Source organism: Solanum verrucosum, unplaced genomic scaffold (genome assembly GCF_900185275.1).
Source record: "Solanum verrucosum unplaced genomic scaffold, falcon-dt-bn FXZP01000136.1, whole genome shotgun sequence".
NCBI lineage: Eukaryota > Viridiplantae > Streptophyta > Magnoliopsida > Solanales > Solanaceae > Solanum > Solanum verrucosum.
The window spans coordinates 240,237-312,325 of NW_026020145.1; the positions used below are offsets into that span (position 1 = coordinate 240,237).

A 72,089-nucleotide genomic window follows, 5' to 3' on the forward strand; every position below is an offset into this window, starting at 1 on the left:
TTTTATATTTTAGAACTAGTTTAAACTTGAGAATATGTAATTTGAGGTTAAATTGAGATTTTTTTGGATTTGATTTTAGGACTAGTTAGTAAAGTGTTAATTTGAAGTTAGAAATTAGTAATTGAAGTGTTATGAGTAGAAGATGAATGTTTGAATGTCATGAACTTAATTAGAATTTGAAGTTGAACTTAGAATTTGAACGTGAACTTAAAACTTGAACTTGAACTTTGAATTTGAAGTTAAACTTAGAACTTGAACTTGAACTTGGAACTTGAACTTGAAATTAAAACTTGAACTTAGAACTTGAACTTGAACTTGAACTTAGAATTTGAAGTTAAACTTAGAATTTGAACTTAGAACTTGAACTTAGAACTTGAACTTGAACTTAGAACTTGATCTTGAACTTGAACTTAGAACTTAGAACTTGAACTTGAACTTAGAACTTGAACTTGAAATTAGAACTTGAACATGAATTTAGAACTTGAACTTGAACTTAGAACTTGAACTTGAACTTAGAATTTGAAGTTAAACTTAGAATTTGAACTTAGAACTTGAACTTGATCTTGAACTTGAACTTGAACTAAAACTTAGAACTTAGAACTTAGAACATAGAACTTAGAACTTGAACTTGAACTTAGAACTTGAACTTGAACTTAGAACTTGAACTTGAACTTAGAACTAGAACTTGAAGTTGAACTTGAACTTGAACTTGAACTTGAACTTGAACTTAGAACTTGATCTTGAACTTGAACTTGAACTAGAACTTAGAACTTAGAACTTAGAACTTGAACTTGAACTTAGAACTTGAACTTGAAATTAGAACTTGAACTTGAACTTAGAGCTTGAACTTGAACTTGAACTTGAACTTAGAATTTGAACTTGAACTTAGAACTTGAACTTGAAATTAGAACTTGAACTTGAACTTAGAATTTGAACTTGAACTTGAACTTGAACTTGAACTTAGAACTTGAACTTGAACTTAGAAACTTGAACTTGAACTTGAAATTAGAACTTGAACTTGAAATTAGAAACTTGAACTTGAACTTAGAACTTGAACTTGAAATTAGAATTGAACTTGAACTTAGAACTTGAACTTGAAATTAGAACTTGAACTTGAACTTGAACTTTGAACATGAACTAAAATTTGAAGTTGACTTAGACTTGAACTTGAAATTAGAACTTGAACTTGAACTTAGAATTTGAACTTGAACTTGAACTTGAACTTGAACTTAGAACTTGAACTTGAACTTAGAACTTGAACTTGAACTTGAAATTAGAACTTGAACTTAGAATTTGAACTTGAAATTAGAACTTGAACTTGAAATTAGAACTTGAACTTGAACTTAGAACTTGAACTTGAAATTAGAATTTGAACTTGAACTTAGAACTTGAACTTGAAATTAGAACTTGAACTTGAACTTGAACTTTGAACATGAACTTAAAATTTGAAGTTGAACTTAGACTTGAACTTGAAATTAGAACTTGAACTTGGAACTAATTAGCTTGAATATATAACTAATTAATTTTAGAAATTAGATATGAACTTGAATTGAAAACTTGAATATATATATAAAACTAATATTCTTGGATTTGAAGTTTATATATAACTAATTTTAGAACTTTTCGTGCTAGGCAACTGAGGAAGCTCAACATCTAAAAAAGTTGATATAAGACTATATTGCTTCTTTCATCAAAGTAGGAGATAAGGTTGGTGCTTCTAAATTTCTAAAGTTCAAGTACAATTGTTTTCAATAATGTGTTTGTGTCCATGTAGCATTGATACTTAGCTTTAAATTTAGAAATAATATATTTGGTAAGCATAAGTACCAACACTAGTTGATCCTATTGATGACAAAATTGATTTTCTTGCAAGATCGATTTGTGTCCATCTAGTGTTGACACTTAGCTTTAAATTTAGAAATAATAAATTTGTTAAGCATAAATATCAACACTATTATTTTATGCAATTGTTTTTTTTTTTTTTTTTTTTTTTTTTTTTTTTTGTTAAGCATAATATCAACACTAGTTGATCCTATTGATGACAAAATTGATTTTCTTGCAAGATCGATTTGTGTCCATCTAGTGTTGCTATTAAGCTTTAATTTAGGAATAATGTGTTTGTTAAGCATAAGTATCAACACTAGTTGATCCTATAGATGACAAAATTGATTTTCTTGGAAGATCGATTTGTGTCCATCTAGTGTTGACACTTAGCTTTAAAAAGTTAATTGTTTTTAATAGTTATTTGATCTTAATAAATTGTTTTCTTGAAGATCGTTTGTTCCATTAGTGTTAATTAGCTTTAAAAGTTGTTAAAGTTATAAAGTTGTTAAGTTGTTTAATTAAGTTAAATTAAATAATGTGGTTTTGTTGATGGATTCAGTTGTTGGAATTAAGTCAAAACTAATGTAGTTAAAGTTAAAAAGTTGTTAAGTTGTTTAGATAAATTAAAATAAATAATGTGATTTAGTTGGTGGATTTAGTTGTTGTATTAAGTCAAAACTAAACTAGTTAAAGTTGTTATGTTGTTTATATAAGTTAAAATAAATAATGTCGGTTTAGTTAGTTAATTTAGTTGTTGGAATTAAGTCAAAACTAATGTAGTTAAAGTTCAAAAGTTGTTATGTTGTTTAAATAAGTTAAAATAAATAATGTCGGTTTAGTTAGTGAATTTAGTTGTTGGAATTAAGTCAAAACTAATGTAGTTAAAGTTAAAAAGTTAAGTTTGTTTAAATAAGTTAAAATAAATATTGTGGTTTAGTTGGTGGATTTAGTTGTTCGAATTAAGTCAAAACTAAACTAGTTAAAGTTGTTAAGTTGTTTAAATAAGTTAAAATAAATATGTCAAAACTAGTTAGACTTAGAAAGTGGTTAAGTTGTTTAAATAAGTTAAATTAAATAATGTGGTTTTGTTGATGGATTTAGTTGTTGGAATTAAGTCAAAACTAATGTAGTTAAAGTTAAAAAGTTGTTAAGTTGTTTAGATAAATTAAAATAAATAATGTGATTTAGTTGGTGGATTTAGTTGTTGTATTAAGTCAAAACTAATGTAGTTAAAGTTCAAAAGTTGTTATGTTGTTTAAATAAGTTAAAATAAATAATGTCGGTTTAGTTAGTGAATTTAGTTGTTGGAATTAAGTCAAAACTAATGTAGTTAAAGTTAAAAAGTTAAGTTTGTTTAAATAAGTTAAAATAAATATTGTGGTTTAATTGGTGGATTTAGTTGTTCGAATTAAGTCAACACTAAACTAGTTAAAGTTGTTAAGTTGTTTAAATAAGTTAAAATAAATATGTCAAAACTAGTTAGACTTAGAAAGTGGTTAAGTTGTTTAAATAAGTTAAATTAAATAATGTGGTTTTGTTGATGGATTTAGTTGTTGGAATTAAGTCAAAACTAATGTAGTTAAAGTTAAAAAGTTGTTAAGTTGTTTAGATAAATTAAAATAAATAATGTGATTTAGTTGGTGGATTTAGTTGTTGTATTAAGTCAAAACTAAACTAGTTAAAGTTGTTATGTTGTCTATATAAGTTAAAATAACTAATGTCGGTTTAGTTAGTTAATTTAGTTGTTGGAATTAAGTCAAAACTAATGTAGTTAAAGTTCAAAAGTTGTTATGTTGTTTAAATAAGTTAAAATAAATAATGTCGGTTTAGTTAGTGAATTTAGTTGTTGGAATTAAGTCAAAACTAATGTAGTTAAAGTTAAAAAGTTAAGTTTGTTTAAATAAGTTAAAATAAATATTGTGGTTTAGTTGGTGGATTTAGTTGTTCGAATTAAGTCAAAACTAAACTAGTTAAAGTTGTTAAGTTGTTTAAATAAGTTAAAATAAATATGTCAAAACTAGTTAGACTTAGAAAGTGGTTAAGTTGTTTAAATAAGTTAAATTAAATAATGTGGTTTTGTTGATGGATTTAGTTGTTGGAATTAAGCCAAAACTAATGTAGTTAAAGTTAAAAAGTTGTTAAGTTGTTTAGATAAATTAAAATAAATAATGTGATTTAGTTGGTGGATTTAGTTGTTGTATTAAGTCAAAACTAAACTAGTTAAAGTTGTTATGTTGTTTATATAAGTTAAAATAAATAATGTCGGTTTAGTTAGTTAATTTAGTTGTTGGAATTAAGTCAAAACTAATGTAGTTAAAGTTCAAAAGTTGTTATGTTGTTTAAATAAGTTAAAATAAATAATATCGGTTTAGTTAGTGAATTTAGTTGTTGGAATTAAGTCAAAACTAATGTAGTTAAAGTTAAAAAGTTAAGTTTGTTTAAATAAGTTAAAATAAATATTGTGGTTTAGTTGGTGGATTTAGTTGTTCGAATTAAGTCAAAACTAAACTAGTTAAAGTTGTTAAGTTGTTTAAATAAGTTAAAATAAATATGTCAAAACTAGTTAGACTTAGAAAGTGGTTAAGTTGTTTAAATAAATTCAAATATTATTTAGTTGATGGAATTAAAATTATCATTATTGTTTGTGTAGATGAATCCTGATCATAGTTGGATGTATAATAGAAACAATCCTGGTCGAGCGGGTATGATTCCAGAATTTGCAGAAGGTGTCACTAGATTTATAAATCATGCAATGACACTTGATGATTTTTTAAATTCAAGATTGATTAGGTGTCCGTGTGTTAATTGTGAAAATGTGAGAAGTCTTGGTATTGTGGTTCATCATCCTCAAGCTTTGATGGTGGGGATAGAGAGACAATATCTGCAATGGAGAGTAAGATAACTTATCTCAATGCCGAGCTTGCTGCTGTAGCCGAAAGAGAGAAGAAGAGAGAAGAAAGAGAGAAGAAGAGAGAGGAGGAGATTGCGGCAGCAAAGGAGGTAGAGAACAAGAGGTATGCAGCGCTTCAGGCCCAACTAACTTTTCTTTTTGAATCAGGAAATATTCTTCCTCCATGTCCGGCTAGCAGTGATGGATCTGATCATGAGGGTGATGAGAATGATAAGGAGAGTGAGGGTGATGAAGAGTAGTTGTATCTATTTGACATTTTAGACTTCTATATTTTTAGAATTGTTTAATTTGATCGTATTTTAGTTTATTTTGAAGTTGGATGAAGTTTATTTTGAAATAGTTTGTATATGTTGAAAATATTGTGTTGTTTTGGTTGGATGAAGTTTATTTGGCTTTGGTTGGATGAATTTTATTTGGCTTTGGTTTGTTTTGGTTGGATGAAGCTTATTTGGCTTTGGGTTGTTTTGGTATAAATATGTAGGTGGGCAACTAAAAATTGCAGCAATTTGCTGCCTGTTTTGCAGCAAAAAACCGACCTCCGGAGGTCGGAATTTCAAAAATAAAAAATAAAAATTCCGACCTCCGGAGGTCGGAATTTCAACATTACAAAAATAAAAATACCGACCTCCGGAGGTCGGAATTTCAACATTACAAAAATAAAAATACCGACCTCCGGAGGTCGGAATTTCAAAAATACAAAAATAAAAATACCGACCTCCGGAGGTCGGAATTTCAACATTACAAAAATAAAAATACCGACCTCCGGAGGTCGGAATTTCAAAAATACAAAAATAAAAATACCGACCTCCGGAGGTCGAAATTTCAACATTACAAAAATAAAAATATCAACCTCCGGAGGTCGGAATTTCAACATTACAAAAATAAAAATACCGACCTCCGGAGGTCGGAATTTCAACATTACAAAAATAAAAATACCGACCTCCGGAGGTCGGAATTTCAACATTACAAAAATAAAAATACCGACCTTCGGAGGTCGGAATTTCAACATTACAAAAATAAAAATACCGACCTCCGGAGGTCGGAATTTCAAAAATACAAAAATAAAAATACCGACCTTCGGAGGTCGGAATTTCAAAAATAAAAAATAAAAATACCGACCTTCGGAGGTCGGAATTTCAAAAATACAAAAATAAAAATACCGACCTCCGGAGGTCGGAATTTCAACATTACAAAAATAAAAATACCGACCTCCAGTGGTCGGAATTTAAAAAAATGAATATTCCGACATAAAATAAAAACCGACCTCAAGAGGTCAGTAAATACCGACCTCCAGAGGTCGGTATTGAATAGCGACCAAGCTTTTTCCGACCTAAGCTGGGATGTCGGTTTTAGGTCGGTATTTCAAGGAATACCGACCTCCGGAGGTCGGTATTCACAGTTTTTTTAGTAGTGTTCGACGAGAACGGATCCAGTGGCTAACAAGGATGCAGTCGGTGATCCAGTGAAGTACACTTAGTGGACTCCATCGAGTCTGCCAAATTTATCTTTAGGTTTCGTATTCATTCCTTCATGCCTCTTCGGTGAGCTGAAACTTCTTCGGTGATTCACCAAACACGTTCTGCGACGTTAGTCAAAGTCCACCGCGTGTGCCATAGTTAATTAAGCCATGAGTCTTTTAAAATTTTAAAAGAAAACGTTGCATCTTTTTGAGCTCCTTTTCATCACAAACTCTTCATACCCTTGTTTCTTTGATTTTGTGACCTTGTTTGCGTGATTTCACTTGCTTGTAGTGCATTGAGGTTTTTCTTTCTTGATCCCAGACCCGTCTTCCTCGATTTTGTGCTTTGTTATCATCTCTAAGGTTGGTTTTTGAGTGATATACTTATATTTGTGCTAAATCCTAATGTTTTTTATGTGGGCTTTGTATTGGTAATTATATATTGTTGTCTAATTTGTGTAGGTGGTGCTAAAAGCATCACAGTGAACTATGCACATGAGTTATTATAGATGATATTGTGCCTGTAAATGAAATTGGTTGTGAAGGTTAAAATTTTAAATTGAGTCATTGAATGGGCTGGGTCTTTCTTAAATTGAACTTGGGTGAAGTCTGATTAGCCAGTGCTGCCCCGAAGACTTAGATATGCCCAATGATTGATAGAGTAACGACTTTCTTAAGGACAAATAGTCAATTTAGGTAGTACTTTGTGAAATATGGGGGAAGCTTTAGTACACAAGGATAGTAAAGCATGTGGGTAGATTGTAAAACTAATTAGGTATTGGGTCTTGTTGCATAATTATGCTGAACTTGCAAAAAATTTAATTGGTGTGAAAATACCTATTTGGCGGGATTGTCTTTTCCTGCCAAGGTGAATAGGCAAATCACCGAATAAGTCCCAAATTCCATATTGTGTTTGAATATGTGACCTAGGAACTATCCCATTTGGTAGTCTCTTCTTTGATCGCCGAAAAAAAACTCGGTGAATCGCCAAGTTGAGTGGATATCGCCTTTTATGCTTGTTCATGGTAGTTGAGCTCTATCACTTTCGGCTAACATGTCTTAGTCTGCGAAACAAACTCATAGGATCGCCGAGCTGGAGATGACTCCCCCTTTCATGCCTGAGTTGAATTAAATTGTGATATGTCATCTTCGGCGATCTTAAATATTACATTTATTTATTAGGTAGTTTTTCTCTTTTATTATTATTGTGTTCGATGTTTCTTTTGGGGTGCTGTAAGAAGAAAACGTTGTAACATCAGTTATATGTGATATTCAATTTCTAAATGCCAGAAAAAATTTAAGCATAAAAGTTTACTAATTCTTCTTGGCTACATAGGTTTTTTAAATTTTTTTTATTATTACACGAGCTTTTCGATCATGAATTCACAATTAAAATTCCTAGGACAGTGAATTTTATTGCGTTTACTGCAACATGAGAATTTGATTATTGCTATTACGTTCTCTGCACTTTGAGAGGTTGAACAATCATCACACTGCGATAATGTACATTTTTTGTAACGTTCTATGCATTTTGCTCTCCAAGCATTATCAAATTACCATTAGATAGCAAGGTATACAACTTTTACTTTTAAAGAAATTTATTTCACTCATGGCTATGAACGATACTTGAAGGTACAATGTTTTATTTTTCACTGGCTCTTTTCTTCATCAATCTCTTTGTCACATTAAAAAACCATTGTAACATCGCATGACTTACATTGGAACTAGCGGAATTCATAACATAGGGATAATTCACTACAATGTGAGTTTCATTCTTAAAACAACCTTATATTTGTTGAGAAATAGAGCTTGCATTGTTGGTTTAATTGAATCAATGAATCTGATATATTAGAGAAAGGGGAGGAGAAGATAATAAATAGACAATTGACTGATTTATTATTCTTGAGTGAGTTATTCAAGATTTACTTTACATTATTCGGTGTAGTTGAAAGATATATAGGTTAAATGATATCCTTATTCCTTTTTGTCCAGCTTTGGAATGATTAGTAAGATAATATTAGAAGTATTTTATATTGCAACACCCGTACACATTTTAGCATTGATGAAATTAGAGGTGCTTTTTGAGGAGTTGCAACTTCAATACGTGGTCTAGATGGCATATAAGTCGAGATATATGAGAAAGTTGAGCGTCAAACACTGTTAAATCTGAAAATTAAAAGGGATAGCCACATTGCAAAAAACACTAGCAATACCAACAATAAAAAGACTTGTGGCTAGCGAATTAGTGTCATTGACAATGGATGATTTTGAATAAGAGGACTTGTTGAGACACGACCTAATCCAAATAATTTAGCCTTCATATGTTATTTTATCAAAGTCCAAAATATTGTTCTTTTGAGAATTTATTAAATTTATCAAGTACACAACTAATTCAATAAGTACATAACATTTGTATTGTGTACACACAAACCTTGTATAAGAGAAAACACTCGTAATTGATGAATACATGAATATTAATATTCATTTTTGAAAAGATAAAGATATGGAATGAAAAATAAAAGATATCTTAGTCTCTTTGATAGATCTATTATCCGAGAATTCACGTCCAAGGTAATGAAGCAGTTAGAGTAAAATGAAGAATTAATAATATACTATATTAAGACTTAGAATTAAATCTTTTTGGTTGGATGATTAGAAAAAGTATTACAATTCGTCTTTGGATAAAATATTGTTGAGAATTTAGTGTATTCACTAGAAAACAAAATGAAATTATAATATAATTTTGTATGTGAACGAAATTAATGAGGCGTATGTCCGTTGCCTTCCTATTTTTGGATAAAAACAAAGGTACAAAATGATTGTGCCCATTGTTGAACATTAATTTAATTTGAGAATCACAAACGATAGATAAAATTTATTAAAAAAGTTATATACATCATCATGAAGTAATAAAAGCTTTACAGAAATGTAAAGTTTAAATCTAGCCTCCTACAATAATTCCACTAGTGGATCGAGCACTAGGAAATATTTTGATAGAACGTGGTAATGTTATATGTACTGACCTTTTCTATGTTTTGTTTATAAAGAGTGTACCTCAAAAGGTGTTTTTTGCATCTTCTGTTAAAATGGCATTGTTTACTTGAGCGATTGGCATTTCAAGGCTTCTCCTTACGTCTTGTATGGCTCGTGACCTTTGGTCTGGCAATTTAAAGCTTTTACTCTGCATATTGGTGATTGGTATTTTGTCTTTGGAAGGAGGAGATAATGGCAATCTTGCTGCAAAGTTCCTTGCAGGAAATTCCTCGTAAGGTTCATCGTCATCATCAAAGTTCATAGCATAACTAAGGGGATCATAGCTAAAATCTGCCGATACATGGCGACGATGTCTACCCATACGATGGATGAAGCTCTTACATTTTCCTCTAATCTCCGGCGAATTATGATCATGTTTTATTTTGTTACGGAACCAACAGGACGAGAATCTCGAAGGACTTGGCGAAGACTCAATTAACAGGTCCGAACGACGATGGCTATTAATGAAGCAACATGATAGACTCGACGATGTTTTACGTCTAGTCCTTAAACATGATGTATCATCATGTTCATTCTCCATTCACCAAATTTTCTCTTAAGAAAAAAAAGTTATGTTGAAAGATGAACATTGCATCTCTTGGTTCAAGTTTTAATTGGATGCACAAACACGCTCAACATTTGTCTGGTCATACTTAAATTAAGGAAGACAAATGACAAAATTAGTCAACATGTTTATTTTGTCTGCTTAATTCTCTAATAAAAAAGAAAATACCAAAAAGGTAAGTTATCTTATATATATATATATATATATATATATATATATATATATATATATATATATATATAAAAGTGGGAACAAAAAAAATTAAAAGTTGAATTACGGTTTTACCCTACTATAAATTAAAATGTTATAAAAATACTTAATTATTTAATTTAAATATTAAATTGTATCATTTTAATAAAAATGTTAATGACTTTTGCACTTCCTTAGATTAATTCCTAACTAAAATATTTAATTTAATAAGTAATATTTATCATCTATAATCTATATGTATATTTAATTTAATCATATATATATACACACACTAAATTATTATTTTTTTATAAAAAAATAATTAATTAAATATTAAATGTTTCTAAAAAAAATTAAATGACCATTTTTCATTCACTAAATTTACGCTGTTCCTCTAATAATTTATGCTTCAAAACTAAATTATTACGCAATCATTAATGTTTGAATGCACAAAAATAATAATAATAACATATCGTTTTAGGAATTTCAAAGGTTTTTTTTGAAATTTACAAGCAATTTAATATGGTTCATGTATTAGCAAAAAGTTACGTTATCCAAGAAAAAATATTGATATTCTTATGCATTTATATCATGATTTACACTTATCTAACTCTTGACTATACACATTCTCTTATAATTTTTGGATTATCCCTACTTTTGTCATCTATAAATATGGAAACTATTGGAGTAAACAACATTATGTGATATACAAGGAATGGACAAGCTAAGTTTGGGGGATCAACTTCTTTAGGGATGAACAAAGCATTATTTTTGCTCTTTTTTAAGAAGAACAAAGGTGAATGATCTTCAAGAAGGATATGTTTTTTTTAGTACATAGTTTCCTTCTTTGAATGTAAAATAAAGGGGCATGCATTGAAATATAAGATCATGACTCTTTACTAATATACTTGTGTAATGTAATTTGTAAAAAAAATTAATTATAATTTACTTGATCTTTTTAACGATTAAATTATTGTATTATATTAATTGATAATAAAATTTATTTAATTTGTTCTTACGATTTTATTAATTACTTATTTATGTTTATTTTTTTTTGTAAGGGGTGTGTAAGATAGAATATAAAAAACTACATTTTTTATCAATTTTTTTCAGAAGGGGTGTACAAGATTGAAACACGATGAATAATTTGAAATGGATAAAGTAACGTATGACTAAATTATTAATAACTTCTTTAATTTACGAAAGAAATAATGATATAAAAGTTTATCCTTATTTATTTATCCTTTTGTCTCACTTTGAGAAAGACAAATTCAATGTTTCAACTTTTGATACCGTTTCACATTTTAAGTTGTCACTTTGTTGATGCTATGTTTCTGTATTCTAAGCTCAATTTTGAAAAAATTATTTTGGTATGATCCAATTCTTGATATGATCCCTTAATAATAATAATAAAAATTAATATTGATTATTAATTGTAACCTTCATTTTATTTTAATTAACTTTAGGAAGTGGCTATCAAATTCTTTTTATTTTTATCTTTCTTCTTTTCTCTGAACATTGTCTTGTAGGTATTTAACATATGGGATAAGAATATACATATATATTAATTTGTGTTTATAATTATAGAATTTTAAAGTACTAAATATTATTATCATTTATTTCATTTGGAGAAGAGATACTTTGTTGTCATATTTTAGTTTGTTGTTGGTATCCAAGAGTAGATTCCAAATATTTCAACTATTTTTTGTTTGAAAATGAATGATATTCATGTAATTTAATTATGAAACTTTTTTGATACAATGATAATTTGAAACAATTTATGTCAATTTAGATGGGTACACATGCAATGCATGTGTCCAGAACTAGTACATATATGGACAAGTGGAAAACTATTGGAAAACCACTTGGCAATTTTAAGAAAAAGTTAACAAATATTGTAATAAAAAAATTGAATAGAAAGATTAAAAGTATTTGAATTGGAAAATACATTAAGCTTTGTACTTTTTTTTAATTTTAAAAACATAGCTTAAAATAGAAACCCATAGACAAACGAGCTCTAAATGTGTTCTTACTATGTAATTACTAATACTTTTCTAATATTATAACAACATATAGAAATAAAAAAAAATAGCCATAGTAATAGTAGTAATAAAAATAATAATTATAATAGAAGAAGTAGTAATAATAACAATAACAATAACAATTGTAGAAGTAATATTTATAATGTCTAAGCGGGGAAAGAAAATCACTTTCTCTCTCTAATGGTCTCCTCTCAACTATTGTTGAAATGGAAGGGAAATCAAAAATGGGGGAAAGGGGCTGATGAACCATGGTGGGATACAAGAAGTACATCCGCAAAAGTCGAGGGTCTCCCAGATAGGGGATGCAAAGAAGATGAGGGGATGCAAAGAAGATGACGAATGTGAATGCAATACAAGTGATTGTACCACTAGATCTGAGCCCTAGCTAGGGAACAATGAGAATTCAAATAGCGGGAAACCTAGACACTACACATGTATCTGAGAAGAAATCAAGGAGGTCATGGGCTGACAAGGTTGAAGAGGACTTGGAGGCAAAAATGGATGTAACTAGTATGATGGCAGGTAAAAACCCTAACCTTACACGTAATACTTGGAGTTAGCTTGTGGGGACTCTGGAGAAATTAGAGGCGATTGACCTATCTGATGTAGAATGAACGAATGTAAATTTGAAAATCACAATGGAAGACGTGTAAGGGGAGATTGAGTACTGGAGAACAACAATGATATGCTACGTGTTAGGATCCGACCCACCACAAGTGGCCATGGATGGGACTCTTTAAGACGATCTGGAAAAATTGAGGGATTGAAAAAATAGACCAAGTGAATAAGGCGTCTTCATAGTGAGATTCCTAGAGAGTGAGGAAGTTGTGGAACAAAGAGTCATTATGTTCGACAGAAAGCCAATTGTGATAAAACAGTGGAAGCCAAATATCGAGGTGATGAAGGAGATAGTAGACAAGATTCCTTTGTGGATTAGAATGTCGGGATTATAAGCAAAGTATTGGTGAAAAGTTGCACTAACTAAAATTGCAAGTTTTGATGGGGAACCACTAAGGGCTGATAAAACTACCACACAAAGGGAGAGATTGATGTTTGCCTGAGTACTGGTGGAAATGCTGATGAATAATACATATGCATCGGAGGTGATGTTTGAAAGTGAACATGGTAACATTATGAAGCAAAAATTGGAATATGAATGGAAACAAGTTCTATGCTTAAGATGTAGGAACTTTGGGAATGAATTAGGTTAATGAAGAAGGTAGCTAAAGGAGGAAACAAGGAATATTGAAGTGAACAAAGAGCAACAAATGGTCAAGATAAACCAGTCATCAACAAATAAGTTTATCAAAGCAGAAGAAGTGGCAAATATGAGAGTACAATTCCTGGAGCATAGAAGGAACACCACCAATACAAGAAACTCATTTTCTATACTACAGCAAGATCCACAAGTAGAAACGGGGGAAGGATAATGATGAAGAAGATGTCAATGGAGCACAGGGGAAAAGGTCATTATTCATGAGAAAGTAAGTAACGACTCATGTTCTGTACAATCAGGGGAAGGGGAAACCCTATCCCCAATTGATAAAATTTGTTTTGGGAATGTATGGGATCAGAATAGGGCTGATAAAAAGAGAGAAGTGCATTTATTTATGCATACTCACAAGGTCAGTTTATCTGGACTTCTGGAGACAAAGGTTAGGTGGGCAAAAGCTTTTAAATCAACTCTGAACCTTTCTAAAAGATGGTCGTTTACAACAAACATAACAACTCATGTAGGGGGAGGATCTGGGTTGTCTGGAAGCCTCACATAAACATAGTAAATGCAACACTAATCACACCTCAACTAATAAACAATGAGGTAATATATAGAGGAGCTGGGAATAAGTTCAATGTAACAGTGGTTTATGGATTTAATGACTAAGCCATGTGAGCGAATCTATCGCGAGACATTAAAAATATCTATAATCAGATACAAGGGGCATGGGCAGTGATGGGTGATTTAAATTGTGTGTTGAACAATGGATAAAGGGTGGGAAATAAAGTGAAGGTAGCTGAGACAAGGGACTTTAAGAGTTTTGTTGACCATTGTGGCCGACAAAATATAAGATCAAGTGGATCCTTCTATACATGAAACAACAAACAATAGGGGACTGATAAAGTATTTAGCAAGATAGATTGTTTTCTCATTAACGGTGAATGGCAAATGCAAATTTCTGCTGCAGAGGCACACTTCATTGCACAAGTATTATATGACCATTGTCCGACAATCATTCATTGGGAAAATGGCAACAAAGTAAAACAAAGATTCAGATACTTTAATATGTGGAGTTTAGTACCGAAATTCCAAGATAGAGTAGGTGAGAGCTGGAGGATTGACATACCTGGAAAAAAGATGTACTAACTGGTTGGTAAATTAAATACGCCGTGAATAATTCTCAATATGTTGAATAATGAGAGATTTAATGAAGTTGAAAAACATAATGATTAAGCGTATGAAGCACTATTACAAAGTAAAGCAAAACATTACACAGACCCTAGGGACCCCAGACTAAAAGTGGAGGAGGGGATATCAACTAATAAATACAAACTATGCAAGGAAGCAAGGGACCAATTCTGCCAACAAAAATGTATGATCCAATGGCTAAAACAGGAAGACATGAATATAAAGTTCTACCACAGTGTCCTAAAGGCAAGGAGGAATATGAATATAATCTTTTAAATAAAAGACAAGATGGGGAAACAACAAACTGAGTTAGATGGGATTGTGAAGGAATTCATAGAGTACTACACAGACTTGTTAGGGACAAAGACTCGAGATAGGCAACATGTATGTAGTGAGGTGGTCAAACACGAGGCACTTGTTACTATGGAACAAAGAGAAATGTTGAATCAAGAATTCACAGAGGCCGATACAAAGCATCATTATAGGAGATTAAGTCGAATAAGTCTCTAGGCCCAAATGGCTATGGTAGTAATTTTTTTAAAGACACATGGAGGACTATGGGTAAAGATATGATGGAAGGGGTTTTAGAATTCTTCCATACAGGGAAAATGTTGAAAGGAGTAAATAATATAGTACTCACTCTTATCCCTAACTAAATACATTTTGATCATGTAAAGGATTTTAGACCGATTGCGTGCTGTAACACAATATACAAAGTGATATAAAAAGTATTGTGTCAGAGATTGAAAAGAGGACTGCCAAGTATAGTTTCAGATAATCAAAGTGCATTTGTAACTGGAAGGACAATTGTGCAGAAGATCTTGATATGTCAGGACCTTGTAAAGTTGTATAATAGGAAGAACACTACCAAAATCTTCTTGATAAAGGTTGACCTAAGGAAATCGTATGATTTTGTAGAATAGGAGTTTGTGGAAGAGATGTTGTAGGGGCTGAATTTCCCATGCAAGTTTATCGAATGCACAATGTAATGTGTATCCACTACACAGTACTCCATCGCCATTAATGGAGGAATACATGGAAGAATAATTGGGAAGGGAGGCTTGAGACAAGGAGATCCGATCTAACCATTGATGTTTGTGATCTCCATGGAGTACTTCACCAGAATATTAAAAGGGTGACTGAATTAGAAGGTTTTGAATTTCATACAAAGCGCAAAACAATCAAACTCAACCATTGATGTTTAGTAAATGTACTGTCATATCCATAGTGCTAATGCTAAGGGGTTTGAAGGCTTTCTCATTGTCATCTGGATTAAATACAAATGAAGCAAAATCAAACATATTTTCGACAAATATGGAAAATAAGGAAGTAAAAAATCTTTGTGAGCTGATTGGGTATCAAAAAAGGAAGATGCCATTTCGATACTTAGGGATTCTGATATCCTACAATAAAATCTCAACAATTGATTGTGAAGTGTTGATTGACAAGATGTCTAGAAGAATAACATCATGAGGATCCAAGCCTTTATCCTATGCTGGGAGGGTGAAATTGGTGAACTCTATTCTTCTAAACATACATTCCTACTGGGACACTACATTCTTATTACTGAGGAAAGCATTGAAGCATATAAGATAGAAACTTCTATAGAGTGGTTAGGAGCACACAAACAAAGCCCAACTAATAGCATGGGACTTAGTATATAGACCAAGAAAGGAGGTAGGCTTGGGTATCATTGAATGTATGACATGGAATGAAGTTTCTATAGCAAAATATGTATGGAATATTGCGAGCAAAATAGAAAATATATGGGTTAAATGGATTAGTCACATCTACCTCAAGGGGAGTGATAGGTGGAAATATAGGCCTCCAATTGATAACTGTTTGTATTGGAAAAGAGTATGCTCACTAAATGAGAGGTTTACTCTAGGATATGTGCAAAGTGGATGGCTAAGAGCAGATGGGAAATATACAATTCAAAGTGGGTACCAATGGAGCTAAAGATGTGTATGCAATAATGGAAATATACTAATGCATAATTTTATTTTTTGGGTCATGATGCACAATAGACTCCTCACACGAACACGACTTGCTACTTTTGATTTGTGTGAAGAGGATACGTGTATCCTATGCAGAAGCAAATTAAAATGAGAGAGCACTTGTTCTTTCAATGTGATTAGTCGCAATAGTGCCTAAGGGGTGTACTACAATGGATGCAGCTCACAGTGCATATTGAAGAAATATAGGACATGTGGAGGAGGTGTGCAAGAAAGGCCAGAGGCAAGATAAGTAGAGAATTTATATGGTCAGTGTTGGCAGCAACAACATACCATATTTGGATGGAACATAATGAGGCACTCTGGCAAAAGAGTGTCCCTATCCCAACAAAAGTACTGAAGTTGATAAGGATGGATGCTAAATAAAGAACCATGGAGATACTGCATACGAAACATACTTGTAAAGGTAAAGGGTGGATGGAAGATATTTTACAAAGATAAAATGTCTAGGCACAAATTAGTGGAAGACATGGATGGATGGGGTAGTTATTTTTAGATTATATGTGTCAGTTTTGTGAAAGGGTTATAAGAATGCTGTAAAGGGAGGACCTTATTCTTCTTTGTTTGTAATAATATTTGGATAGTTCGACCAAAAAGAAGTAATATTAATAGTAAAAAAGAAAACTAACAAATAAATAAATAAATTAATTAAAAGATAAACGAGGAAAAGAAGTAGAGGGAGAGTGGGTGGGGGTGAGATAAAATACTATTAATAAGGAAGACCAAGTCCTCTTTTATTTCGTTATTATTATCCATAAAAATATTTAAATTTATCTAATTCATTTCAAATATTTCTTTAAATTCAAAAGTATTGATTATCCGAAAAATGTGCATTACATATAAAAAAAATAAAGAATATTCTTTTATCCTCTTTTAATTAATTAATATGATATTCAAAGTTGAATTTAAATTTAAATAAAACTTGAATTGAAATGGAATTCTAGATAAACTCTTGCTATTTTATAAGCTTATCATTTCTAGATGTTACAGCAGTAGCAACAGCTCCTGTTTCTCTGGAGTTGATGTTGTTGTTTCCTCTTCCCTGCCCCTTTGGCCATAGGATACCATGTGGTTATGTTGTGGTACCTCCTATTCATCTACCCTTATATCAAAGCCCATTAGAGCTTTAACAAATTGATTAAGGGTGGGATATGGTGCCTTACCTGACATTACAATCTTGAAGGTCTTATATTTGAGACCTAAACCTCTATCAAAATTAATTACTTTGTTATCTTCATCCACAGGTTTGTGAATGGCTGTAAGGCCATCACATATGCCTTTGAATTTCTTGATGTATTCATCAATCTTTTTAGTTCCTAGCCTAACATTTTGTAGGTGTTGTTTAAGCTTGAACTTTTTATCTTTTGTTGCTTGAAGATAAGCTTCTTCCAAGCATTCCCCTCCTTGGCAGTTGAGCAGCCCACAATTAGGTACATGATTTCTTCGATCAAGGTGTCTGAGATCCAACTCCTTAGCAACACATCTTTCTCCTCCCAATCATCAATGCTGCCACTATCTTTTGTATCCTTGTCAACCACTCAACTTTCCTAACAGTCTGTCCGGTGGAACAATTGCTTTTACTTTGTTCATTCTCTGTAATAAGATAGGTTAGTCTCATCACGTGAATCAATTGGGATATTTGTGTCCTCCATATGAGGTAGTATGTTGGCTTAAGATTTATGGAGCAAGCGGCAATGAATTGGTGAAGTGAGGAGGTTGACATAGTGTTGGTAGAAGTGATCATTGCAATTTAACGTGTGGTTTTTTCTATCAATACTCAAAGAGAGGAAGAACTTTTATGCTCTGATACCATGTAGAAATCCCACATCTAGAATTAGAGAAATCAAGGATTGTATTGATAATTAAAATTGTTGAGTACATACTTCTTATATAGGGAGAGAATGTTAGAGTCCTAAGTTAACTATACTTAGAGTACTACTACAATACCTATTACTACTATAATTATAATAATGCTATTATAAGTAATCTAATACTAGTTGTACTATAATCCTAATCGTAATCTAATCCTAGTCGTAATATAACGCTAATTGATATAAGTAGTCTAATATAAGTGTGATTCTAACTCTACAACAGTGATGTAAAAACGTCAGTCAGCTTCGTTGGACTTGTTCCTTTGACATGTTCCAATCATCAGCTTCCTTCTTCTTCAACATGGCATACCAAACTTAATACAAGATCTTGGGGTAGAAATAGAGTTGGATAAACTCTATAAGCTAACATTAAAAAGGGTGGGGGGGGGGGGGGGGTTCTAAGCTAGCTATTACTCTACTAACTTGACTCCTTGACAAAGAGGATTCAGGGGCATTTGTAAATAGAATTAGAAGGTTTAACCTGTTGCATTCTGAAGGAAATGAGCTCTCATTTGTATGTGTTAATTAATCCCCTAACTTCCCTCAGGTGTCACGACCTAGACCATTGTGATTGGCACACACACTAACCCTCTGGTGGGTGAACCACTACCACAACCCGACTAAGCAACTTAAAGAAACTAAACCATTTAAAGATATGAAAGCGGGTTTAAATGACGAATTAAATAAGGAGTTCCCATAAACTCCGAAAGTCTAACAAAAACAACTATGCATAACCCTTGCTGAAATTCAACCCCTAGACGTGAAAGTCACTGTACCAAAACTCTACCAATCAACAAGTCTAAGAAAAAAGGGGTGCGACCCCAAAAACTAAGTATAAGCAAAGTTTAAACATATAGTCTGAGTTTGAAAAAAATGGACTAAATTAATGATGGATCTATGGCAGCCTGAAAGAACTGGCTCACCCTTGAATTTGGTCTCGATCAATGATCTCCTAACTGAGGTCATAGCCGCCGAAAGATGCCCTACACTCAACAAAGAAAGAGCAAGTGCAGTATCAGTACACAAAACTACGGTGTACTGGTAGGATCACGCGGCTACTCCTCTCAGTGAAATATAAGCAAGTAATTACAACACAGTAAATACACATACACAGAACGCATAATTCAAATATCATTTTAGGAGCAACATACAATTTCCCAATATCAATGACATGTAAATATGAATGTAATAATCACAAGTGGTTCTCTCATGGAACCCACACCCAAACTGTTAGTGTGTTGGAGCGTGACACTCGATCCAATATGCATGTGTCTAAACGTTACACCCAGTCCAATATATGTGTCGGAACGTGACACCCGATCCAGTCAGCACAACCACAGTCACAATCACACCCATAATGAACAGTGTACATAGTCACACAGTTAAGTAACAAGTTCATGGCATGTAATTGTTCACACATAATCATTTAATTAGATTTGATTTATGTTTCCCTATTCACATATATGCATGCATACAATTGAGCAATTTATAGGCATATATCACACAATAAAAAGTCGAACCATCACCTACCTCGAAACCAAGCCTGAATACTCCTAAGACCCAAGGCCAAATCCATGATCATAATGCTCAACTAGGGCTTTTCCCACCATTAACTTTAGGCCAAAACCCTACCCCAACAATAATTAACAATGATTCTAAGTTCTACGAATCAAGATACGGATTAGGGGAGAAATTATCTTACCTTTAGCGTGAGAATTCGTTGGAAATCGATAAGAAACTTCCTTGGGTCATCCCTTAGCTCTTAAGAACGAAATTATGTAGAAAACAACGTTTTTGGGGTTTTTCTTCGATTTAAGTAGCGATTGTCCCGCCATAGCGGCTCTGCCCTGGCGGGATTAACCCCGTCCCGGTGACTTGCACGGAGACAGAAACTCGCAATGTCAGTTGCAAGCTCCCATTTTGCAACACACCTTGAAACCTTGACGTTCTAAAACTATCATTTAACACCAATATCAGTTTCAGGAGTTCTACTCGCCCGAATTCGGTTCTCTAAAGTCGTACAGGCTCCTTAACATCTTGGCTATCCACTCATGTGATCAAAACCATAATTAAATTCCCCATCCATTACCGAATTTCCCTAGACCTCACATGACTCAAATTTCGTCCAAGTCTTGCCTAGGCTAGAAATTTCCAAGTTACTACTCAGAAGATTTCTAGCCCAAATTCCTTCCCCATTGGCTTTTACATAACGATAGAAACATATCGTTACAATAGATACCAATTTACCCATCACCCGTCCCCGAGTGATAAACTAGGAGAACTTGCTAAGGCAAGAGTGGAGTAGTACCTGAATCGTCGAATAACTGGGGATACTTGTCTTGCATGTCCTTCTCGGTTTACCAAGTAACTTCTTAAATTGGACAATGCTTCCATTGAACTTTCACGGATTTTACCTCCTTGGTCCTCAGGTTACAGACATTGCGATCAAGAATTGCAACCGGTTCCTCCTCATACTGAAGGTCTTTGTCTAACAAAATTGAGTCCAACTTTTTGATGTAATATCCGTCCCCATGATACTTCTTCAACATGGACACGTGGAACACTAGATCGAATCCAGATAGGCGAGGCGGTAAATCCAACCTATAAGCCACTGGCCCTACAAAGTCAAGAATATCAAATGGCCCGATGTATCGAGGATTAAGCTTGCCCTTCTTGCCGAATCTCATCACCCCCTTTATGGGTGACACTTTTAGAAGAACTTGCTCACCAGCCTGAAATGTCATGTCTCTTACCTTACCGTCTGCATACTTTTTCTATCGACTCAGGGTTGCTAGAATCTTAGCTTGGATGCGTCTCACCTTATCCTGAGCATCTTTCACCAAATCAACCTCCAAAGGTTTCACATCTCCGGCCTTAAACCACCCTATGGGTGATCTACATCCCCTCCCATAAAGTGCCTCAAATGGTGCCATGTCAATGCTGGAGTGGTAACTGTTATTATAGGAGAACTTACACAAAGGTAGGAACTTATCCGAATGCACTCCAAAGTCAATCAAACATGCCTTCAACATGACCTCTAACACTTGAATAGTTCTCTCTGACTGCCCGTCCGTTTGTGGATAAAAGGCTGTGATAAAAGTGAGTTGAGTGCCCAATTCCTCATGTAATTTTCCCCAAAACTTGGATGTGAACTGCGTGCCATGGTCCGAGATGATGGAAAGGGGCATCCCATGCAGCCTCACTATCTCCTTCACATAAACCTTAGCCAACTGCTGAGCATTATAATCTACTCTGATTGGAATGAAGTGGGCTGACTTAGTCAGTCTGTCAACCACCACCCAAATGGAGTCAAACTTCCCCAGGATCTTGGAAAGACCAACCACGAAATCCATAGCTATCCTTTCTCATTTCCATTCAGGGATTGGCACTCGATGAAGAAAACCTGTAGGCTTTTGGTGCTCATACTTTACCTGCTGACAGTTTTTGCACTTAGCCACAAACTTAGCTATGTCTTTCTTTATGTCAAGCCACCAATAAAGTCGTTTCAAATTTCAATACATCTTGGTCACACCCGGATGAATGGAATACCGCCAACTATGAGATTCTGTCAACATCTTCTGAATCATGTCATCCACGCGAGGAATACAAATTCTTCCCACTGAGCACACCACCCGCATCAAGAGCCGCATCTTATGCCTTGCTAGACACTGTCTTCTTTCTGAGCTCATTCAAACTCTCATCCTCAAACTGCTTGTCCTTGATATCCTCAATGAATGTGGGCTTAACCTCAATGCTCGCTAACACTCTACCTTTCTCTGAGATGCCCAACTACATGAACTTAGACTCCAAGGTTTGAATCTCCTTGCCCAAAGGTCGCTTGAACACACCCAAGCAAGCTAGACTACCCATACTCATCGTCTTCCAGCTTAATGCATCTGCCACCACGTTAGCCTTACCTGAATGATACAGGATGGTAACATCATAGTCCTTAAGTAACTTCATCCACCTTCAGATTCGCAGATTCAAGTCCTTCTGAGTGAATACATGTTGTAGACTACGATGGTTAGTAAACACCTCACACTTGACACCATAAAGGTAATGCTGTCAGCTATTGAGAGCAAACACTACCACTACCAACTCCATGTCATGCATCAGGTAGTTTCTCTCATGTACCTTTAGCTGTCGCGATGCATAAGCTATGACATTCTTATCCTGCATCAACACAACACCCAAACCCGAATGTGAAGCATCATAATAAAGAATGAAATCTTTACCTTCTATCGGCAGTGCTAGAATAGGTGTTGTGGTCAGAAGAGTCTTGTGCTTTTGGAAGCTTTCTTCACATTTGTCAGTCCACTCGGAAGACACCTCCTTTTGAGTCAGCCTTGTCAAATGTGTGGCGCTAGAAGCAAATATTTTCACAAATCGTCGATAGTAGCTGGCAAGCCCCACGAAACTCCTACCTTCAGTCACAAAGCTAGGCCGGACCCAGTTCTTGATTGCTTCGATCTTTTGGGGATCTACTATTACCCATTCCTTTGAAACCACATGCCCCAAAAAGGCAACTGAAGTCAACCAGAACTCATACTTGTAAAATTTTGCATACAACTTCTATTTTCCAAGGACACCCAAAATAATACGAAGATGGTCGTCATGCTTTTACTCACTCTTCGAATAAACCAAAATGTCATCAATAAAGAAGATAACAATAGAATCCACGAATGGTTTGAATACACCATTCATCAAACTCATGAAGGTTGCATGCACATTGGTCAACCCAAACGACATCACTAAAAACTCATAGTGCCCATAGCGGGTCCTGAATGCCGTTTTGGGTACATCCCCAGGCCTAATCTTTAACTGATGGTTACCAGACCTTAGATCAATTTTAGAGAAAACTGATGTACCCTGCAACTGGTCAAAGAGATCATCTATCTGAGGCAACGAATACTTATTTCGAATGGTTACCCAATTCAACTATCGATAGTCTATGCACATCCTCATACTACCATCCTTCTTCTTAACAAACAAGATAGGAGAACCCCACCGGGAAGCACTAGGAAGGATGAAACCTTTATCAATAAGCTGCTGAATTTGAGCTTTAAGTTCCCTCAATTCTGCCGGAGCCATGCGATAAGGAGGAATGGAGATGGGATAAGTGCTTGGCTCCAAGTCAATGCAGAAATCTATATCCCTATCCGGAGGCATACTAGGCAAATTGGTAGAAACACTTCCTTGAATTCAGACACTACAAGAATAGACTCAATAGAGGGAGACTCAATATCAACATCTCGAATATGTGCCAAATACGCCAAACACCCCTGCCCCACCAGTTTCCTAGCCCGAACGAAAGATATGACCTTAGTTGGCTTAGGGTTGTACACCCCTTCCCACTCTAACCTTTCTCTACCCGGGATCTCTAGAGTTACTGACTTAGCATTACAATTAATCACAACATAATAGGGGGACAAACAATTCATGCCCAAGAATATATCAAAGTCAGTCATGTCCAGAATAACCAAATCAACCCAAGTATGAAAACCCATAAACATGAAAGGAGAAATACAATATATATGGGTGACTATCACAGACTCTCCAACTGGGGTAGAAACAAGGATGAGGGAATAAGCATATCACAAACCGCATCAAATCTGAAGGCAAACTAAACTGACATATATGAATAAGTATAACCCGAATAAAAAGAACACTAGCCATCCGGTCGCAAATAAGACTAGTACCTGTGATCACTGCATTAGACGCCTCACCCTCGATCTTGCCCGAAAAGGCATAAAACTGAGCCCTATTATCTTGACGGGCAACCTCCTTGCCTGGCTGCAGTGCTCCTGTACGTGCATTACCATTTCCCCGGCCTTCGTGGCCTCACTGATTCCCTTCTCGCCCACCTTGTGGATGTCCTCTATCATTACTACCACTGCCCGTTGGTACCACTACTTTGGCTTGCTGCTGCACAGGGTCAGACATGCGTAGATGGGGATAATATATCCTCATATGCCAAGGTTTTCCATAATTGTAACAACTGCGGTCAAAAGATGGCCTGCTTCTAGACTAATGTGCGGCTCTCAGACTATCCTAAATAGGATTCTGCTATGGAATTCTCGAGTAACCACCTGTAGAAGCAGGCATGGCTGACTGAATTGGCCGAGCTACAAGTGTTGGCCTACCTGAACCTTTGGAGTAGGAACCATGAAAGTTACCTGTGTTCTTGGGCTTCTTAGCCAAAACCTTAGCCTGCCCATCACGTCGAACTCCTTCCTCTTTCTTCACAAAGTCTGTCACCTCATTAAAATTTTTACCTACAGAGGTCATGTAAACAGACAATACCTGTAATTCGGGGTTCAATTCCTTGACGAATAGATGAATCCTCTCCTCCTCTGTAGTCACCAACTATGTAGCATATCTGAACAAGGAATGAACCTTAGCCTCATAAGCAACTACAGTCATATCACCCTCCAAGGACATAAACACATCCTTCTTGCGATCCCTCAAAGTCCGGGGCACATACTTCTCCATGAACAAAGCATTGAACTGCGTCCAAGTGAGTGGGGGCAAGACTGGCGATCTGCATTCCAGATAGGCCCTCCATCACTGCTTAGCCTCACTTTGAAGTTGGACTTTCATAAACTCTACTCTATGTTGGTGTACAATACCTAACTTGTGAAGCCTCTCGTAGCAATTTAAAATGAACTCATAGGCATCCTCATTCTCAGAACCACGGAACACATGCGACTTCAGCTTCACAAACTTAGTCAACATCTCATGCTCATTACCATTCATCAAAGGACCCAATAGGGGATGAAAGAACGCATCAGTGCCTAATGCTCCATCCACCTTGGGAACAGTAGCAACAATGGGGCGGTTGACTGGAGGTTGAGCCACTTGCACTGTAGGAAGGACTCCAGGGCCGACCAACCCCTTTAGAAAATTCATGATCTGCTGAGCTAACATTGGGTCTAAAGGAGGAAGACCTGTAGTCTCAGCATGTGCAACCTCCTCTGGTCCAACATTCTCCTCGTGTTCGATCTCGACATTCTCTTCCACCTCTTCTTGGGTTGTATGAGGGGCCTCTTCTGGGGAAACATTCTCAATTAGGGCTCCACCCCTGGCGGGTGCTACCCTTCCTCGGCCTGTGCCCCTTCCTGTTCCTCTACCCCTGCCTCAACCACGTCTTCTTGCTGCGGGCTCCTTTACTGGGCTCAGTGATGGGAGCTACAGTCCTGACGCCATTGTACCGTGTGTTAACCATTTACGGACAGAAGAGAAAAGGAGATTAGATACCAATTTGGATCACCAAATACCAATTGGAATCAAGTCATAACACGAAAAGGGAGAAGAAGACAAAGATATTTCCTAAAGCCCTGTAGCCTCTCGAAAAAAAGTACAGACGTCTCCATACCGTTACGCAAGACAGTACTAGACTCATTTTGGTACAATGAGATCAACGAACCTAGGGCTCTGATACTAACTTTGTATGACCCAGAATGTTGTGATTGTCACCCACACTAAGCCTCTAGTGGGAGAACCACTACCACAACCCGACTAAGCAACTTAAAGAAACTAAACCATTTAAAGATACGAAAGCAGATTTAAATGATGAATTAAATAAGGAGTTCCCATCAACTCCGAAATTCTAACAAAAATAACTACGCATAATCCTTGTGAAAATTCAACCACTAGACCTGAAAGTCATTGTACCAAATCTTTACCAATCAACAAGTCTAAGAAAAATGGGTGCAACCCCAAAAACTAACTATAAGCAAAGTCAGAATATAAAGTCTGAGTCTGGAAAGAATGGACTAAACTAATAATGGATCGATGGCAGCCTGAAAGAACTGGCTCACCCTTGAATCTGGTCTTGGTCAATGACCTCCTAAGTGAGGTCTGTTAGTAGCCGCCTGAAGATGCCCTGTACTTAACAAAGAAAGAGCAAGTGTAGTATCTCTACACGAAACCACGGTGTACTGTTAGGATCACGTGGCTACTCTAGTAAGTGAAATATAAGCAAGTAATTACAACACAGTAACACACATATACAGAATGCATAATTCAATTATCATTTTAGGAGCAACATACAATTTTCCAATATCAATGACATGTAAATATGAATGTAATAATCACAAGTGGTTCTCTCATGGAACCCATACCGAAATTATTAGTGTGTCAGAATGTGACACCCGATCGTATATGCATGTGTTGGAACGTGACACCCGATCCAATATATGTGTCGGAATGTGACACCCGGTCTAATATATGTGTCAGAATGTGACATCCAGTCTGATATATGTGTCAGAATGTGACACCCAGTCAAATATATGTGTCAGAATGTGACACCCGGTCCAGTTAGCACAACCATAGTCATAATCACACTCATAATGAACAATGCACATAGTCACACAATCAAGTAATAGGTTCATGGCATGTAATTGTTCAGACATAATTATTTCATTAGATTCGATTCATGTTTCCCTATTTACATACATGCATGGATACAATGGAGCAATTTATAGGCATGTATCACACAATAGGAAGTCGAACCATCACCTACCTCGAAACCAAGCCTGAAAACTCCAAAGACACTTTAGCCTTCCCTTTCCAAAGTCTTTCAGCTTGTTCTTGGTCTAAAACAAGTAATTAGGGCAATGATCAATAAACAAGGCCTAGTTTTACCCAGATTATAACAAAATATCAACCCAAGGCTAAAACCAAGATCCTAATGCTCAACTAGGGCTTTTTCCACCATTAACTTCAGGCCAAAACCCTCCCCCTACGATAATTAACAAGGATTCTAAGTTTTAAGAATCGAAAAACGTATTAGGGGAGAATTTTTTTTACCTTTAGCGCGAGAATTTGTGGGAAATTGATAAGAAACTACCTGGGTCGTCCCTTAGCTGTTAAGAACAAAGTTTTGCAGAAAATAAGGCTTTCAGGGTTTTTCTCCGGTTGAAGTCGCGACTGTCCCGCCACAGAGGGCCCTATCCCACAACAGCAGCCCCACTTTGGCGGGATTAACCTCACCCCGGTGACTTGCACAGAAACAGTAGCTCAAAATTTGAGTTCCAAACTCCCATTTCGCAATACACCTTCAACCCTTGATGTTCTAAAACTACTGTTTCACGCCAAGTCAGTTTCGGGAGTTCTACTCACCTGAAGTCAATTCCGTAAAGCCGTACAAGCTCCTTAACGTCTTGGCTATGCACTCATGTGATCAAACTGATCATTAAGTTCCCCATCCATTACCGGATTTCCCTACACCTTACTTGACTCACATTTCGTCCAAGTCTGGCCTAGGCTAGAAATTTCCAAGTTACTACGCAGTAATTTTCTGGCTCAAATTCCTTCCCATTAGCTTATCCATAACGATGGAAACATGTCGTTACATTGGGAGATCCGAGAAAGAGTTGAAATCATGTATTGCTTTAATACTATAACTTATGAATGCTAATATATCAGTAGGTTTGTTGGCTTCCGTGAAGCACTGACTGATGATAAATCCATAAGATTCAACTATTTGTTGTGCTTCTTGAATCAAATTATCCAATCTCCAAGGCGTTTTCCAGTCTCCGTTTATGCATTTAACTAAGAGTAGGGAATCCATTTCTTCCCAAACCCTATCGTAACCTCTACCAACACACCATTTAAGACCATAGAGTAGTGCAAGGGCTTCAGCCATGTTGCTAGTACCTTGGCCTAAACCAAAAGAGTAAGCAAACATTATGTTTCCTTGGCTATCTCTGATTAGCCCTCCTTCACCACAACTTCCTTGAACGCAACTTCCATCACTGTTGAGCTTACTAAAATTTCTAGGTGGTTTAATTTGAGATATTTTCGTCATATGGAAGTTCTTTGATTGATGCCCGCTTCAAAGATTTGACAGAGGCTATTCCACCTTTCCCCTATCTTTGCTTGACTAAAGTTATTTTGTGTAACTTGCAATAGAGTTTAAGAGATGTTAGTTTTTATTCTGAAAAAAGAAGGCTTTACAACCTCAAATTTATTGCTACACCTAGTTCTCCAGAGTACCCAGCAAATGATTGGGGGTAGAAGTTTATATATGTTGCAATGGGGTTTTTAGTCTTCAATTTCCACCAACTAAGTAATATCATCTTAAGAGAGTTATGCATATGTCCAATTCCCAGCGGCCTTGCAAAAAAATTCTAGATTATTTTACCATGTAGACCTAGACAAAAAAGTGATCAACATTTTCAATATTTGTGTTAGAGTCATCAGAAGTGCAACAATGATATCCAGAACGATACTAATTCCAATTTTTTTAGTAACTCTTTCTTTAGTTGGAAGTAGGATTCAAATGTGGTATTCTAGCTATCTCCACCAACACAATCATAGAGAGGGAAAATGTTTATCCTATTCAGTCTACATTGATAGCACAACTCATAATTGATTTGACTCATTACATCCTCTAAAATTGGAGAATGGAGACTATGACATATGCTTTAATTTCTTGCTTTAACTTCCGTTATATAGAGTACATGCATTTTTTGCATTATTTTTATATTGCTATGCATATGAATGTAATTTTAATAATTATTTTTCCATGTTTTGTAGGCTTCAAAAATATGTCTAAACTGCGGTGACAAAGGATTCTCGAATGCCTTTATTCATTGTATTAGCTATCTTGAAGTTGTTGTACATCGATATGCTTAGATTGTTGTTGTTATTGTTTCCTTTTCATACTTACTTTGATTTGCTATACTTGAGCTGAGGGTCCTCTGAAAATAGCCTCTCTACCTCCATAAGGTTGGAGAATGGATATAATTCAATAAAGTGAGTGTTGCTCTTCTTGCTTAAAGAAATATGTATGAACTTTGTTTCTTTTTATGCTTATCACCAAATCCAAATGAAAGGCCACCTTTAAAACAAAGTATGGCTTATATAAATTATGTGTGATTGCTTATTTGTTGTAACAAATGTCCCTTCATATGTTTAAGAATTGTGTATTGAGAGTTTTTTTTTTCCAGCAAGTTTGAAATACTTAAGGGAGGGAAATTTTATGCAAACTTTAATAAATGTGATTTTTAGGATTGTTTTCTTGGGGTTTGTAGTAAGAGGGAAGGGCATAGAAGTTGATGAGACCAAAGTAAGGGCAATAAGGGATTTACCAACTCTTAAGAGTGTTAAGAGGTTTGGAGCTTCAATGTGTAAACAAGCTTTTATAGGAGGTTTTGAAGAGGATAGAGTATAGCAGCTGCCCCTTAATCTGATATGATTAAAAAGGATAATGGTTTTGTGGCGGGGTAAAGTAAGATAAGTCGTATAACAAGTTGAAATATAAGCTTAATTAGTTCGCCTCATTTATTGCAACTTGCAAATTATGACAAAACCTTTGAGGTTGAGTTCATGTATCGGGGAAGGCTATTTGAGTTGTTCTCATGCAAGATAAATAATGACATGAAACTCAAGGTTGATTGAATCAAAGGCATGCTACTAGATATAATTTCATACAAGGAAACGATAATGTGGTTATCCATATGCTTTTTAGGAATCATTCCTTGATCAACGTTTTGAGTGCTAAGTTGGAAGGTATAAAGGATTTTTATGCTAGTGATATTGAGTCTCGGAAAAACTATAGTGCTCGTTAGTCTAACGATCCATGAAAGAGCTTTTTACTATAGGCCCATGATGCTGGAATGGTGGAACTCGTTGGATATTTCTATGGACTTTGTTGTTAATTTCAAGGCATATGATCAAATTGGAACGATGAATGGTTTGTCATGTGGTTAATTTCTAGGCTATTAGTAGATTGTTATTAACTTTCTAAGTTTGATTATGCTGGTTTTGACTCTGATGGAGGTAATTTGGTATCTTATGCTGATTGTGGAATCGATTACTCAAAACTTGTGTAGTGGTCTCTCTATTTCAATTTCTATCTTCTTCTTTTCTATAGTTTTTTTCTATCTTAATAATCAATTGATCTGTCATGTGTCGACTTCTTTCGCCTCCTTTTTGTAATTTAGGTTAACCTTACATGGTTTAATAATCTTGTGTGTTTTAAATCTCTTCAACTACTGCCCTAACAAAGTCACCTTCACTGAATATGTCCCTTGGGTATGCGACGAATGCAAGGTGAATGAAATCACTAGAACGATGAATTCTGATGCAGTCCCACCTGTAACTTATTTGGTAGAGCATAGTTATGCTGCACAACCTATTGTTGATCCTATTTGGAGGTGAGTAAGTATCTCACCGATTATTTGGAATTTATTGTTGTATACATTGTGAATACGAATATTTGTTTTCTTTCACATTTTCTGGCAGGGGTTGCTATACCATTTGGAACAACAAGTATACGCTTGACGGAGTTGTTGCTCACCTCTCCTACAAAGCAAGTCAAAGTGTTTTTGAAAAAGAAAAGCTACTTCAACTTCATCTTCACTTTAAAATGGTTTGAAAAGATGATTTATGGCCTAATTATTTCAACACACCAGAGGCTACTATCGATGACATTGAATTGATTTTCTTCCCCTCGGAGGCAAGGTAACTACTTTATATGTTCACCATTTTATTCTTTGTGCTATTCATCAAATTCTCTTTGTTTTCATTTTCATTTTCTCTGTACAGACACCAGGATAAATTTTATAGTATGGTTGAAGATATGATTGGTGGAGAAAATGCTCTTCGATGGGGAGCTACTATCTTTCACATCCACAGAACTGCCCCTGCATCACTGGAGTAAGTTTTTACTTATTTTGCATTTTCATTAGATGTTATTTCATGTTCATCATTAACTTATTTGAGAAACTGGTTGGCCGGATACCAACAAAAATGCTACTTATGGGGCATTTTAAGAGCGACACAAGGTTGTAGTAGCCTTCTACTGGTACCAAACATGATTCAAACTCCTGACAATATTTGGCTGCCAGAGATGCGGTGAACGATAGGGCCCTTACTGAGGACGATGCACAAGTTATGACGGACAAGTTGGGAGGAGGCAAGAGGATCAGAAAAACAATTTCTAGGTTGGATGACTATATATGTTTATAGTTGGGATTAAAGTTGAGTGGTATTAGAGTTAGCCAAAAGGACAAGGGAATCAATATTAACATCTTTATCCCCCATTTAACTAAAATTAAACTTTGCAATGGACAAAACAAAAGTTTCGTATTATTCAATATGTTTCAGATCTTAGTATTGCTGGCTCTCGAGGATTTCTTAATTTGCAACAAATGTAAACAACTTTGTTTTCATCAATGATGTTATCTGAAATGTTACCATATGTAATATGTCATCTGTTTAGCTATACAAGGTAGTTTTGGTAGTACATTCACATTTCACAGTATGGTATTCTTATTATTGTTAATGACTCATCACAATTAATTGTTGATTAATTAAGAAGTGTGTTAATTGGCTACTTAATTTGAAAAATGCTTTTGTCAATACTAGAGCAACCATTTATGTTTGATCAAGATTTAAAAAGTCTTTCTACGTGTTCTCAAATAGTGGCAATAATGAATAGTCATAACAAACGACCGCATAAAGTTCAAATCCAAGTGAAAAGCTTCCCTAGATTTTGCTGAGTAAATCAAAGTCGCAAGACGACGACATCAACAACAACATAGTAGTACTTAATGGTGATCATACATTTCACAGTATGGTATTTTGTTGTTTGTTTCAAGGCATATGATAAAATTGGAACGATAAATAGCTTGTTATGCTGTTGCTTTCTAGCTTATCAGTAGATCATTTGTAGCTTTCTAAGTCTGATTATATATGCTGATTTTGACTCTCTTGTTTGTTGTTCTAGTTTGGTATACTGATTGTGGACATGATTACTCAAAACTTGTGTCGTTGAACTGATGTTTTGTGTGTTTTAAATCTCTTCAGTGATTGCCATGACAATAAATTCCCAATCATGAATTCTGATCCCATCCTACCTGGAACGGATTTGGTAGAGCATAGTCATGTTGTACAACTTGTTGATGATCCTATTTTGAGGTGATGAGATGTCTCACAAATTTTTCTATTGCGTGATAATTTCTTGACGGAGTTGTTGCTCACCTCTCCGACAAAGAATGCCAATGTGTTTCTCAAAAGCAAAGCTACTTTTACTTTATCTTCACTTTGAAATGGTTTCAAAAGCTGATTTATGGCCTAAATATTTCAACACATCAGAGGCAAACACTAGTCTGAATATATAATATATAATAATAAGAGTTTAGTGATGACTGAAACAACACTTAACAACTCTAGTTGAATCTACTACTATGTTTGAAAAGCCTCTACTAAATTGAATTGTTGGGACATGCCCCCAGCTAACTCTAACAAAATTGAAAATTGGAAATAAAGACTAAAATAGAAAGCATGTATATTGTCCTTGAAGTATGAGGACTCATTACTGAAGCTGCTGAAGTCGAATCGAGAATTGATCTAAGCGTGATCTGGATGCTGAGTGTCTGAACCTAAATCATGAAACGATGTAGCACAAAATATGCGTCAGCACTTGGAATATACTGAGCATGCATGATATAGATATGCTAAGCTGAACAAAGTATATAATTTGAAATGCATAACTGAGCAATGATATAATCTGAACAAGGATATAGATATGTACTGAAGTATAACTGAAAGATAAAGTGAATGCAATTACCAAGTACTAATAACATGTTGAACTGCATACTGAAGTAACTGTTGAAAACCTGGTTAATGCACTACGAGTCTGACTGTGGGAGCTACTATTAACCGACATAAACCACGTGAGCTCAATGTGGAGTCCGATGTATACGCCCAATTGAGAGGAACCAATATACCTTACCAGGGGTATAGAGGCATGACTGTGGCGTGATCACTAAAACTAATGCCCAACTGAGGGGACTTATAAACCTACGTGGGCACATAGGTCTAGGACTTTGAGGGTACGCTGAACCCTAGTCCAGCTCGGCACTAAGTCTACTCCTAATAACTGAATATTCATGAAGCTAAAATCCACTAAATACTGAATAGCTCAAAATAGTGACATGCTAAGTGAGAATGCAATATTTATATATTAGGAATGTGACATTCGAAATCTGGAGCATGGTTTTATGTCCAACAGACCTAGCAAGTATAATTCATGAACTAAGAGAAATTACACAAACTAGGATTCTGAGTTTTATACAAGAAATTATATTAAGTTTCCAACAAAACATGATATTATGGTGAAGGATACTACAACAACAAAATCACCATTAATCTCTAAGGTTTTATAAGCCCTAGGTCTAAACAAGCTATGAAAAATCAAGGAACTGATCGAAAACGAGGGACCTAATGGGTAAAAGGAGCCCACTAGTGAAATCCCACATACCTGGTGACGAAATCTATGGAGAAATACTTTGGATTTTGGGGCTGAACTTTGAAGAACACTGCTGCTTGTTCTTGAAAGAAACTGGCGACTCTTTCTTATCTTTTCGTTCTAACTTGGACGAATTTTTGAGAATGAGGGTTCTGGGTATGTCTGACTAGATTATTAGGCTTAGACTAAATAAAACGACATAGTTTAAGTGTCTAATGCATAGGGAAACATACCAAAATGACCCTGTTTAAAAGCTAACAAAGGCCATTCACGGTGGGATTGACGGGCCGTCATTTGAACCACTGCCCGTCAACAGGGTAGTGGTTCGTGGTCTGCCCAATAGGGCTTCACTAAAATGAGCATAAATATTTACTTCGAGCTTGGAATTTAGCAAACTTGGTGGCGTTGGAAATATGATTCAATTATCTTTAATTTGAGAGGTCATGGGACACCTAATTCATTTTATGCTAAAAGATATGATCGTTTGAAATTGATCCAAAAGTCATTTCCCACTAATTAGCTACTGACCCTCACCTATGGCTAGACCTACGGTCCGTAAGTCCAACCAAGGACTATACTGGTCGGCCGTGTCACGCCCTGAGCCTACACCCTGGGTGGGACTGGCACTCGAGAACCATTGATGGACCCAAGCGAACCCTTGGCCTGACTTACTTACTCAACGGAAGACTCTAAGCATTAATACAATGATCAAATGCACTTCTACTCTTCTGTTTAATAAAAATAACTTAGAACGTTTAAAGGTCAAACATTCAACTTGGCCAAAATGGCAACTCAAGTCTTAACATATGAAATAATAACGTAAAGACAATTGAACTACTAACTATCTGACTGTCTATGAAGCCTCTAAAACAAAGAGGGATGTCAGGACAAGACCCTCGATCATCCTAACAACTGAAATACTAGAAAACAGTGTAAAAAGGATCCCTCCTGAAAGTAAGGAGGCTCACCAACTGACTTGGAGTGCTCAACTGGATCAATGAGGCACTAGATGTTGATCCTGATTACCTGTGTGTACATCATAAAATGATGCAGGCCAAATGACATCAGTACATGGACTGTACGAGTATGCGAGGGGAAAACTAAACATAACATAAGCTTGAAGGGAATCTGGAAGAAACACTTACCTTGGCTTTACTCAACTCATGATTAACTCAACTCAAATGCAGTACAAACCAACAATAATAGTGCAATTTATACAAAGCATTTAGAATAGTAAATAACAAACTCAACTTTACTCATTTAATAAAGTAATATAGTTTCCGTGGGAGTTTCTCTAACCGACAACCACCACTATAAGCATAAGTGGTGATACAACGTCTTGTCCACACTACTAGAACTATCCTATACTTTGCCGTCATATAGAACACCTTAAAGAAGTGGATCCACTAGTCTATGCTAAAAATCACTTAAGGAATCATCTAAAAAGTATGATCCTTTACCACCCATGATGACTTCATGGTTTATGGAGACTTGACTTATTATGAACTTGCATCCCCACATTGGTGCTCAATACTATTCCCAAAATATACTTAGCTCATACGCTTTTAAAATAATACTTCTTTCTTTGGTTTGAGATAATTACTCAAAACTTAGCTTAAAAGCTCTCTTGGAATCGATGTACCCTTTCTTGCTCAAATGTGAAAACATTTCTAACACTTGGGAATACTTAGTTCCCGTATAATCTTTGAAGAAAAGAACTTTTACTCTTACTCTGTACTCAACTCAAAACTTAAGTCTTAAAACAAAGTTAAAACGTTTGTGAAAGACTTTTGAAATACTTTTTGAACTTCTCTTGACTTGATTGTAATCTTCTAGACTTGCCTCTTAACTTCCCTTGATTGAATTATCGATTCAAGGATTGTGCTTTGTGATAGGAAAGATCTCATGATGTTTAGGAGTGTTTTTAGATAGCTAAACAGGAGAAAAGATCAAGAAATCACTGTCTGGAAACAAGTCTGCGACACAGATATGTATTTAAATATTTGATCGCGAAATTTCTTTTTGAAACAAAGGAGTCCGCGCCCTCTCCACAATGCAGAGGTGATTTTTGTGCATTGAGGGAGCAAGTCCGCGACGTGGACCTGCGTGCCGAAACCCGCTTGACTTTTTCCTCCTTCGTTTTCTCACCCCAATTCTCCTAAGTTCGATTCTTTTCATCAATTCCTCTTTAGTTTCAGATACCTAGTATAAATATACAAGAACCTAACTCAAATCAACTCTTAAATCGACACAATTCCATCAAGAACTCCATAATCCCATCAAATCTCAAGAACTAAGCAAACTTCAAGAACATAATTTAAGAACATCATACTTTCAACTTTCTATAAACAAATTTCGCTGAATGAAACATGATTGGCGTGTGGGTGAACGAACCCAATGCTATGAAAGTCTCACATACCTTGTAGGATTGAATCCTTGGTGAATTCCACAACAAAAATCATAAGAACTTGACGAATCTTGAGCTTCTCTTCTCCTTTCTATTCTTTTCTGTTCTCTCAAAGCCCTACCGTATTTCTTAATTGCATAAACTGAACTAACTCAATTTAGACGCCACATAACTTACTAAAAACGAAATAATTTAATTGGTTAAGGAAAAGACTAAATTACCCTTCAAAAATCTGGATTAGACTTTCCTTATTTGAACTGCCCAACTTCAAATGGGCATATCTCACTCATACGAACTTGGAATCGCACAAACTCAGCGGCGTTGGAAAGATTATTCCAAGTTATTTACTAAGATATCAGGAAACACAGCTAACTCATCCCGAGCTAGAATTTATGGTCGTTTGAAGTTGATCAAAAATCCAACTTAATATACTTAACAAATTTTCCTGATTTTTATATTCTTCCCAAAAATGACTATTTCCAATTTTTAACTTCTCCCTAGTTCTTTCTAGTTATGGAGTGTTACAATATCTCCCCCTTGGAAACATTCATCCTCGAATGAGCTTACTCTTAGTAGGCTAAGGGAGTAACATGTAACATTTAGCTCAAACACCCAACAAGCAATGCAATTACAACATGCTAAGTTATAAATGAAAGAGTTCTAAGAAGAGAATTAGTACCTTGATTTGGAATTTCTTCGGTTTCAAAGAGATGTTGATACCTCTTCTTCATATCTTCTTCAGCTTCCCAAGTAGCTTCCTCAATAAAATAGTTCCTCTAAATAACTTTGACCGATGCTACTTCCTTAGTCCTCAACTTGCGAACTTGGCGATCCAAAATCTGAACAAGAATCTCCTCATAGGATAAGCTATCCTTGATACCAATATCTTTAGTTGGTATGACACGTGAAGGATCTCCCATGCACTTCTTTAATATGGAAATATAAAATACCGGATGAACTGTTGCTAACTCTTGTGGTAGCTACAACTCATATGCTACCTTACTAACCCTTTTGGATATTCTGTAAGGGCCACTATACCGGGAACTAAGCTTCCCCTTCTTACCAAATCTCATAACACTCTTCATGGGTGAAACTTTCAAGTAAACCCAATCATCTACTTCGAACTCTAACTCCCTTCTCCTAACATAAGTGTAGGATTTCTGACGACTCTGCGTTGTTTTTAACCTTTCTTGAATCACTTTCACTTTCTCCATAGCTTGATTAACTAAGTCTGGTCCTATCAACCCAGCTTCACCAACTTCAAACCATCCAATAGGAGATCTGCATCTTCTCCCATAAAGAGCTTCATAAGGAGCCATTTGGATGCTAGAGTGGTAACTATTGATGTAAGCAAATTCAATAAGAGGTAGGTGATCATCCCAATTACCTTTGAAATCAATAACGCAAGACCTCAACATATCCTCCAAGGTATGAATAGTGCACTCTGCTTGACCATCTGTTTGAGGATGAAAAGAAGTACTTAAGTTCACCTTTGAACCCAAGCCTTTCTGAAAAGATTTCCAGAACTGTGCAGTAAATTGGGCGCCTCTATCTGAAATAATTGAAACTGGCACCCTATACAGTCTAACTACCTCTTGAATATACAACTTTGCATAATCTTCAGCTGAATGGGTAGTCTTTACCAGAAAAAAAGTGGGTTGATTTTGTCATTCTATCAACAATCACCCAAATAGAATCATATTGCCTGCGAGACCTTGGTAAACCTGTGATGAAGTCCATATTGATCATCTTCCACTTCCATTCCGGAAGTTCTATATTTTCAGCCAAACCACCGAGCCTTTGGCGCTCTACTTAACTTGTTGGCAATTCGGACACTTGGCCACAAACTCTACAATGCCCTTCTTCATACTACTCCACTAATAAACTTCTCTCAAATCGCGATACATCTTTGTGAAATCCGGATGAATGGATTATCTGGAGCTATGAGCTTCCTCCATGATCCTCTCTTGGAGTTCATCCACTCTTGGTACACACAATCTACCTTGATATCTCAATACACCATCTCCCATTTGTTCAAAAGCCATAACTTTCTGCTTATGAACATTTTCCTTCAATTCAAGCAAAAGATGGTCTTGGTCTTGTTTCTCTTTCAATTATGACACTAAGGATGATTCAACCCCATTCATCACCACTACTCCTCCTTCTGTGGAATCCATTAGTCGAACTCCCAATCGTGCAAGTTTATGCACATCTTTCATTAACTCTCTCTTTTCTTCCTCAACATGGGAGGTACTACCCATAGACAACTTCCTTAAAGCATCAGCAACAACATTAGTCTTACTTGGGTGATAAAGAATACTCATGTCATAATCCTTGAGTAATTCTGACCACCTCCTTTGTCTGAGATTAAGCTCTTTCTGAGTAAACACATACTGAAGACTCTTGTGATCAATGAATACATCAACATGTACACCATACAAATAATGACGCCATATTTTCAAAGCAAACACTGCAGCAGCCAACTCTAGATCATGGGTTGGGTAATTCTTCTCATGAACTTTCAACTGTTTGGAGGCATAAGCTATGAGCTTGCCATTCTGCATCAACACACAACCCAAACCAACTCTAGACGCATCACAATATACCACAAAACCTTGAGTACCTTCTGGTAAGGTCAACACAGGCAATAGTTAACCTCTTTTTCAATTCCTGAAAGCTTTTATCACAAGCTTCAGACCATTGAAACTTCACTGTCTTCTGAGTTAACTTGGTCAAAGGTGATGAAATAGATGAGAACCCCTCTACGAACCTTTTATAATAGCCAGCTAAACTCAAGAGACTCCTAATATTAGTTGGAGATGTGGGTCTGGGCCAATTATGTATTGCCTTAATTTTCTGAGTATCAACTTTAATTCCCTCTCCAGACACAATGAGCCCTAAGAATGCCACAAACTCAATCCAAAACTCACACTTAGAGAACTTGGCATACAACTCTCTATCCTTTAGAGTTTGGAGAACTATTCTGAGATGACTAGCATGATCTTCTTCATTCCTCGAATAGATTAGTATGTCATCAATGAAGACAATAACAAACATATCTAAATAAGGGTTGAATACTCTATTCATAAGGTGCATGAATGTTGCAGGCGCATTGGTCAAACAAAAGGACGTAACTAAGAACTCATAATGACCATAATGGGTCCTGAATGCTGTATTTGGAAAATCACATTCCCTTACTTTTAACTGATGATAGCCTGATCTGAGATCTATCTTAGAGAAACAAGTAGCACCCTGAAGTTGATCGAAAAAATCATCAATTCTCGAAAGATGATACTTGTTCTTGATGGTAACCTTGTGCAACTGATGGTAATCTATACACATCATAAGGGAACCATCTTTCTTTCTCACAAATAAGACCGGAGCGCCCCAAGGTGAGACACTTGGTCGAATAAATCCCTTATCAAGGAGATCTTTCAATTGTTCTTGAAGATCTTTCAACTCTGCTGGAGCCATTCTACGTGGCGGAATAGATATAGGACGTGTATATGGAAGAATGTTTATGCTGAAGTCTATTTCTCTCTCAGGAAGGACTCCGGGAAGATCAATTGGAAAGACTTCTGGAAACTCTTTTACTATTGAAAATGACTGAATAGGAGGTATCTCAACACTAGAGTCATTAGCTCAGACTAAGTGATAGACACATCCCTTGGAAACTAACTTTTTTTTCCTTACGGTACGAAATGAAACAACCCTTAGGCACTGTTGAACTACTTTTCCACTCTAAGACTGGCTCATTTCGAAACTGAAACTTGACAACTCGAGTTCTACAATCAACCGAGGCATAACATGCATGAAGCCAGTCCATACCAAGAATGACGTCAAAATCTATAATGTCTAACTCAATTAAATCAGCCATGGTGTCCTTGTGATTGATGGAAATGACATAGTCACGATATACTCACTCAGCTAGAATAGACTCCCCAACAGGTGTAGAAACACAAAAGGGTTCACAAAATTTCTCAGGAAGAACATCAAAATTATTTGCAACATAAGGAGTCACAAAAGATAAACTTGCTCCTGGGTCTAGCAAAGCATAACCATCAAGAATAAAGACTTTGATGATACCAGTGACAACATCTGGAGAATTCTCTTGCTCTTGACGACTAGTGATTGCATAAAGGCGATTTGCTCCTCCGCTAGTATCGGAAGTAGATCCTCTAGGTGCAGCCCTGTCTAGTGGAGCAACTGACAAAGATTGTGTAACGACCCTAAAAATGAAATATGAAGAACTAGAGCCTCACATGTGTATTGAAGTTTGTAACTTGATTAAATAATGTAAATCGGCTTTTTGAGTTTAGTTCAAAGAGATTTGGGGTCCGTAGATGCTTCCCGTTTTTGACATTATAATTTTTAGTTGGGGCTATGGGAATTAATTAGTTATTAGATTAAGGGCTTAGGAGGTCGGTTAGGAGTTAATTAAATGAATTATATAAGGTTTTAAGTCTTTTAACAAGTCATTTACTCTCTTTTCCCAAAATCAAAATCCCAAAGTCTTCCCTCTCTCTATATTTCTCTCTAACTCAAAGAAGAAGATGAAGTGGGAGCTATGATTGAGGATTTCATGGTGTTTCTTCTTCAATTTTCATGGGATTCATGAAGGTTAAGGTATGGGAATCCTTTATCCTTGATTCCTTTTCCATTCAAGGAGCCAAATCAAAGTGTTTTGAAAGCTCTTCAAAAACTCAATAAAGTCCTAATTCGGTTCTAGCATGGGTTCTTGCATTAAATGATTTTTAATGATGATTTATGTTATTATTGATGTTTATTGATGGTTTTAAGAAAGAAAAGTCCCTGAACCCATGTCTTTCCAAGTTTCCTAAATTTGGCTTATGAAGTGGGTTGAATGTTTATGATTGAATGATAATGGATAAATGCTTAGGTTGAGTTGAGTAGTTGATTTCTATTATTATTTATGTTTATCTATTGAGAATTGTTGAAGAATTGAGGAATGGTGATTGTGGCTCTGGAAAAGAGTGAGTTGACCTAACTTCATTGTTAATGTAGAATTGATATAGAATTGTGATAGATTGATGTGTGATCCACTTATGGTGGAGGTGTTTACTTATTGAATGTATTATGATTATGGCCTTGAAGGCATTATATGAGGAATTGAAGTGCTGACATGATATAATATATGTGAATTTGATGTAAAGGATTTGAATGAGAATCTAATGAACTAAAGGTAATCATGTTGTGAATATAAATGTGTTCATGGGATCCCAAGGTGAGCTTGAATAAAGTATTATTGTTTTGTGATTAAAACTATGTTCTCTCTTAACACTTATCAATGAAGATGATGGAATGTGAAGTGCCTTATATTGTGAATGTCATTTCTTGACTTGGTAGACTTAGGTTCTCTTCTTGATAAATGAAAAGCTATGTTGAAAATAAATCGATAGGCTATGGCATTCCTTTCATATGTAAGTGATGAACTCTATTTCTGAGCTGGGTAGTGTTTGGTAATTTATGCATATCTTGTTCTCTAGAACTTCGTTTACAATGAATAAATATGATATGGAAAGCTAACTCATGTACCTACAACTCTTATGTTTATGTAAAACTCTAATTTCACTGTTATGGACACGTAATATGGGACGCAACATAGGGCAAGTTCTGCCCAGATTTCGGAAATTGAAATCCTGCATGATCAGCTGTAGTGTTTTGAATATATCTTTTTGTACAAAATATATTTTGCGGTGATTCTTGTTTATTTGCAACCTTTAGAGATGTACCTACATCTTTCATGAAGGTTATAAAGTTTAGTTTTGCCGTTTTCCTTTTCAAATCTAACTTGCGACTTGAGGTACCAGGCCGGACAGATTCACTGTTTTGGGAGCATAGTTGTATTTGTACATGCTAGGCTTACTTGTGATGATGATCCTCTTTTACGTCAACATTACTAAGCTAATAGAAGTTAAAGAAGTTATTTAATTGTATTTTTAAGGTTGTATATACTCGTGAACAAGGTGAGGACCTTGAAACGTTGGTTGGTCTACGGTCTGAACTCACAAAATTGTATTGGACTGGTTGTTTGCTAAAGCACTGAGTTTGTGTATTAACTTGTACTTGCACTCTTTTAACTGCGGAAATATTTGAAAGTTGATCTTGGTACCTTGGCTACCTCTTGTCACTTTGCATTCTCATGTTGGTATCGTTTAAGACGTTAAAAACGCTCATGTAACTCGCCCACTTGTACGGACTGTTTGATCACCTGTAACTCTTGTTGGGACCTTGTCCTTCTTGTGGCTGTGACTTTGTCACTCTTGGCATGCCTCTTGATTCGGATCACTTGTCATCTTGACTCTGCATTTTTAGTCCGTCTTATGAGTGGAAGTTGCCATTTTAAGTACGAATTAGAAAGCCATTTTTAATATGGTTCTTGGTTCTCTTGATTATTGGGCTTTGACCCTTCTTGATACCGGGCGTCGGGCCTTCTTGATACTTGCTTGTGCTTGGTGTGACGACATGATGTATATATTTGGCGAGCCTTGTTATTGAATCTTTTTGGAAATTTGTGCTATGAGCATTCTTGACACTTGGATCTTTAAATGTAGAACTTGATATCCTTAGTGTGAACTCTAGTTACTTGATAGGTTCTACAACGTGTAGATAGTAGTATGGCATGCTATCTACACATGGCACAAGTAGGCTTTGAAGGTGCCAAAATGAGTTCCCTAAGTCTATATGACTATAGTGTGAAGTCCCCTAAATGCATGAATGTGTCCTAATTGACTTTAAAGAAGAATGTTGACTTATTGTCTAAATGATTTGTTGAATGAATAACTTATGTTAATTAAGTGACTTACTTAGTATGCTACCTTGAAGAATGATGGTTCTTGTCTATAGTAGCCTTGAGGAACACTTAGGTGGGTATGAAGAGGTTGTATGGGCGGCCTCTTCATGTCTCACTCAAGTGTGTCTTAGGGTAACTTTTGATAAGGGTTTTTGGATGATAAAATGAGTTACATGGTGAAAATGTTGAGTATGTCTATAATGTGGTTAATGTCTTATATGTTGGTTATGTTCTATAATATGTCTAATATGTCAATATTCATGAAGTTTTACTAAAATGGCATAGGGCATGACTTTCAACCAAATGTCCTTTTTAGCATGTTTTTGATGGTTTCCATACTTGGTACTTAATTGTGCTAACCCCTTTATTTTCGTTTTGACTAAAGTGTAGGGATTTTTGTAGATGTTGATATTCCATGGTTGATGGATAGGTTTCTAAGGTGTTTGAAGATGAAGACTTGGTGAGTCCTCATATATTCGAGGACAATAACCAACATGTTCCTTTATGTCTTGTAGTTTTTTTTATAGTTTTGAGTGGGCTTAGTCCCATTGTTGTATTCAAGTATTAGATGGTTTTGAGACATCTTGGATAAAGTCTAGAAAGTCTTCCGCTTGCTTTTTATTTAAAAGGTGTTCTTTCGATTGTAAAGGAAGCTTTAAATTTCTCCTCTATATTTTTTTTTGTATCGTATTTTAATGAATGATCCATGAGGATTGTATTTGACCTCTTCGAGGTCGAATACACCGGTTACGACTAGAGGGTGCTCTCGGGTCATGACAGATTGGGCCTTATTGCCGTAATTCCCATTACCTTGACGGTTCTTAGGGCACCCTTTCATGAAATGACCCTCTTGTCCACACTTGAAACAACTTGTAGAGCCATCGCGATATTTACCTAGGTGGGTTCTACCATACTTAGCACATGCAGGAGCCCAGTTACCTCCTTGTGCAATACTACCCTGAGATTGTGCAGGTCTAGATCTGAAATGCTGTGAATTCTGACTATTGTACTCACCTTTGTTTCTAGGTGCAGGTGCACTAGCAGATGATGAAGCAGGTCCCTTTTGCTTTTTTTGGAAGGATGAATGACTCACATTATTTCTTTTTTGCCTAGACTCATTCCCTGTCTTAGCCTTCTTGTTTCTAAACTCCTCCCTATCCCTCAACTTCTCCTCTTCAACCTGCTGCACATAGACCATCAACCTTGCTATATCCATGTCCCTAATTAGCATAGCTGTCATGCCCTCTTTGCTGGACAGATGGGACAACCCAGCAATAAAAAGACTCATCCTGCTTCTCATATCTGCAAACATCTCTGGAGCATATCGGAAAGTTGGGTGAACTTCAACCCATACTCATGAACACTTAGTGAATCCTACTTAAGGGTAAGAAACTATCGTACCTTGGCCTCTCACAGTTCTCGGGGGAAGAAACGCCCCAAGAAGGCCTCCTCAAAACATGCCTAACTCGCAGGTGGTGCTCCCTCAACTCTACCCTTCTGCCACTGGTCAAACCAAGTCCTAGCAACATTCTTCAATTGATATGAAGCTAGTTTTACTCGCTCAGCATCGGCAACGTGCATAACATCTAATACCTTTTGCAGTTCCTTGATAGAGTTTTCTAGATCCTCAGTAATGCTTGAACCAGTGAAACTTGGAGTATTCAACCTCAAGAACTCTCGGATCCTCGAAGTATCAGCCCCTTCTTGTCGAGCCCCGTTTTGTTGCCCAACCTGGTTAGTCATTGCTTGACTTAACATTCTTATCGCTTCCCTGAACTCAACATTGGTGGCTTCCCCTTGGGGCTGCACTTCAGGTGCATTAGGTACCCCTTTCTCCTCAACGTTCCTCCTAGCAGGACGACCTCTGACAGCTCTTCGTAGAGGCATGATTAACTGAAAAACATGCGCAAGCACGAATTAGAAAGAGACTTTATAGAGATGAACTTTACGCAGGAAATGAGTGTGAAAGAAGTGAGATAATTTCCTAACTGTCGCAGCCTCCTAATTATAGATGTGGCGCGCTTCACACCGATAACCAGGACTCTACTGACACTGCTTCATAGACTCCCTAGGACTCTTGAACTATGTGCTCTGATACCAAGTTTATCACTCCCCGAGCCTACACCCTGGGCAAGACTGGCACTCGAGAACCATTGTAGGCCCCAAGTGAACCCTTGGCCTGACTTACTTACTCAGCGAAAGACTCTAACCATTAATACAATGATCAAATGCACTTCTACTTAACTGTTTAATAAAAATAACTTAGAACGTTTAAAGGTCAAACATTCAACTTGGCCAAAATGGCAACTCAAGTCTTAACATATGAAATAATAATGTAAAGACAACTGAACTACTAACTGTCTGACTGTCTATGTGACTTGATGTATCAAGACGCTTCATCCAATACTAAATGTCCATGGTCATTCAATAGTAATATAACCCAACTAGTGAGTTGGGGTCGAGTCCCAAGGGAGCGGTTTGTAATCGAGAATTAAGAAAAAAACAAGAACTGTTCAAGTCACTTATAACTATGAACATTTACGAAGAAAAAACATATCAAATTAAAGGGTGACACAAGTGTCAATTATCGAAGGGGGTTTTGTAATCAATTATCAATTAAAATGACAACTAAAAACGAAAATGCAAATAGAGAGACAGGACTCTTGGAATGGGATAGGAATATGGGCTAAAATAAACAATCGGGTAAATGCTATTGATAGCAAATCGCTATAAATTGGTAACTAAGCTAGACTTTAGTGGGGGTAGATTTTCTCTCGAGCAATTTACCCCGAATCAAATCGGTTTCTCTCGAACATCAATAAGCGGCAATGAAGCACAACCTTCGCTAAAGTACATTCACTATCTTGAGCTGAATGTGTAGGAGAGGGTTTAGGATTCACTCTCTCGAGCTGAACCCACGACAACCCAATAACCATAGACTAACGATTCCGTAGTTTTGGTTTTAAAGCCTCTCTCTCGCTATAAATTGATACTGATTGCATGCAAAATCTGATACTAAGCTAAGAATTTAAACAAATATTTATAGTTGTCAAAAAGTGTGCTACGAAAGACCATTCGGCGCAGTCAGTCGGGATCGCCGATCCACTCGGCGATCCGCCCTTTGGTCTGGTTCATAACCTTTCTGTATTGGCCTTTAGCAAATTCAAGTTCTATAAAGTTGGGCGATAAAGTACTGCATCGCAGAGTCGTTCGGCGACTCGCCGACTGCTCCTTTATCTCACCGACTCAATTTTCTCCTTCAGAACTTGGCACACAGGAACATTAGGCAAGATCATAGCAATTCGACGACTCACCTAATGGTTTAGGCGATCCTCAGGCCGTATTTTCTTCGTTCTTTTTAGCTGCCTTGTACCTTTCTGCCCAATAATGTCCATGCTTAGTCTCTAACTCCAAATACCTGAAACTCAAGGATTTTCATCAGTTGTTGAGACAAAATATGCATTTGAGGACACTAAATCCATCAAAATAATCCCCCAAAAGAGTCCAAATCGTGGACTCATAAACACCTCCAACTTAAACTTTTGCTTGTCCTCAAGTAAAACTCAAGTTCAACAGTTTAAAAAGGATTTCTCAAACAGTGCTACACAAGTCTCAAGCATGAATGCACACAAAAAGACTAAACTTACTCGTGCAAGGATCAATTGTGCACTCAAAGATTCAAGTTGTGACTCACCATTAACAAAGAATCTCAAGCTCACTATACTTGCTTTAAATTCAAGTTCAAGCTCATCAAAGGTATTCAAATGCTCTCACACAAAGAATGATTCCATATTCACTCAATGGTTCAATCATTTAAAGTTCCAGAATCAAGTTCAATACTCACACTCACAAAGATAAACACAATGCATGATTTCACCAGTAGGTTTGCCCTTATTTTCCAATTGACTTTTGCGTCAGCTCATTCAAGATCAAAAAGGTCTTTTCAAGGCTTGTAATGGGGTTAAGTGTAATGGTATGGCCATTTAGACTTATAGATTGAAATCCTCATGAAATGTGATGTGAACAACACCTTCTTTCCTTTTCTTCATCATTTTCATTCAAACTCAAAAGGCACATCTTATTCATCTTCCATGGGTCATTGGAAACCCCATTTTCTTTGTATTTCCACAACTTTATTCCACAACTTTTTCTTTCTTTTCTTTTTCAATCTCTTCTTTCTCTCTTTTTTTTATATGGAGGGGTTCCATTTTTCTCAAAACAAGGGAAAAAGGGACTTCTTTGCATTTTATTGATTTACCTTTTCTTTTCACCACACCCCGAACTTAGGCTTTTGGCCTAAGTTGGCTATTCACACAAACTACAAATCATGAGGATTATGGGTAATGGATCGATAAAAGGTCACAATGGTATCAAGTTTCTTCCAAGAAAAGGGTAAGGCTCAAAGGGTGCTCTAAAGAGGTTCACACACTCACAAGGTACGCCACAAAAGAGGTATAATTTCAAATTGGTTCACACTCTTTAAAGTTTCCTAAGATCATCTCAAGAAATTGCATCACTTAGTCAACCAGACCAACGGGGCAAATTCTAGGTGTCATCACACATGGTTCACAGTAAGCTCATAACACAAGGCATTGACACAAATGTCAAACAAGACTTTACACTTTCGCTAGTGTACAATGTTCATCACAAGAGACTTAATTCGATACTTGGCTAGTCACAACGAGATGCAAAGAGTTCACATATTGTCTATGCAACTTCAGTTGGCCTTGTCGTAGCCACACATTCATTTACGTTCGATTATGAGCACTATTCGAGTCATCGGTGTTGTTCAAAACCGGTACTCAAATTTGCAAGAGAACAACCATATTCAACACATACAAAAGGTGGCAAATTTTTTTCGTCGGGGTAAAAAATTATTTACAATTAAAAATGAGGAGCCACAAGCTCAAGCATCCACAAAAGTAGTGTAGAAAATGCAATTTTTAGCTTAAAGCCCAAATATAAGCAAAACAAGAATTACGAATGTCATACAAAAGGTGAGCCTCACCCCACCATAAATAAAAGCATTTGTCCTCAATTGCAAACAAAATTATCCAAAAGTCAAAAGAAATAAAGACAGAGAGGGAGGTAAACAAGAGATCATGTCTACGCAGTCGCTTCATCTGTCTGGGCATCGGTGCCCGGTGCATCAGTCTGGACTTAGGCCTCAGTACCCAGGGTTCCTTCAAAAGGAACAATAGCACCAAACTCATCAGGAGTTGCTACAGGTCTGTCCACCAAAAATTTTTGAACAACTGTATAAAGTCCCCGGGACCATGAAAGAATAGAGAGGTCTCGGGGAATAGTTTTCCTGTCAGAAATGGGCCTCTTGCCCTTGCTTTTCTTTCCAGTTGAAGGTTCTTGCTTTCCCTCATTGGGAGGCTTTGATCTCCCTTCATTTATTTTGAAATTCCTTGCTCTTATCTCTCGGGGTGGCATGATTCTCCTAGCAACTTTCGGTCTAGCCATGTTTGCAAAGCATTGAGACAAAGTTAGGAAATGGTCTTTCGGCAATTTTGTGAACAAAAGCACAGAAAATCAATTTTAAAGTTATTGAAATTTTGTGAAGGGAATGGTCTTTCGGCAAATCGCCAACAGCTTTTGGCGAGCAATAATTAGCTTGCCGAGAGTTACAATGAAAAGATGGTTCAGGGGTGTAGACAAAGAGCGATCAAGAAGACTTTTGGCGAGTGGCCGAGTGCGCTCGGCGACCTCAGGCTTCTCACCGAAAGTTACAGAACCAGTCATCTAATAAATCATGAAATTAAAGGCGAGATGGGGAAAGCGAACCGCCGAGTGGTTCAGCGAGCTTGACTCAGTTCGCCAAACGACCCAACGTGCCTATTTTCAATCCATCTTCTCGAATACAACCCCGCAACCCCCGAAAACAAAATCAAAACATGTACAACTCAAATTCAAACGAGACCCATAATACCCATTACCTCGGGATACTCAGACTTCTCCTAGTTTTGCCAAATTTGGCCAATTGACGACAGTTGCCCTTAAGAATGATGTCACCCGCTCTATCATTAGGCAAATTATGTCGTTTGGCACAAATACAGGCTACTATGACTTCACCCAACTAAATTGGACAACATGTAAGCACAACCCCACAAAATTTAAATCATATCAACACACAAGAATACGAGATTTCAACAATGAAATCAATACGGGCAATATTATCAGCTTAAAATAGATATTCAAACATACTAATCTTATCAGAGAGGCCCAACACATGAAGATCAAGATAATAGTGTTGCAAATGAGTACAGTTTCAATAAAAATGAACTCGGGGTTTGGAAAACTAACCTTTTATGCCGATTTAGATAAGATTGAAATGCTAGGCGGCAATGTAATCCAACTCCGAGCACCAATCAACAGCTAAAATATTTCTCGAAATGCGACAATATATAAACTAAGGTGTAGGTATGAGTTTGTGAAGATTTAAAGAGTAGGAAAGTAAAGGAGTTTGAAAAATATAACTTACTGGCCTTAAAAACCATCTAGTGTTCGCCTGTTTGGTGACATTAGTCTTACTCGCTGATTCGCTCGGCGATGCACCAGTCGATACTTATCTCGCTAAATTTTACAAGACTTCCAATTGATTTGGAGATCCAAATGGCGGACTATATCGGGTTCGTCGACTAGGTCGGTGACTCGCCAATAATTTCCTAGTTTTTGCCAAAAATTACCGACTCCAACTGAAATTTGTCTTGAGTCCAATGCGGTTTGAGTCGGGGTCGTCGACCCTTTCGGCGATGCGCCGACTAGACCTTTCTCTCACCAATTTCCCTCATTCCAAACACTTTCCACACGTTAAACTCCACAACCAACACACAATTATTCTAAACAAAAAAAGGTAAACAAAAATAAGAAAACTTGGGTTGCCTCCCAAGCAGCACTTTAGTTAACGGCGCGGCATGACACAAGTCCACCTTCAAACCTCGTTCTTGGGGTTAGACATAGTATCACTAGAAAAAAAACCCCCTGTTATCTCGGGTTGAGATGAGATGATATATGACCCATTTGGGTCTCCAACTGCTTCATCAACACTGAATGGGAGGTGACGGTCTGGCTAAGGGTAGACACATATTCGTTCATTTCTTTTAAAATTTTGTCTGACCCATCAACTTTGTTAAGGATACGAGAGAGCATATCCTCAAACCTACCACCTTCTGAATCCTTTTGCTTTTGGCGCTCATGGGGAGGTACATATCTATCCTTCTCCCCATCCTTCCAATTTGGATTACGATCCCTCCATTCACGATCTCGATCTTTCCCACCTTCAACCCTAGCCCAACCTTGGTTACCACCCTTCCTCGGGTAGTTTGAACGGTAGCCACCGCCTTGGTTAGCTAGGAAATTTACCTCTTCATTATACAAGGCTTCAAACTTGGACTCATTCGGATTAGCACACCCGACACCTATGACATTGACACTCCGAGCACCAGCTCCTATGACATTTTTAGACAAAATATCAAGTTGTGTCATCATCTTGGCCATGTTTTGGTCCCTCTCTTGGTCCTATCTGTTCCTTAGCCAGCTTGAACGTGAGAGGGGAGACCTGGTCTTCATGGGTAAACCACACCCTGTTTATGGTAGTCATGCCATCTAAGAGCTGAGCCGCTATCACATAAGGTTGTTGCATCAAACCTCCCGGAGAAAGTTGGTTAGCAACACCCTTATTTACCGAGTCAAGACTCCAGTAAAAATATTGTGGCAACACGTTATCAGGCAAGCCATGGGTTGGGCATTAAAGCACCAATTTCTTGAATCGCAACCAAGTTTCGTGTATTAGCTCACCTTCTAGACGCTTAAAGCTCTGAATGTTATCCCGAAGAGCCATCATCTTCGAAGGAGGGGAAAATCGCACTTGAAATGCAGTAACCAACTCCTCCCACAAAGTGATTGATTCACGTGGCAATTCAGCCAGCCACTTGCACACCTCTCCTATCAAAGAGAACGGGAACAACCTCAACCGGACCGACTCTTGGGAGATGTTCTTGAAGGAGAACGGTCCACATACATCCACAAAGTTTCTAATATGTTCATGAGGGTCTTCACGAGCCAAACCACTAAAATGCCCCTTTAGTTACAAGAGTTGCAACATAGTACTCGTGATGTTAAATACCGCATTCCCTTCGACCGGAGGCAAGCGAATGGCACCAATTCTGCCCATAAGATGGGGGTCATTAGCATGAGGCTCGTTGGCATTGTTGATGTTTCCGATGTCGTCTTGATGGCCTACTTGGCTGCCATTGCTGCCGTTTACAGTCATACTTCTTATTTTCAACACAAACAAGCAAAACAAAATTGAAAAGTAAGTAAGTTTCACTATAACTAACAAGAACAAAATTCAACTTCACTAAGAATTCTCAATTAGCACCACTCCCCGGCAGCGGCATCATTTTGACATGACGTATCCGGACGATTCATCCAATACTAAGCGTCCACGGTCGTTCAATAGTAATATAACCCAACTAGTGAGTTGGGGTCGAGTCCTAAGGGAGCGGTTTGTAACTGAGAAATAAAAGAAAAGCAAGAATGTGTTCAAGTCACTTATAGCTATGAACATTTACGAAGAAAAACATATCAAATTAAAGGGTGACACATGTGTCAATTATCGAAGGAGGTTTTGTAATCAATTATTAATTAAAATGACAACTAAAAATTAAAATGCAAATAGGGAGACGAGATTCTTGGGAAGTGATAGGAATATGGGCTAAAATAAACAACTGGTAAATGCTATTGATAGCAAATCACTATAAATTGGTAACTAAGCTAGACATTAGTGGGGGTAAATTTTCTCTCGAACAATTTACCCCGAATCAAATCGGTTTCTATCGAACACCGATAAGCGGCAATGAAGTACAACATTCACCTTAGTCCATTCACTCTCTTGAGCCGAATGTGTGGGAGAGGGTTTAGGATTCACTCTCTCGAGTTGAACCCACGATAACCCAATAGCCACAAACTATCAATTCAGTAGTTTTGGTTTTAAAACCTCTCTCTCGAGTAAGTAAAAAACACGAAGATAAAATTGTATTTGCAACTAGATCCCCATTAAATTCAAACACAACTACTGAACAAAATCACCTTTAAACAGAAAATTAACTATCTATCAGCAATACCCAGTAGTAAATTCAACCCATATTCACATATTCACACCCCAATAGTTGGGGTTTTAGCTAGACATAGTAAAGAGATAGAAATCGATACCGAGAAGTGTTTCTATCAAATGGGTATGATAGATATTGCCTTTACACACGTAAAAAATTAAGAATCTTCAATACCCACTTCCAATTTCTTAGAAATGGAAATCTTCAAATCTTCAAAGCTAAGGAACTAAGTCTCCAAAACTCTAAGTTCTAAAAATTGAAAATAAAATTTGATACTGATTGCATACAAACTTTATTACTAAGCTAAGAATTTAAACAAGTATTTATAGTTGTCAAAAAGTGTGCTGCGAAGGACCACTCAGCGCAGTTAGTCGGGATCACCGATCCACTCAGTGATCCCTCCCTCTGGTCTAGTTCATCGCCTTTCGGTATTGGCCTTCAGAAAATTCAAGTTCTATAACGTTGGGCGATGGAGTACTGCATCGTGAAATCATTTGGCGACTCGCCGACTACTCTTTTATCTTGCCGACTCGATTTTCTCCTTTAGAGCTTGGCACACTAGAATATTAGGTGAGATCATAGCCATTAGGCGACTCTCCTAATGGTTTAGGCGATCCTCAGGCCGGTTTTTCTTCGTTCTTTTTAACTGCCTTGTTCCTTTCTGCCCAATAGTGTCCATGCTTAGTCTCTAACTCGAAATACCTGAAACTCAAGAATTTTCATCATTTATTGAGATAAAATATGCATTTGAGGACACTAAATACATCAAAATAATGCCCTAAAAGAGTCCAAATCGTGGACTCATCACTATGAAGCCTCTAAATCAAAGAGGGATGTCAGGACAAGACCCCCGATCATTCTAACAACTGAAATACTAGAAAACAATGTAAAAATGAGGCCTCCAGAAAGCAAGGAGGCTTACCAACTAACTCGTAGTGCTCAACTGGATCAATGAGGCACTGGATGTTGATCTTAGTTACCTTTGTCTGCATCATAAAACGATGCAGGCCAAATGGCATCAGTACATTGAATGTACGAGTATGTGAGGGGAAAATTAAACATAACATAAGCTTGAAGGGAATCTGAAAGAAACACTTACCTTGGCTTTTTACTCAACTCATGATTAACTAAACTCAAATGCAGTGCAAAACAACAATAATAGTGCAATTTATACAAAGTATTTAGAACAGTAAATAACAACTCAATTTGTTAAATAAATACATTAACAAACTCAACTTTACTCATATAATAAAGTAATATAGTTTCTGTGGGAGTTTCTCTAACCGACAACCACCACTATGAGCCTATGTTGTGATACAACGTCTTGCCCACGCTGCTAGAACTGTCATATACTTTGCCATCATATATAACGCCTTAACTAAGTGGATCCACTAGTCTATGCTAAAAAGCAATTAAGGAATTATCTAAAAAGTATGATCCTTTACAACCCATGATGGCTACATGGTTTATGGAGACTTGAGTTTTTATGAACTCACATCCCCACATTGGTGCTCAATACTACTCCCAAAATATACTTAGCTCATATGTTTTTAAAACAAAATTTATTTCTTTAGTTTGAGATAATTACTCAAAACTTAGCTTAAAAGCTCTCTTGGAATCGATGTTCCCTTTCTTGCTCAAATGTGAAAACATTTCTAACTCTTGGGAATACTTAATTACAGTATAATCTTTGAAGAAAAGAACTTTTACTCTTACTCTGTACTCAACTCAAAACTTAAGTCTTAAAACAAAGTTAAAACGTTTGTGAAAGACTTTTGAAATACTTTATGAACTTCTCTTGACTTGATTCTAATCTTCTAGACATGACTCTTAACTTTCCTTGAATTGAATTATGGATTCAAGGATTGTTCTTTGTGATAGGAAATATCTCATGATATTTGGGAGTGTTTTTAGATAGCTAAACATGAGAAAATATCAAGAAATCACTAGCTGGAAACAAGTCTGCGACGCGGAGATGTATTTAAATATTTGATCGCAAAATTTATTTTTGAAACAGAGGAGTCCACTCCCTTTCTGCGATGCGGAGGTGATTTTTGTGCACTGGGGGAGCAAGTCCCCGACGTGGACTTGCATGCCGAAATCTGCTCGACTTTTTCCTCCTTTGTTTTCTCACCCCAATTCGCCTAAGTTTGATTCTTTTCATCAATTCCTCTTTAGTTTCAGATACCTAGTATATATATATAAGAACCTAACTCAAAACAACTCTTAAATGGACACAATTCCATAAAGAACTCCACAATCCCATCAAATCTCAAGTACTAAGCAAACTTCAAAAATATAATTCAAGAACATCATACTTTCAATTTTCTAGAAACGAATTTCGCTGAATCAAACATGATTGTCACGTGGGTGAAAGAACCCAACGCTATGAAAGTCTCACATACCTTGTAGGATTGAATCCTTGGCGAATTCCACAACCAAAATCGCAAGAACTTGATGAATCTTGAGCTTCTCTTCTCCTTCCTCCTCTTTTCTCTCTCTCAAAGCCCTAGAGTATTTCTTAATTGCCTAAACTGAAATAACTCAGTTTAGACCCTACATAACTTACTAAAAACGAAATAATTTAATTGGGTAAGGAAAAGACTAAACTGCGCTTCAAAAATCCGGATTAGACTTTCCTTATTTGAATAGCCCAACTTCAAATGGACATATCTAACTCATACAAACTCGGAATTGCACAAACTCGGCGGAGTTGGAAAGATTATTGCAAGATGTTTCGTATGATATCTGGAAACACACCTAACTCATCCTGAGCTAGGAGTTATGGTGGTTTGAAGTTGACCGAAAATTCAACTTAACATACTTAACAAATTTTCCAGATTTTTATATTCTTACCAAAAATGACTATTTCCAATTTTTAACTTCTCCCTAGTTCATTCTAGTTACGGGGTGTTACAGGCCTTGGGTGGGATCAGAGACCCCTAAGTTTGGAACCCAACGAAGGGACCCCACCTACGGTCTGTGGTATGATAAACGGTCCGTCGGTGGCTTCCATTGGTCCTAACACCAAATCCTGAAAAGCTGCATTTTTTCCATCTTATTGAATCCGAGGTGTTACATTAATACTACTAAACAAGGATTACAGTCTCATATTCTTTGATGCACAATCGCAATTTATAATTACCCTCATTAAATGTATTTTAAGTTAAATAAAATTAATGCTATTATCAGTTATAATTTCTTGCAAGACTTGATTATTGACTGTTTTGGTAGAATATAAAAGTTGAACACTAATTTAAGTAAATAAATCTTTTTTTATTTCAGTTGTCAATTATAGAGTCACTTAATTATTTGTTTTGTTAAATAAAATTATATTTTTTCCAGAAAGAAATCTTAAATTGCTTTAAGATATCATCCTTAATGGAGCATAGCCAGATGAAAGGGACATTTCTCTTTAAGTGAAAATAAATGTATTTACAAAATTACAATTATGAGTTATAATTTCTTATCCGGCTTCATTATTGATTGTTTCAGTAAAATATGAATGTGGAATAAAGTTTTAAATAAATATAACTTTGTGATTTCGGTTGTCAATTAAATAGTCATTTAAGTTTTTGATTTATTAAATAACTAGGTAATTTACCCGCGCTCCGCGCGGGCATAAATAATATTTCTAAGCTTTTGAACAACCCTTCCAATAATCGACTGTTATAAGAAAAAAAAAGTAAATTTTAGTAGGTTTTATGAACATTTCAACAGAAATTAAATGATTTGACATTATCACAGTTCTCAAGAATTGTAAATATACAATGAATGACTAAAAATATCTTCATATCTAATAATTTTTATTTTTCAAATAATTTATCGTAATATATGTTTGATGATATAATTGTCTTGTTAAAACTGAATGATGTTTTTATCTAGCGATTAAACATCATTTTTTCTAGTTTTTTCTACATGAAAAATATATAATCTGGTAATTTTATGGTTAGAATAAGTCCTTGTGGAAAAACAATTATGCGAAAATTTTCGATAATCAATATTAGTTATAAATAAGTTAAGACCGTAAAAAATGTACACCATAACAACATAAATAATATTTTTAGAGACATTCTATTTGTCTGAGGTCAAACGTTCACCACTTTTCGTTATTGTAACTTTATTACTGTAACAACATTTATAGAAGGAGAAAAAATAAATTTGAAACAACAACAAAATAATATTGTTGACCTTTTTAGAAATTCATTCTTCATTAAACTGCTGCTCTGAAGGCCCTTCTAGATGCTTCATCAATCAATGCAACTTTACAACTTTTTTTAGAAATATGTATGTATAATTGTTGCATTATGAAAGTACAAGAAGATCAAAATGTTGGATTCTAGACTCATGTTAAAGAAATACTCTCAAACATTAAATTATTAAAAATGAGTCTAACCTAGATAATTCAAACGCTCAGCAATGATTTGGGACATTAAGGACAACAAATCTATATTAATAGACATATCTTTTGTAGCTTAAGCTATTACTTTTATTTAGAGAAGGTTTTGTTTCATATTCTTCAAATTAAGTTTACCGAAAACAGTCATAGCTCACACCAAAAATATTTAGAAGAGCCGAATGAGAAGAAAAAAAAAAGACGAAAGTTTTGTCCAAGTGAGATCATATACATACCAAACGAAAAATAATCAATACAATTTTATCGAAACTAGAAAACAACAAGAAAAGCATTCATTAAAGGGAGTAAACTATGAGATATCCAATGATGATAACAAATCATTCTAACCAGAAAAGTTCTCATGTTTTGAAATAAGATACCACAAAAAATTGACTAACACTTCCATCAACTTTCAATCCTTAAAGTACTCATAATATTTACTGATAAAATTTAGTAAAAATAGATAAAAACAACATAAAAACCAAAAAATATGGGCATGCAAAGTTATTAACTCTCAGAGGATTTTCTAAAGAACACAAAATCTTATGATAAGGAATGACGTTGTTGATGAAGAAATTAGAGATTTGTAAGGTCTTTTTTTATTGTACCTTCAACAATTCCAGTGGAGAAAACTTGCTTGAATACTCAATTAATGTTTGTTATTTAATCTGTACTAACAAATACTTATAACAATAATTTTGTAGAAACATAAACAACAAAGTCTAAAGCATGTACGCAAAAATAACAATTAATAATATAAGCATAAATTAGTGACTGTAAAAAACATACCAGGATCTGTAACAATAAAATGAAACAAAATGGAAAATATCGAGCCCACTGAATGCACTGTGTCCCCTTAAGAAAATTATTTCCCTCTAGTACCCGAGGTTTAAAGGAATAGATCCTCTCAGGATAGAACGATTCTATTCACCAGTATATTGATACAAAAACAATGGTGTCAGTGAGGTATTCAACAGGAGCAAAGTACACAAATATTTAATTGTCCAGAAGAAGAAGGAGAAGAAGTTCAAAATTTCGTTGTTTTAAAATGAGAGAAAATTCTCCTATTTATAGACAACAAATGGTAGTGTGAACAAATGCTTATTGTGTCTTATCGGAAAGGTCACAACTCTTTATAAAAGTTACAACCCTTCAGAAAGGTCACAACTTTTCATAAAAGTCGCAACTCTTCATAAAAGTCACAATTTTTCATAAAAGTCACAATTTTTCAAAAAAGTCACAACTTTTCATGAAAGGGGAAGACTAGTTTTGGAAATAAAATAAATTATAAGGGAATCCTTGTTTGTGGTGACGCCACGTAGACGGGTCTAGACTTCTCTTTATATATATATATATATATATTATTTTCAAAAAAGATATTAGATTGCTTCAAGATACCCCCTAGCTTCAACGTCACGTTAATTCTATTCAACAAAGAGTGATTCGCTAGTGTTTTCTAAATTCTCAAAAAAAAAACACTTTAATCTCTCCATACTCGCCTACCAGATTCTAATATAGTTCTGACTTTTCACCACTCTCCAATTTTTTTTATTCAAGCATGGTATGTCTCTTTGAATTTCCTCACTTGTTTTTTACACTCTTTGATTGTTGTAATTAATTTGTGTTTTCTTTCGCGAATTAGAGTTCCAATAAAATTTTGAAAAAGCATATGTTATTTTATACATGATAGTTAATTATAATTTGATAAACTTTTTAAAAAAATTTAGCAATATCATATTTTTTTTATAATTTGTAAGACACCAATAGATATATAAAAATTATTTTGTGCTACATAACATAAAAAACACTTATATCTTAAGTAAATTTGTATATGTTATAGTAAACTATGTAGAATATATGTAGTTGATCAATCGCAGTTTATGACTACCCTTAATAAATAACTATTAAATTAGATAAAATTGTAATTATGAATTCTAATTTCTTACAAGACTTCATTATTGACTGTTTTTTGTAAAATATAAAAGTCAAACAATGTTTTAAATAAATAAAAAATTTGGTAGTCAATTAAGTAATTTATTCTTTGTTTTATGAAATAAAATAATTTTTTTAACAAAAAAATATTAAATTCCTTCAAGATATTAGGCTTAATGGTGGATAGCCAGATGAAATAGACATTTTCTTTTAAGTGAAAGTAAATATATTATAAATTAGATAAAATTGCAATTATGAGTTATAATTTCTTACAAGACTTCGTTATTGACTGTTGTGGTAAAATATAAAAGTGGAATAAAGATTTTAATAAATATAGCCTTTTCATTTCGATTGTCAATTAAACAGTCGTGTAAGTCTTTGTTTTATTAAATTTTTTCCCCCAAAAACATTAGATTTCTTTGAGATCACATTGATCTATAACGTTTGACCAACCCATCATATATATAAACTATAATGTTTCCCCTTATTTTCATCGTCTAGCTTCAACGTCACGCTAATTTTCTTCAACAAAAAAGGCTGGGAAGGATTTCTTGAATTCAAAAACATTCTATCGATCGCTCCATACCCGCTACCACAGTCTAATATAATTCTGAATTTCCACCATGGTATGTATCTTAGAATTTTCTCACTTGTCTTATGGATTTTAGTTTTGAAAACTTTATTAATTGGGTTAATTGTTGCACAAACTATCAAAATTATTCTAGTTCTAGAAATATTTAAAAATATAACCAAAACTTCATCATTTTCACTTGTGTAATATTTTGTATTACTTTTAATTACAAAAATATGTCTTAATCAGTATATGAACTTGAGTCCATAAAGATTAAATATATTCCTCAATTTTGAGATATTGGTAAAATATAAAAGTCGAATAATATTTTAAATAATTATAGCTCTTTGATTTCGATTGTCAATTAAAAAGTCATTTAATTCTTTATTTTACTAAATAAAATTACTTTTTATTCACAAAAAAAATTAAATTGCTTCAAAATATCATCCTTAATGCTGGATAGCTAGATGAAGTGGATATTTTTTTTAAGTGAAAATAAATGAATAAATTAGATAAACTTGCAATTATGAGTTATTAATTTCTTACAAAACTTCGTATTGGCTGTTTTGGTAAAATATAAAAATGGAATAAATTTTTTAATAAATATTGCCTTTTGATTTTGATTGTCAATTAAAGAGTCAATAAAGTTTTTATTTTTTTAAAAATAAAATTATCTTTTTTCCAATTTTTTTTTAGATTTTTCAAGATATCAACCTTAATGGTGAATAGCCAGATGAAGTGGATATTTTCTTTCAAGTGAAAAACATTTATGCCTACTAGATTAAAAAAATAAGTTTGACCAACACATCATATATATATTTATATAAACTATAAAATTTCCATAAGTATCATCGCCTAGCTTCAACGTTAAGCTAGAATTACTTGAATTCTCAAAAGAAAAACCTTATATCACTCCATACTAGCTTACTAGATTCTAATCTAGTACTGAAATTTTCATCAATCTCCAATTGGTTTTGATTCCTCCCCATGGTATGTCTCATCGAATTTCCTCATTTGTCTGATTTGACTTAGAATAATTTTTTACACTTTTTGATTGTTATAAATTTGTTGTGATTTCTTTACAGAGTAAGAGTTCCAATAAAATTTTGAAAAGGGAGATCTTACTTTATTTATTTTTTTCGTATATATTTTATTTTCATTAATTATTAAAATACATGATAGGTAATTATAATTTGATAATTATGTTTTTTCAATTAGCGATATAATATTTTCTATAATAATTCGTAAGACACGAATTGACATATATAAATTATTGTGCCTTACATAACACCACATACTCTTATATCTTAAGTGAATTCGTACATATTATAGATCGAAAAACTTTTTCAATTGAGTCAATTGTTGCACAAATCATCAGAATTATTCTAGTAGTAGAAATATTTAAAAATAGAATTAAACTTCATTTGATTGAGTATACCAATTAGAGTATCATGTTTACTTGTATAATATTTTGTATCACTTTTAATTAAAAAAAGTAGGTTCAAATCATCAATATTGTAGTGAGTTTTACACTTTAAAAAAAGGTCTAAAGTTAAGACAATGTGTTTCGAAATTTATTTATTTAATTAGTTTGTGCTTGAAATGTCTAAGAAGACACCTCAAAAAAGTGAAGACAATTTTACAAAGCTAATTTTAAAACATGATTGATTCAAATTGAATTGAATTAGACAAATTAAGAAGTGAAACATAATTGCAAATTTAATTGTCTATAATTTTTAATTATAATTATATCAACCGTGCTTTAAGAAAATAACAAAACTTTGAGAATATGTGGTACTCTAGCTACAATATATAGTATAATTTTTTTGATTAAAAGGATTTTTTTTTTAACTGCCTCCGATGATCATTGATATGAAAGAGTTACATTTTGAAGTTTGGCATACCAAACTTAATACAAGATTTTGGGGTAGAGATAGAGTTAGATAAACTCTATTAAGTTATCACAAAAAAGAGGAGTCTAAGCTAGCTATTACTCTACTAACTTGACTCATTGACAAAGAGGATTGAGGGGGGTTCTTAAATAAAATTAGAAGGATTAACGTGCTGCATTTTGAAGGAAGGGAGCTCCCATCTATATGTGTTAATTAATCCCCTAAATTCCCTCAGGAGATCAGAGAAAGGGTTGAATCATGTATTGCATCAACACTATAACTCTTGGATGCTAATTTATCAACAGGTTTGTTGGCTTCCCTGAAGCAATGACTGATGATAAATCCATGAGATTCAACTATTTCTTGAGCTTCGTGAATCAATTTATCCAATCTCCAAGGTGTTCTCCATTCTCCGTTTATGCATTTAAATAATAGTAGGGAATCCGTTTCTCCCCAAATCCTATCGTAACCTTTAATAACACACCATTTAAGACCATAGAGTAGTGCACGAGCTTTAGCCATGTTGCTAGTACCTTGGCCTAAACCTAAAGAGTAAGCAAACATCATGTTGCCTTGGTTGTCTTTGATTATCCCTCCTCCACCACAGCTTCCTGAAGGAAACTTTTATCACTGTTCAGCTACTAAAATATATAGGTGGTTTGAGCCATTTGACTCTTATGGAAGTTCTTTGATTGATGTCCGCTTCAAAGATTTGTTTGAGGCTATTCCACTTTTTCCCTATCTTTGTTTGACCAAAGTTCTTCTGTGTAACCTGCAATAGAGTTTAAGTGATATTAGTTTTGATTCTGAAAAAAGAAGGCTTTACAGCCTCAAATTTATTGCTACACCTAGTTCTCCAGAGTTCCCAACAAATGATTGGGGGCAGAGTTTTAGATATGAAAGCTGCTATGCGGTTATTAGTCTTCTAATTCCCCTAGCTAAGTAATATCATCTTAAGAGTGTTATGCATATTTCCAATTCCCAGTGGCCCTGCAAAAAAATCCAGATTCTTTTAGCTTGTAGACCTAAACAAAAAAGGTGATCAACATTTTCAATATTTTAGTTAGAGTCATTAGAAGTGCAATAGTGACATCCAGGACCGATACTAATTCCAAAATTTTTAGTAACTCTTTTTACTATTCTAGCTATCTTCGCCAACACAATCATAGAGAGAGCAAATGTGTATCCTATTGAGTCTACATTGATAGCACAACTCAAATTTGATTTGACTCATTACATCCCCTAAAATCTGAGAATGGAGACTATGTCATATGCTTTAATTTCTTGCTTTAACATCCGTTATATAGAGTACATGCATTTTTGCATTATTTTTATATTGCTATGCATATGAATGTAGTTTTAATAATTATTTTTCCATGTTGTGCAAACGTCAAAAATATGTCTAAACTGCAGTGACAAAGGATTCTCGAATGCCTTTATTCACTGTATTAGTTGTCTTGAAGTTGTTGTACATCGGTATGCTTAGATTGTTACTATTGTTATTGTTGTATATTGTTATGCTTAGATTGTTGTTGTTATTGTTTCCTTTTCATACCTACTTTGATTTGATATACTTGAGCTGAGGGTGCTCTAAAAATAGCCTCTCTACCTCCATGAGGTAGGAGAATGGATATAATTCAATAAAGTGAGTGTTGCTCTTCTCGCTTATAGAAATATGAACTTTGTTTCTTTTTCTGCTTATCACCAAATCCAAATGAAAGGCCACCTTTAAAACAAAGTATGGCTTATATAAATGATGTGTGATTGCTTATTTGTTGTAAAAAATGTTCCTTCATATGTTTAAGAATTGTGTATTGAGAGTTTTTTTTGGCAAGTTTGAAATACGTAAGAGAGGGAAATTTTATGCAAACTTTAATAAATGTGATTTTTAGGATTGTTTTCGTGGGGGTTTGTAGTAAGAGGGAAGGGAATAGAAGTTGATGAGACCAAAGTAAAGGGTATAAGGGATTTACCAACTCTTAAGAGTGTTAATAGGTTTGGACCTTCAATGGGTTAGCAAGCTTTTATAGGAGGTTTGGAAGAGGATAAAGTATAGCAGCTGCCCCTTAATCCGATATGATTAAAAAGGATAATGGTTTTGTGGAGGGGTAAAGTAAGATAAGTCTTATAAGAAGTTGAAATAGAAGCATAATTAGTTCGCCTCATTTATTGCAACTTGCAAATTATTACAAGACCTTTGAGGTTGAGTTTCATGTATCAGGGAAGGCTATTTGAGTTGTTCTCATGCAAGATAAATAATGACATGAAACTCAACGTAGGTTGAATCAAAGGCATGCTACTGGGTAGAATTTCATACAAGGAAACAATAATGTTGTTATCCATATGCTTTTTAGGAAATATTCCTTGATCAACATTTTGAGTGCAAAGTTGGAAGGTATAAAGGATTTATATGCTAGTGATATTGATTCTAGGAAAAACTATAGTGCTCGTTAGTCTAACGTTTCATGAAAGAGTTGTTTGCTATAGGCCCATGATGGTGGAATGATGGAACACTTTGGATATTTCTATGGACTTTGTTGTTTATTTCAAGGCATATGATCAAATTGGAATGTTGAATGGTTTGTCTTGTGGTTGCTTTCTAGGCTATTAGTAGATTGTTTGTAACTTTCTAAGTCCGATTATGCTTGTTTTGACTCTGATGGAAGTAATTTGGTATCTTTGGCTGATTGTGGAATTGATTACACAAAACTTGTGTAGTAGAATCTCTATTTCAATTTCAATTTTCTTCTTTTCTTTAGTTTTTTTCTATCTTAATAATCAATTTATCTGTCATGAGTCGACTTCTTTCACCTCATTTTTGTAATTTAGGTTAACCTTACATGGTTTAATAATCTTGTGTGTTTTAAATCTGTTCAGCTATTGACTTGACAAAGTCGCCTTCACTGAATATGTCCCTTGGGTATGCGACGAATGCAAGGAGAATGAAATCACTAGAACAATGAATTATGATGTTATCCCACCTGTAACAGGTTTAGTAGAGCATAGTCATGCTGCAGAACCCGTTGATGATCCTATTTGGAGGTGAGTAAATATCTCAGAGATTATTCGAAATTTATTGTTGTATACATTGTGAATAAAAATATTCGTTTTGTTGCACATTTTCTTGCAGGGTTGCTATAACATTTGGAACAACAAGTATACGTTTGATGGAGTTGTTTCTCACCTTAACAACAAAGCAAGTCAAAGTGTATCTAAATAAGCAAAGCTACTTCAACTTCATCTTCACTTTGAAATGGTTTCAAAAAACGATTTATGGACTAAGTATTTCAAAACACCAGAGGCTATTGTCGATGCCATTGAATTGTTTTTCTTCCCCTCGGAGGCAAGGTAACTACTTTATATGTTCACCATTTTATGCTTACTGCTATTCATCAAATTCGCTTTGTTTTCATTTTTATTTTCTCCGTACAAACACCAGGATAAATTTGATAGTATGGTTCAAGAAATGATTGGTGGAGAACATGCTCTCCGAGAATTAACATCATATGGGGAGCTATTGGTTTTCACATCCACAGAACTGCCCCTGTGTCACTGGAGTAAGTTTTTACTTATTTCGTGTTTTCATTAGATATTATTCCATATTCATTGATAACTTATTTGAGAACCTTGTTGGCAGGATACCAACGGAAATGCTACTTATGGGGCATTTTCAGAGCGACACAAGGTTCTAGTAGCTATCTACCGCTACCAAACAGGATTCAAACTCCTGACAATGTTTTGGCTGCTAGAGATGCTGTGAACGATAGGGCCCCTACTGAGGACGATACACATATTATGACGGACGAGTAGGGAAGAGGCAAGAGGATCAGAAAAATAATTGCTAGGTTGGATGACTGTATATGTTTGTAGTCGGGATTAAAGTTGGGTGGTATTAGAGTTAGCCAAAAGGACAGGGGAATCAATATGAGCTTCTTTATCCACCATTTGACTGAAATTAAACTTTGCGATGGACAAAACAAAAGTTTCGTATTATTCACTATGTTTCGGATCTTAGTATTGCTGGCTTTTGAGGATTTCTCGATTTTCAACAAATGTAAACAGTTTTTCTGTCATCAATGATGTTATGTGAAATGTTACCATATGTAATATGCCATTTGTTTAGCTATACAAGGTAGTTTTTGTAGTACATTCACATTTCACAGTATGGTATTCTTATTATTGTAAATGACTCATCACAATTAATTGTTGATTAATTAGGAAATGTGTTAATTGGTTACTTAATTTGAAAAGTGCTTTTGTCCATACTAGACCAACCATTTATGTTTGATCAAGATTTCAAAAGTGTTTCTACATGTTCTCAAATAGTAGCAATAACAAATAGTCATAACAAATGAATGCATAAAGTTCAAATCCAAGCGAAACGCTTCCCTAGATTTTTCTGAGTAAATCAAAGTCACAAGACGACGACGACAACAACAACATAGTAATACTTAATGGTGATCACATAATAAAGTGAAATTTGGAGCGGGTAAGACGACGATAACAACATAATTGTACTTAATTAACGCTACCCTTTACTTCGACCTCGACTGTAACGCTACCCCTTACTTCGACCTCGACTGTAACTTACCCCTTTACTAAAGTAATATCTTAAGCTTCTCTCTTATCCCTTTTCCAGCCTAATCTAATTTCACTATTCTATTAGTCAAGATTTTTGAAAGAAAATCTAACAGACGTAGGAAATATCAATAAACAAGTGATCAAATAGGATCTCTTGAATTTTTTTAAAAGGCTTCTGTATGAATGGCAAATAAGTTGTAGCAGGTAATTAATTCCTCCTCTATTTAAATTTATTTGTCTTATTTTCTGTTTTAGTCTATTACAAAAAGAATGTCTCTTTCCTAATTTGGCAACTCTTTAATTTCAAAATTACAAGATTAATTAAAGGAAAATTTGGTTCATAATACACATTTTAAATGTAAGACTACAAAATTCAAACATCTTCTTAACTTTCTTAAACTCCGTGTCTGGTCAAACCAACACAATCAAATTGAAGCATAGGAAGTATTAGTTAGGATGATTGAGATATAATTTGGTTAGTAATATACTAAATTTGTCTTCTTACATGTTCAAACACACTCCAATTCCTCTCACATTCAGACGAGCTACAAGTTAGACTTAGAACTTTGATAGAAAACTTTTGTAAGTGTAGAATGGAAGAACCATATTTCTCCCACCATTCAACCTGGTGTTGGTTTTCATTTATGAAATTATTATTCTTAGATTAAAAAAACAATTGTTTTTTTTTCACTTTGCAAAAGGTTCACAAGCAAATGAACAATTGCGAAAGATGTCAACTTACTCATGACAACTTATTTGCAAATTCACACCATAAATAGTAAAGGCTTGAGCTAAAGTGTCTCAATGATCTAGTGTTCATTGAATACGAGACATTTGAGATGTCTTACAATTCTCGAAAATTAATTGATCCAAATTCTTTTGATGGAAGAAATGAGTCCAATGAATGGCTAATTAGAGTCTCTAAAAATCATAAATATAAATAGGTATTTTTATGGAGAATATTATATTACTTGGGGTAATTTTGTTGAGGCAAGTGGTGAAAACTTTTATGGGTTGGAGGGGAACTTCAAACTTTTATGAGAAAAAACTAAAAAGAAGCATGTACAAGACAATCCCTAATTAATGAAATGTGAGGATGATGATGGAGAATATTTTGAGAATCTTATTCTTGATGAAGAATAGATATTCTTCTTTTCGCTTAAATAAATATTGCCTTCGTTTCTATTTCCTCTTATCACCAAATCCAAATGAATCCGGATGTTGAATGAAAGTCTACATTGAAACAAAGTATGGCTTATATAAATCATTTTTGATTGCTTATTTGTTGTAACAAATGTCCATCCCTTCACGTGTTTAATAATCATGTCTTTGAGAGTTTTTTTTTGGCAAGTTTGAAATACTTAAGAGAGGGTTGATATGTTGAGTGCTAAGTTGGAAGTAAGGTTTTGAAAAAGTAAAGGATTTATTTGCTAGTGATATTGAGTCTCATTAAAACTACAGTGCTCGTTAGTCTAACGTTCCATGAAAGTGCGTCATTTTCTATAGGCCCATAATAGTGGAATGATGGAACACTTTGGGGTTCATAAGACACTAAGACATTTTGGGGGGAAAAATTATTGGCCAAACATGAGATGGAATGTAGAAAGGATGCATAATCAATGTCCAGAACACAAGCAAACTAATGTTGCCTCAAGGTTTATAACACCTTTGATTTATTCTGAATGGACCTTAGTTGGATATTTCTATGGACTTTGTTGTTTCTTTCAAGGCATATGATAAAATTGGAACGATAAATGGCTTGTCCTGCCGTTGGTTTCTAGGTTATCAGTAGATCGTTTGTAGCTTTCTAAGTCCGATTATATATGCTGATTTTGACTCTCTTGTTTGTTGTTCTAGTTAGGTATACTGATTGTGGACATGATTACTCAAAACTTGTGTCGCTGAAGTGATATTTTGTGTGTTTTAAATCTCTTCAGCTACTGCCATGACAATAAATTTCCAATCAGGAATTCTGATCTTGTCCCACTTGGAACAGATCTGGTGGAGCATAGTCATGACGTACATCCTGTTGATGATCCTATTTGGAGGTGAGGAGGTGTCTCCCAGATTATTCGATTGCGTGATAATTTATGGACCTGTGAATGAAAATGTTTGTTTTCTTGCACATTTCTTGCAGAGGTTGTTTTAACGTATTGAATGAAAAGTATGAGCTTGGCGGAGTTGTTGCTCACCTCTCCGTCAAAGCATGCCAAAGTGTTTCTGAAAAAGCAAAGTTACTTTTACTTTATCTTCACTTTGAAATGGATTGAAAAGCTAATTTATGGCCTGAATATTTCAACACATCAGAGGCTAATGTTGATGACATTGAATTGTTTTTCTTCCCCTCGGAGGCAAGGTAAATACTGTATATGTTCATCATTTACGTGTAGTACTTTTATTCAAATTCGCTTTGTTTGTCATTTTAATTTTCTCCATACAGGCACATGGAGATATTTGATCATTTGGTTGAAGATATGATTGGTGGAGTATATGCTCTCCGAGCATTAATGCCATATGGGGAGGTGTTGGTTTTCACATCCACAGAACTGTCCCTGCCTCACTAGAATTAAACTTTGCGATGGACAAACGTTTCTTATTATTCACTATGTTTCGGATCTTAGTATTGCTGGCTCTCGAGGATTTCTCAATTTTCAACAAATGTAAACAGTTTTTTTCATCAATGATGTTATGTGAAATGTTACCATATGTAATATGTCATATGTTTAGCTATACAAGGTAGTTTTGGTAGTACATTCACATTTCACAGTATGTTATTCTTATTATAATTAACTGTTCTTTAATTAAGAAGTGTGTTATTTGGCTACTTAATTTGAAAAGTGATTTTGTCAATACTAGAGCAACCATTTATTTGATCAAGATTTCAAAAGTTTTTCTACATGTTCTTAAATAGTAGCAATAATACATAATCATAAAAAACGACCGCATAAAGTTCAAATCCAAGTGAAAACCTTCCCTAGATTTTGCTGACTAAATCAAAGTCACAAGACGACGACAATAACAACAACATAGTAATACTTAATGGTGATCTCACAATAAAATGGAATTTGGAGAGGGTAAGACGATGACAACAACATAATAGTACTTAATTAACGCTACCCCTTACTTCGACCTCGACTGTAACGCTACCCCTTACTTCGACCACGACTGTAACGCTACCCCTTTACTTAAGTAATATCCTAAGCTTCTCTCTTAGCCTTTTCCTCAGCCTAATCTAATTTCACAATTCTATTAGTCAAGGTTTTTGAAAGAAAATCTAACAGACATAGGAAATATATTGAATAGGATGTCTTAAATTTTTTTCAAAAAATCTTATGTAGCTCCATCCCATTTACTAGATTCTTCATCAATCCTATATTGTTTCTATTTACATCATGATATGTCTCTAACATTTTCCTCACTCATCTTCTTTGTTTTAGTATTTTTTTTTTTGTTTGTTATAAATTTGTTGTGTTTCTTTTTACATGTAAGAATTTCAATAAAATTTTGAAAACTGAGATCATGCTTTAGTTTTACTCGATGAAGAAGCTAGGCTATATGGAGAACTTGAATTTTTTTGTACTGATTCTATATATATTTTTTAATCAATATTGTTATGATTACGGTCCTAGGAAGAATGTGTACGTTGTATTTTTTATTTTCTATTTTTTCTCGCAATTAGACTTCATTAATTTATATTTTTATTTGGGCTCAAATTAGTCATTTGTGACTTTATTGAAAGTTTGTTGACTACTAACCAAAATAGAAAATTTATAGTTGGTTGTGTAAGAGAAATTAATTTTAAATACTAAAATGCACTTCTCATTTGGTATTTTTTTTCATATTTTAAAAATATTATTTATAACTATTGTATTTTATTACTCATTACATGTATGTTATTATAGAATATTTAGCGTTCTAACAAATTTATAAAAAAACATCACATGGAATACACGTACAAAGTTCGTGTCCAAAAACTAGTTTTATTAATAAGTACTATCTACATTGTACATATCCCATCATTGCTCTTCCAAAACCTCACCTATGAGATTGCATTAATCTATAAAGTTTGACTAACACAACATGTATATAAACTATAAAGTTCTTCTTATTTTCATCGCCTAGCTTCAACGTCAAGCTAATTTTCTTCAACAAAAAGGGATTGGCTAGGATTTCTTGAATTCTCAAAAAGAAAAAAACTTCTATCACTTCATACTCGCTTACCAGATTGTTACCTAATTCTGAATTGTCATCAATCTCCGATTATCTTTGTTTTCATCAAGATATGTCTCCTAGAATCTCTTCACTTTCCTGGTTTGATTTAGTATCACTCTTTACCATCTTTGATTGTTAGAGTTCCAATAAAACTTTGAAATAAGAGATCTTATTTTATTTAACTTTTTTATAGAGAAAAGACATAAAGTCACTACTGAAGTTGTCTCAAATTTTCAAAAAGACACCTTAACTTTGCAACCGTCCTATTACCCCACTAAACAATTATGAATTGATATTATTGTATCATTTTTTGATCAATCCTAGATTTTAAGAAGCAAGTGTGTTCTCACGCCAATCATTACATGACACGTGTTAATTTAATTAAAAATATAACTTTTTTTTCATTTAAAATTTTTTCTTTATCTCTCTCTCTCTCTATCTCTCTCTCTCTCTTAATTTTTGACTTATTTTAATTTTTAGTTTATCTTAAATTCCACTTCATCCTCCACCCCACTTTCAATCTGATCCATCCCTCCATTTTCTTTCTTTTTCTTCACCTCCCACATTCACCCCACCCCCCACGTCAAGTTGAACCTCTCACCTTTTTTTTTTCCTTTTCTTCTTCTTCTCCAATCAAATTCTTTATTTCAGTGTTTTTTTTGTATAAAAAAATCATATTATTTTCTAGACTTTATTGAATTATTGATAACAAAACTAATTATTTTTCTAAGAAATTTAAAAATTTTGAAGGTATAATCAATTACTCTTTTCATATAACTTCAAAATTAGAAATGCTAATATTAAAAGAATCAATGAATTCCCCGAAAATTGAAAGAACTTGATTGAAATCGGATATAAAAAACAATATGATACCTTCTAATCGTCTTGAAATCTAATGAGTTTATCAAATTGTTTGAAATGTAAGAAAATGTTGAGATAAAGTTTTAAAATTAAAGAGAGTAAAACTAATAGTAGTAAAAAAAGGAAGGTGAAGTTGTGGTAAAAATGGTGACATTGAAAGTGAGAAGCTTCAATGGAGATGACAATGAATTTTCGAAGAACAAAGAAGAAAGAAAGAGAAAAAATAATAAGGAAAAAAAGTTAAAATAATAAGAAAATATATTTTATAATAAAATACTTGTAAAAATAAAATTATATTAGTTATTTTAGGTTGAGCACTCTCTTTGAGAGAATGCACACACTCTCTATGTAAGGTAGACAAAAAGTGATGTAATAATGTCAGTTCAAGATTGTTTAGTGGGGTAATAGGACGCCTGCATTGTAATGCCTCAGAAACCTAACAGACTGACCAATAAGAAAGTTGGTGAACCATAGAGGGGTTCACGGACCGTGAAAGAGACCACGGTCTATTGACCTGCTCGTGGCTCACACCCAGCCAACGTGGACCACGGAGCCCTTCATGGGTCGTGGATCCCCATACGAGCCGTGGAATGGCTCGTAGAACTGAGGTAGAGCCACCAGGGCTCAAGTGTGGAACCACAGAGTCATCCATGGGCCCTGGATGGGTCCGTCGTCTTGATACAGCAGACATCAGCCCCAAGTGAAGAACCACACTGGCCTTCACACGGTCCATGAAGTGGATCATAGATGGAGGTACCAAGAACCAGTAGCACTGGCCAAGAACCATGACCTATTTGACAGGTTGTGGTCCCATCAACGGTCCATCATAGACCTCGTGGATAGACTTCGTAAGCTTTTAAGTTATGTTCGTTTTGTTCTTTTCCCCTAAGCGTTGGACATTTAAACTATGTCGTTTAATACCTAAAATATGTCATTTTACTCAGTCTTAACCTAATATTCTAGTCAGACATTACCCAGAACCCTCTTTCACCAAAACTTAGAGCAAAAAGAGAAGAAGAGGTGACAATTTCCCCAAGAACAAGCAGAGGTGTTCTTCAAGTTTCAACCCCGAAATCCAAAGGATTTCTCCGTGAATTTAGTCACCAGGTATGTGGGATTTCACTAGTGGGTTCCTTTTATCCACTAGGTCCCTAGAATTCAGTCAGTTCCTTGATTCTCCATATCTTGGTTAGACCTAGGGTTTCTAAAACTTTGGAGATTTATTGTGATTTAGTTGTTGTAGTATCCTTACTCGAAATAGAATGTTTCCTCGAATGTTTGCTTAATTCCTTGAATAAAAACTCAAAAACCTAGTTTGTTTAGATTCTCTTAGTTCATGAATTAAACTTGCTAGGTCAGTTAAACAAATAATCATGCTTCAAATTTCGAATGTCTTTATGTCTTTTCTCTTTATTTTAAGCCCCGTCGTACCCGTTCATGAAAATTCGGGACAAGTTCATGTGTCACATTATTTCTTTTCTCTTTATTATATATATATATATAAATTACTAAAATAGATGATAGTCAATTATAATTTGATAATTATTTTTTTTCAATTAGCAATATACATTTTTTTAATAATTTGTAAGACACGAATAAACATATATAAATTATTGTGCCTTCCTTGACTCAAACACTTATATCTTAAGTAAATTCTTATGGATTATAGATTTGAATTTTTTTTCAATTGAGTCAATTGTTGCACAAGCAATAGAAATTATTCTGAGAG

The 72,089-nt window shown here is 35.1% G+C and overlaps 1 protein-coding gene and 1 pseudogene across 1 annotated transcript; one reads left to right on the forward strand and one right to left on the reverse strand.

Moving 5' to 3' along the window:
- Positions 1–9,249: 9,249 nt before the first annotated feature.
- LOC125828037 (uncharacterized) lies at positions 9,250–9,768 on the reverse strand. Its single transcript, XM_049507338.1, has one exon. It carries the CDS (start codon positions 9,766–9,768, stop codon positions 9,250–9,252), a length of 519 nt encoding a protein of 172 aa, XP_049363295.1.
- A 20,626-nt stretch (positions 9,769–30,394) lies between these two features.
- LOC125828010 (uncharacterized) lies at positions 30,395–32,104 on the forward strand (annotated as a pseudogene).
- The last annotated feature ends 39,985 nt before the right edge of the window (positions 32,105–72,089 follow it).

Coding starts and splice junctions, on each gene's coding strand:
- LOC125828037 (XM_049507338.1), bottom strand. CDS start 9,768: ATGGAGAATGAACATGATGATACATCATGTTTAAGGACTAGACGTAAA.